The sequence below is a fragment of the Mangifera indica genome, chromosome 6, assembly GCF_011075055.1.
Source record: "Mangifera indica cultivar Alphonso chromosome 6, CATAS_Mindica_2.1, whole genome shotgun sequence".
NCBI lineage: Eukaryota > Viridiplantae > Streptophyta > Magnoliopsida > Sapindales > Anacardiaceae > Mangifera > Mangifera indica.
The window spans coordinates 9,930,984-10,003,072 of record NC_058142.1 but is presented as its reverse complement, the minus strand read 5'-3'; the positions used below and the strand labels follow the sequence as shown (position 1 = coordinate 10,003,072).

At 31.1% G+C, this 72,089-nt stretch overlaps 5 protein-coding genes and 1 pseudogene across 8 annotated transcripts; all 6 read left to right on the top strand.

Moving 5' to 3' along the window:
• Positions 1–14,896: 14,896 nt before the first annotated feature.
• Positions 14,897–17,746, top strand: LOC123218752 (ethylene-responsive transcription factor RAP2-12-like). Its single transcript, XM_044640358.1, has 3 exons — positions 14,897–15,288; positions 16,468–17,418; positions 17,507–17,746. Exons 1-2 carry the CDS (start codon positions 15,003–15,005, stop codon positions 17,373–17,375), a joined length of 1,194 nt encoding a protein of 397 aa, XP_044496293.1. The 5' UTR covers positions 14,897–15,002; the 3' UTR covers positions 17,376–17,418; positions 17,507–17,746.
• Positions 17,747–19,016: 1,270 nt separating this feature from the next.
• On the top strand, positions 19,017–20,087 carry LOC123219810. Its single transcript, XM_044641801.1, has 3 exons — positions 19,017–19,624; positions 19,702–19,791; positions 19,899–20,087. The coding sequence occupies exons 1-3, from the start codon at positions 19,070–19,072 to the stop codon at positions 19,959–19,961; spliced, it is 708 nt and encodes a 235-aa protein (XP_044497736.1). The 5' UTR covers positions 19,017–19,069; the 3' UTR covers positions 19,962–20,087.
• A 335-nt stretch (positions 20,088–20,422) lies between these two features.
• Positions 20,423–23,915, top strand: LOC123218134 (GDSL esterase/lipase 5-like). 4 transcript variants are annotated; one of them, XM_044639370.1, is made up of 6 exons: positions 20,423–20,987; positions 21,523–21,645; positions 21,747–21,868; positions 22,529–22,759; positions 22,878–23,133; positions 23,563–23,915. In XM_044639370.1, the coding sequence occupies exons 1-6, from the start codon at positions 20,720–20,722 to the stop codon at positions 23,805–23,807; spliced, it is 1,245 nt and encodes a 414-aa protein (XP_044495305.1). In that variant the 5' UTR covers positions 20,423–20,719; the 3' UTR covers positions 23,808–23,915. The 4 variants fall into 4 exon arrangements, with proteins under 4 accessions (XP_044495305.1, XP_044495307.1, XP_044495306.1 ...); XM_044639372.1 differs by having other exon boundaries at positions 20,835–20,992; XM_044639373.1 differs by lacking the exon at positions 20,423–20,987 and adding an exon at positions 21,003–21,399.
• Positions 23,916–24,354: 439 nt separating this feature from the next.
• On the top strand, positions 24,355–26,311 carry LOC123218135 (annotated as a pseudogene).
• A 14,945-nt stretch (positions 26,312–41,256) lies between these two features.
• Positions 41,257–59,435, top strand: LOC123219129 (GDSL esterase/lipase 1-like). The gene is made up of 6 exons (XM_044640880.1): positions 41,257–41,556; positions 41,626–41,747; positions 41,826–42,068; positions 42,160–42,415; positions 42,514–42,868; positions 59,368–59,435. Exons 1-5 carry the CDS (start codon positions 41,292–41,294, stop codon positions 42,747–42,749), a joined length of 1,122 nt encoding a protein of 373 aa, XP_044496815.1. The 5' UTR covers positions 41,257–41,291; the 3' UTR covers positions 42,750–42,868; positions 59,368–59,435.
• LOC123219130 (GDSL esterase/lipase 1-like) lies at positions 57,748–59,389 on the top strand. The gene is made up of 5 exons (XM_044640881.1): positions 57,748–58,051; positions 58,121–58,242; positions 58,321–58,563; positions 58,655–58,910; positions 59,009–59,389. The coding sequence occupies exons 1-5, from the start codon at positions 57,787–57,789 to the stop codon at positions 59,242–59,244; spliced, it is 1,122 nt and encodes a 373-aa protein (XP_044496816.1). The 5' UTR covers positions 57,748–57,786; the 3' UTR covers positions 59,245–59,389.
• Positions 59,436–72,089: the final 12,654 nt, after the last annotated feature.

Here is a 72,089-nt window from a genome sequence, read left to right as displayed (position 1 = left end):
ATTAAAAGTAATAAAAAATACTAGTAAATTATTTTATTTAAATGCCCTTAAATATAATTATTTTTAAATATTTTTATATTATTTGTTATATTAATTAAAAATAAATTTATTTTTGTCTCAAAAAATTAATAAATAAAAATATAATTATAATAAAATCAAAATTACCTTAGTAATATTTTAATATTTAAGGTGAAAGTGGTAATTAGATTACCACCTATATTACATGTCAAATTAGTATTGGTAATAAAAGATTATCATAATCTTTTATTACTGACAAACCAAACAAGATAATGTGAGTAATAAAAGATAGATTATTAAAATAATTTTTAAATCCCTGAAACCAAACGAACCCCTAGTGAAACGTGATAGTTTCACTTTTTTTAATTAGTATTTTTATTTTTCCAATAAAAATCAATGTTATAAATTTTCAACATCGTTTCAATGTGAAAATGAGTTACTTACGAGCAATTTATTTCTACCTTCTCAAAACTCGTGCTTGAGTTTGAGCTTGATAACCTTAATTTTTCAAACTTGAATTCAGGCTCCAGCTCAACAAAAACATAGATTATTGAGGATCGTTTAAGCTAAGTCTTTTAACAAATTTAAACTAACTCAATTCAGATCCATCTTTCCGGCCTCTAAACAACCCATCTAATTTACATGTTTGACATAACTTGTAATTTTGTTGGGCTAAAAAAGGGGGCCTGAGATGGCCCAACCCCTGCCGCCTCTGATTTGTCACTTCAAAAAAAAAAATGTTGATAGTGCAGTGAAAGCTTAGAGTAAAACTTGACATGAACATAGGATTTGTTAATGCTCAAACCAGAGTTTAAATATTATTTGTTTTGTTTGTTCATTATTGTATTGTGCGTGAATATCTTGCAGCGGTGGAAAGGGTATTCTTCCAATAAAAGACAGCATATCAAAAGTAGATAAATATATATATATATATATAAAATATATCAACTAGCTAACAAGTAGACAAATTGCTCTTCTTTGCCAAAAGAAATAATTATTTTTATATTATTGTAATCAAGTCATTAACCATATTAAAATCCCTCGATACTTTTGGAAAAACCAGATAAGTATAAAACCTAGTACCCTTCTTTTTGGAGCCCAAAAACCAGAATTCAAAAAACGTTTTTACCATAAAACTGCTGCAAAACCGTAAACCATCCCACTGGTTTTGCCCAGATTATTTATTGTATGCCAGTTTTTGTATTCACCATCTTTTTCATGATACATCATAAGCTTCACATTGAAAATTGTATCTCTTTGAATTGAATTATTATAGAAGAAATCACAGCCGTTCGATCAGTCAAAACTACCAAACCACTTGGGATTTATCAGAATTTTATTATTAAAATAAAAACAAGTGCTGGTTTTATAAAACTGTAGTGCGTGTGCACAACGAGTTCTTATCTCTTTCACCCTATAATTATTAGTACTTAAAAATCCAAGCTGGTGAATTATGTAATGTTATAGCAAAACCATAGGATAATTAGAACATAATTATATAAATTATAATTAATTAAATATTTTTAAATTAAAAATAAAATAATATCTAATTATATGATGATATGTATATATATATATATATATATATATATATATATATATATATATATATATATATATATATATATATATATATAACAATGTAGAATTTGTTTGGTGGGTGCAAATGCAACGATAATAGAATAACCAAATGCTTTGGGGGTAAGAATATAGTAATTAGGGTCAAAACTGTAGAATTTGTATGATACCGGATGTAGAAAATTACAGCCAAAAAAAAAAAACAAAGATTTATTTACAAAGCTCCAGTCCAAAGTTACACCAGCCTTTGAAATTTTGTGAGAACCCTTCAAAAGTTACACCTAAATTTTGATAATTATGATTAATTAAGATAATTAATAAACGGTAAACAGCTGCCTAACAACAAAGACCAATGTTATGTGTATAATTTTTATGTATAAATAAATATATATTATTATATAATTAGATAATTATAAATTATAAATAAATTAACATCTAATCACAACAAAACAAGTAATAATTTATACAAAAAAAAATTATATATATAATTTTATTAATCAATGAAATAGAATCTTTATACAAACAAAAATTTGGCCGAATGTTTTCCACCCAAGGTTTGATGAAATGACAGATGCTTTTTATAAAATTGTTGAAAAGAAAAATACCACTTTACCCTCCAAACTTTATTAAATATTTTTTACCCCTAATTTATAGTAATTTAAATTAAAAATAATGAAAAATTTAAATTAATTATCAACGACATTCATTATCAACAATGTCGAGAATTGATTACATCAATTTGATGTAACTAAAATAAAAAATTATACTAATTAATACAATTTTAATCAAAATTATATCAAGTCAATTCGATTTTAAATTGAACTTACACATAATAATCAGTGTGTTTTTAATTTAAATAGTATCAAATCAATACAATTTGATTCTTGATGCAATTTGCCAACAACAGTTAAAATTTAAATTTATTTAAAGTAAAATGAAATTTATTTTTAAAAAAATTTTAAAGTAAACAGTAACTACAATAGACAGATGAAAATGACTTCAATGAATGAGAAATTGTCACTTTGCCAAAAATATTTTATCTCACCTTGGTGGGTCCCCTCTCTCTTTGTTTTATTTTTATATTTGATTTAGATTCCGGTGCATGCACCTCTCATAAATTGTCACTTTGTCAATCTTCGCCTCATTCTTCTCATTCACTGTATGTTAGAATATTTTGAATTTAAAAGTTTTTTTTTTTTTTTTGTCCTTTTGGCCGGATGACTATTTTCCAACCAATTTTGATAAAATAATTATTTTTCATTCTTTAATTTAACAAGACTTTTCAACTATTTCTTAAAGTTTAATGTTGATTTTTAAGAGTATGGGTGATCTAGTTAGGTACAATGTAAAACTTTTCTTAAATCAAATTAAAAAAATAGTTTAAAAATTTTAAATCAAATTGAATTATTTTATATTTCAAATCAGACTAAATTAAACTGAAAAAATATAGTTTAAATTTATTAAAAGTCAATTTCAAATTTTTTATACTTAATAAATAATATTAAATTATACTTACGCAGGATATAAAAAGAAAGTAAAATGAATATAAAATATATATATATACAATAAACATATAAAGAAAATGAAAGAATAAATATAAAAAAAAATTATGTAAAATTCTAATTTGTTACATTTTGTTTAGTTATTTAAGGTGTAAATTTCATATTCCAAAATATTGAAAGATATATTGAAATTTAAAAAATTCAAAAACACCCTCAACATTTTTCAAAGTTTTAAAAACCTCTTGAAAAAAATCTTAACACCCCTAAATTTTTCAAAAATTACAAAAAATCTTAAACTTATAATTGTACATCATTGACACCCATGTCTTTTCGACACTTTTAATATTTTTATTTTTAGTTGAAATTAGTAAATATTACAAAATGTTATTTAGCTTGGGGATTTTTTGTCTTTAAAATAATTTTATACTGTTTTCAATAAATTTAACTTATATATGAGGAAATAGCTTTTTTTAAATTTAAAGGATGAGGAAATAACTTATATACGAGGAAATAGTTATTTGCTTATATATAATTTTAAAAAATATGATTTAAGGTTTGGCTTAGTTTGAAAATTTCTCAAACTACAACTTAAAATGTAAACTATTTTTCCAAAATTTATTAATCTAAACCAAACCGTTTTATAAATTAAACAAAACCCAACTATAATTTTAACAGTTCAATCCAATTTTCTAGTTTGAATCAAATTATTCACACACCTACTAGTTTTAATAGTTTAAGAATATTTTTGTCACTTTGTGTAACATATTGTAATATTAATATCACTTCTACTCATAATATAATATACACAAATTACATTTTCACCTTAAATATTATTTTTTTTTTCTCTCAATCTTCTTTTACTGTCTCCCTTATCATTTCTTAGTCATAGAAAAACATACAGAAGGAGTTAGCAATTTTGGAAGCGACAATTTTCAAATCTAAAAGGTGTGCATTGTGGCTCGGGAAGTCAGGTGCAACGATGAGATGTGTCATAAGGCAACAAATGTGAGGTTTATGCAAAGTGAATTTGACATCCCATACCCTTTTAGCCTTCATCTCTTTTCTATCTTAATTAGTGGTGAGACTAAACATCTCAACTTGATAAAAATTGTGATTTTTTGTTATTTAGCTTTTGTCAATAATGTAATTACATTTGGTAATATGGCTCATGAAAACATGTTCAAAATATATGGAAGCATCATGTCCCAACAAACCCTCTTTGAAGAATTACTTCCATAGAGATGGAAGTAATGGTTGCATTATAGATTTATTAAAATTCTAGTAACAAATTTTCACATATGTGAATTATATATATAGCATGGAAGTTGAGTGTGTTTGTAATAATGTCAAATTTTAATAGCATATAGGTGACATATTCTTATATTGATGTGATTTTTGGAGATTGATGGTCAATTCCCCATCAATGAAAAAAGAAGGGTGAAGAAGGTGCATGACAGTTAAAAGAGAAGGGTCATCATGATGAGAAGAATAATTAATATTTTCCCACTCTAAGTAATGGTAAAAAAAAATTTTCTACCCTTTGATAACATTAATAACATTTTTTTACTTAATTTGTACCTCTACAAATAGCATTAGTATAGCAAAATGAATGGTTACCGTAATATCATTTGGGGTTGACTTTTTACTATTAAATTTTTTATTTATGTAAAATTACTTAAATACCCTTAATTTTATAGTTGAATTACCTAATTTATTCTTATTATTTTGTTTTGTATGTAGTTAATGTAATGACTGGAATGTGTTATATTACTTTGATTAAAACTATAAAATTGACACATTAATAACAAGATATCCAATTTGTATTTTGCTTTCCCATTTAAATTTCTTGAAAATTCATATATGAAAATTGCAACTTTCACCCAAGGTACTCTCAATTCACAGTTGCATTCAAATTCCAAAAAGAAAAGTTAAATGAAAGAATCAATCTTTCAACAATCACAAAGTACAAAAAATTGTAGAAAAAAAGAATGAAATCTTTTATTGAATGCTAATTCATGATGTTAACAATTTACGAAAAAGTAGTCTACCTTCATTATTGTCTTGAATCTAAATACATCTTAATGTCATACTTGATAACATTGTTGTAATTATAAAAATTAGGTGAAATATTCATTTGCAATAGGAAACAATCTCTTTGCCACTATCACCCAAAATTTGAAACTCATAGTATGAAGTTACAACAATCCCTTTTCTTCATTTAGTATCATCCAATATTGTACTATCAACCTAATATCATATAGAAGCTCGTCTTGCTATAGACACAATCTGCCATTAAATTGAATGAAAGTTCCACCAATAGCTTAGACACAAACTCCACCATTGACATGAACAGAAACTCCAACAACAACACAACAACACAACAACACAAACACACACTCCACCATTAACATGAATAGAAAAACACTTAGCGAAAATTGTAAAATTTAAATGCAATAATTGCCAAATCTAAGAGATGTGTGTCATGACTCAAAAAGTTTGGTGTGACCATAAGATGTATCAACCAACAACAAGTGTAAGGTTCATGAGATGTGAGTCTGACAACCCATACACTTTAACTTTCATCTTTTTCAATCTTATTCAGCGGTAAGACCAAGCATCTCGGAATGACAGAAATAAGAAATTTTTGTTATTGAACTTTTGTCAATGATATATTTATGTTTGGTAATATGGTTGATGAAAACAAGTTCAAATGATATGGAAAAACCACTTTGAAGAACCACTTCCATTAAGATAGATGTAGTAGTTGCATTATAGATTTCATAAAATTTAACCAATAATTTTAACATATTTGAATTATATAGCTTACAAGTTGAATGTATTTGTAATAATGTCAAATTTTAATAGCACATAGGTGAACTATTCCAATTTTTAAGATGGATGGTCAATTTCCCATTAATGAAAAAAGAATGATGAAAATGGTACAAAACAATTAAGAGAGAAGGCTAATCATGACATGGAGAGTAATTAATATTTTCCTACCTAAGGTTTGATGAAAAACATTTTTTTTCACCCCTTAATGACATTAATAACATTTTTTTCACTCATTCGTTACGAAAATTTGAAGTGAAATGAACAACTATTATAATATCTTTTGGAGTTGACTTTTTGTTATTAGTTGTTGAATAGAACCTCCAACAACAATAACACAGAAACACACTCAACATCACAACAAACACGTACTTCAACATTAACATGAAGAAAACCTCAATAATAACACAAACAAGCTCAACAACAAAATCACACACTCTAATATCATCATCAACACAATCTACACTCATAACAGAAACACACATTTCACCTTTAATCTCAATAAAATCTACACTAACAACACAAACACAAACTCCACCTCCAAATTCAATAGAATCTCCACAAAATTAACATAGACAATCAACAAGGTAAAAGTATAGTACCAAACAAAAGATAACATGTTAATGAAGTGAACTACAAAAAAAGAAATTGTAGTACAATAAGAAAAAACTCAAACGACATTTGAAACAAAAACACATCCACAAAACCATTAACCCTAGAAACTTATGGAATTAAACTCTATACTCAAAAGACACCTACACAATATTTTGCAATAGCTATTTGTGTATTAGACAATGACTGAAATTCAAGTGGAGCTAATTTAATTAACTTATTAATTTACATAATAATTTAAACCAAATGAAAAAAAGAACATGCCGGTGAGTTTTTGTTGTTATGATTCAACATTGTCATTTTGGGTTGAAGAGATTTTTCCTCTTTGCAAACCAGGTCAATTATGAGATTTAATCCAAAATTTTAAATGCAAAATAAAAGTAACTACTCTTAAAAAGTGTAAAGTTTAACTTTGGTTTCTTTAAGTTTAAAGGATTATTTTTGTAGCCTTTTTTTATCGTGCCTAATTGTTTCACAAATGGTATACCTTACTGTTATAGTTTTTCCATTTTTCAACTATTTAAAATTTTCTCTCTTCTTGCTTTTTGGTGGTTTTCCTACTTTTTTATGTATTTGAGATGGCCATTACTTCTCAATCCCAACTTTAGGTCAACTTTTCTTGTTTGTGATGAGATGAATGTATGATAATATGTCTTAATGTAAGACTCAATTATTAACTGAAGGTTTGGAAACTACTCAAAATTTTGATAATTCCTTATCAGAATGCAATTGTCTATATATAAACATGAGACACCAAATAGTTGCCATAACTCATAATCACATGTATGTAATTGTAATTTGAGGATGTATATTCTTCCCTTTGTGGAATTGTAATCAATTAGCTCAAACTAATCTTTAATCAATTTATTAGCTTCTTTTAAATGATTGGTGGAACTGTTGTCACCCAATCAATACCACCTTGTTGTCTTATTTTCATTCTAATCATTATCCTCTTCTAAACAACTCTAATAAGCTTAATATATACAACTCTATATCTTCTTCCAACTAGTGATTGAATGATTCATTTATGTTATTGGTGATGTGGTTTGATTTTACATTGGTATAAACAAAATTCTTGACCAAGAGGTTATATAATTGTTTAAAATTTGCTTATAGGTATTTTTATCACTAGCATTAACATCACTTATAGTCTTCATCATTAGTCTTAACATTATTTATAATATGCAAGAAATCAACTTTTTTGTGATTCTACTAACAACCTAAAACAAATTCTTTAATTGTAGGCTTGGAAATTTTTTTTCTAAACTTTGGATAGACATGCTTGACAAAATGTCTTATGTTTGCATTTGGCCAGTATTTATTGCTTGGGGAATAATCCCCAAGCATACAATATAATATCTCATAATTCTATCTACTTGAAATATTAAATCAAAACTATCATGTATTTATATCATAATATCATAGTTATCATCTTATGTTGTCTACTCCTATAAGTCCATCTCTCATATGTTGCTTCATCACTGAGTTGTCACCTTGTCGTTGTTGTCATCTCTAATCCTATTACCTACAAAATGCAAAGAAATGAGATAAATATAAATCTCAATAAGGATGTATCCTATAATTTCAAACCTTAATCTATCCCCTTATTTTACTACCCAAGTTATTTTGATCTCTATCTTAAGTTGTCAATATCTAACCAAATCTTATGAAACTCTAGTGATCACTTTCAAGGTAATCTCTCTCTAATCTAGGTTGTCCAATCAGTTATCATTGTTTGACGGATTCAGCCAATCAATGGACTATCTACGTCTTGGTAAGTCTTGGACCCCTCAATTAATGGAATATTTGTATCCTTAGAAGTCCTAGCCACTTGACAAACCCACAACCCTAACAATGATGTATCTCTTAATCTAAGGACAGTAATCGTTAGACTTTACCTTATTTACGAGTATGCCTATGTCACAAGTACTCCTTTACCAAACTAATAATCTTAATTTTTATGTCTTGTAGGTATCAAATACTTTCAAATGTCAGTGGGATATTTGGTCCTTATTGACACCTAATCTCTTGGACTTACTCAAGTCTAATGTATTTTCTATCGAGGATTTTCTCTCTCTTTGATAATATATTTTCTCTTTCTCAAGTATCTAACCCCTCAGGTATATTTCCTATATTCATATAAATCTTTCCTTCTTGTATCTAGCCCTTTAGGAATCTCTTTTATTCATATCAATTATTTTCCTCAGGTATCTAACCTTTCGAATGTTTTTTATATTTGTATTTAATCTTTCCCTTGGGAATTTAATCCTTCAAGTATCTTTCGAATTAGTATTTAATCTTTTCCTTAGGTATCTAACCTTTCGGATAACTTTTGGCACCTTAACAGGCCTTGTATTCTAATCATATCACAATTATAATAATTTCTAAGTTATATTCAACCTATGCGTAATCAATTTATGTCCATATTTTTCCTTTAAAATATGACATATTTTTAATCATATTCAAACGTATGAATTGATAGGTTGATGTATGATTCTCCTTAGTTAGAATCCAAGCGTACATTAGTAAAATTGATTAAAGTTTAATGTATTCCTACTTATCACATATGAAACTTTATTTCAAAACCTAGTTGTAATAGTGGAACAAATTTCTTAAAAATTAAAATCGAAGATCGCAAAATGAATTTTTAGGTTGATTCTCAAAACGACTTACGACCTACCTTTTAGCCCAAAATCCAATCCAAACTCTTAACCCCAAAATATCACGTTTAAAAGTGTGTCTATAACTTTTACAAGGAACCTCTTGACAACTTGTTGGCATCCTTTGTAGACAGATTTTTCAGCCAAAACATAGCATATTGTCCAACCTATATCAATAAATAGTATACTAATTTTCTCTTTATATGTTGATTCTTGGGTGACTTGTCATCTAATTTTTTGACCAAAAAACCAATCCAGACTCGCAACTTGAATGCATCAAGTTTAAGAGTGCATGCGGTAGTTTTATAGGGTATCTTTTGAAAGCTCATCAACATCCCTGATAAGTGGATTTTTGGGACAAAACATGACTTGTCGACCAATCTAGAAAATTTCCAACAACATCACATATATATGTTATTTCTACTTATGAATCAACTCAAGAGCAACTCTAACATTCTTATATTGATCATAGATACAAAAACATATTTACACAAGCAAAGCACTTGGATCCACCAACCAAAAAAAAATTCAAGAAGCAATGCAAGACACCACCATAATTTCTCTAAAAGAATTCAAGAATAAACACATGCCAAACACTTCCGCAGAAAGGTGGTTTCTCTAGCCAATCTTTTGGCTAGTTCTTCCTACTCGATGCCACCATGCTCTTCCTATTAATCACTCATAAGAAGCAGCTTTAGCACTCCCATCAAGATTCAAGCATGCAGACCATTGCATTCACATAAGACTCAACAAAAATGCAACCTATGTTCTTTCTCATGAATCAACTCAAAGCATCGGTTATTGGGTTCATCATTCACACAAAACCAAACAAGATTCCAAGACACGAATTGTGCAAGAACTTCACTGTAATCTAAAGGTTCGACAAGCATAAACTCACGTCCAAGAATTAACATCAAGCCAAGGTTTTTTCACAAAAATTTTAGTAGCCAAAAACCATGAAAAATGGATAGGAAGTCATCTTACTTACTTGCACTTTCTGACAAGAATATGGAAGTCATGAGTTGCTCCTCCTCCTTTTTGTGTTGTCATCGATGGCCTTCTTCTTGGCTATCGACGGCTGCTTGTTCTTTCCTCCTTTTTCTTTCTTTTCAAAAGTACAAAATAAACAGGAAAAGTGCATGTCAGAAACTCCCCTTCAATTCTTAGAGGAAAGTTTTATTTTATTTTTTGCTTCTTTTTCTCTTTTTTTAGCCACACTTGCATAGGCCAACCATCAAGCCCCAAATTTGCTTTTGGCCCAATCAAAATCCTATTTTTGATTCTAATTCGGATTTGAGCCAAATTTGACCTAAGCCCAAAATTAAAATTTTGAAGAAAGGACACTAATACCTTTGAAGCATACTTGAGGGGTGTTATATGGGGAGAGCATTGGGCTTATGTTAAGGAGACAAAGGTGGGGTTTGAACTGAAGGCTTTATGGTTCTTAGGGGTGGGCATACAATTTGTGAAGGTAGTCCTATTGGTAAAGGTGTTCATAATAGTTGGGATTGTTCAAATTAGGAAAGTTGGAATTGTTTTGACTAGGGAAGTTGGAAGTTGTCTGACGAGAGAAGTTGGTAGTGAAGAGGTAGAGGAAGGTTCCGTGTGATAATGAGGAGAAAAATAAACTAAAGAAGATGGGATTAGTTTTTATGAAGAAGTTGAGAAGCAAGTAAAGTCTTTTGATTTTAACATGAGAGAATGGAATTGAAGAAGTGGTAGTTTGAGTTGTTTTAATGATAAAATGTATTTTTGTTTTTTTATAAACTTTATAAAAATTAACAGATGAGTGAAAAAAGAATTTTTTTTCAAAGTTAAATGATGATAAAAATGATTTCCTAAAATTTTGGGTGTGAAATAGATATTCGTCCTTTCATATTCTATGCATCGATGTATAAGATGCTAGATTCTAGATTATTACTGCTATTTACCCTACCATTTATACAATTATCAAATCTCGGTACCAATTTGATTGTGTCGATTATTACTTCCAAGTGTCTTCTCCTTAGTTTCTAAAACTTAAAGGGGGTGGAAAGTAATAAATTTTATAACTTTTTTAATATAAATAGTAAAATATCGATTTTACCCTTATCCCTAACTGAGAAATTAGACATAATTTAGTCATGGGTAAGAGAAAGGGTTTTTTATCTCTCATAGATATCAGTTTGAGATAGATCTAAAAAAATGGATAGAAAATAGTCCTTTTCCCTTTGTACAATTATCAAATCTCAGGATGGTAAAACACTTATTTACTTGTAGAAAAGACATAATTCACTTTGGTACAGTAGAGGTGTTATTATTGAAGTGGTAAACCTTCTTATGAATGTGGGCTCTTAGGAAAAATCAAGCCCAGTTGAGCCATTGGGCACTGTTGATGAGCGAACCTTCCTATTAGTCAAACTCCCTCCCACCTTTAGACTCAATGGTTACTCCATTGAATTCAACAATATTATTAATTACGTAAGTGCATTTCAATGTGTTTTCCACAGACACGGAAGCCTCCTATTACTACCACGATGACCCACCAAATCCCATTTGCTGATTTTTGGATTTTGAAAACCTTTTAATCGACGGTGAAATGATATTTTCATGGAGAATATTAATTTAATTTAATATTGTACTCTGCAACCGACTTGACATATAAGTCAAAAATTGAAGGAAAAAAGAAACAAAAAACATACATCAAGCAAGCAAATTACACTGTCTTCTACAGGATTTTCATCGTGTTTTCCACATTTTAAATGCAAATTAATTAAGGTACTAAGATAAGGCTTGAAAGAAATAATCATTTGGCCCAATAATTGAAAGGTAAAATTTAGATGAAATTAATTTAGAGTTGCTGGGTTGAATAGAAAAATAAAATTGGGGCGTGGAAAAAAAAAAAAAACTGCTCGTGAAATCAAAAAAGTTAGGTGATTCAACGCACTTTTGCTTTTTTCTTCATCTCTCTCTCCTCTTTTTTTTTGTTTCAGTCAGATCAGGTGAAACTACTTTGAATTAGGTACACGCATGTGAAATTTTATTATTCAAACAAAACCCTATTTATTTCAACCACCCTTTAACTAATCCATCATATTGCATTTTATTATATTTTATAAATAATTAACAGGCCAAAATTACTATCTCTCACCCAAGGTTTACAAAACAACATTCCCACCCTTTAAGTTAAAAAAAAACTAAATTTCCACCCTTGTCCTTTGTGATTTTTTTTTTTAAGATGACTATTTTATTATTTTATTAAAATTACAAATCTACTATTAACATTTAATACAAAAGTTAAATTATAATATAACCTTATGAATTAAAAAAATTACATTTCAACCCTAAAAATATATCAAAACCTTAAAATGTTACGTTTTGATAAGTTATTTAAACATATAGTTGTAATTTTTAAAATTATGGAAGGAGATATTAAAATTAAAATAATTTTAAAAACACCATAATAATTTTTTAAATTTTCCGGAAAAACTTATTAGCACCTATAACGTTTTAAAAATTATAGTTTACTCTCAAACATATATTGTTTTGAAAAAGGAAGAATACATTAGAAAAATTTATATTTTGTCACTTAAGGGAATTCACTAACAAAAGTGAATAATGGGTGGGGATATAACTATATGAAACTTAAAGGGTGGGTTGTAATGTCAACAAACCTCAGGTCGGCCATAACTTTTGGCCTATATTGCGTAATATTTAGTTTAACAATACCCACCTATATTGCATAAAGATTTAATTTATCAAATAACGCAATGTTTTTACTTATATATATATATATATATATATATATATATATATATATATATATATATATATATATATAGAGAGAGAGAGAGAGAGAGAGAGAGAGAGAGAGAGAGAGAGAGAGAGAGAGAGATCAAAATAAATACATTTATAAATATAAATTCTTTTTTATTGAATAGACTAAATATATATTATAGAAAAAAAAACGAATTTAAGGAAGGTGATTGAAAATTTTTTTGACTAAAGTTGACATTTTCAAGATTGATGTGAACAAATAACAACCAAGAAAAATCTTAAGTAAATATTTTCCCACAAAAACCATAAAACCACCTAGAGTAAACAAAGCCTATTCAAAGCAAGTAAAACTCAGTCAAAATTAAAGTTCTTCACTCTTAAATCACCAAATTTACTTAATCAAACATTGAATAAAACAAGTCAAACAAAAATTCTAAAGAAATTATTTTTACCATTGTTCATGAGTTCTTTATTAAATCTAAACAATAAAGAAACTCCATCTTTTAATTTACAAAATTCCCACAATTAAAAATAAAGAAACGAATTATTTCTGATTAGATTTTATTTATTTCGAGTAAGTTTTGTTTATTCTGAGAATGTTTTGTAGTGTTTGTGGAAATAAATTTAGGAAAATGATATAATTTGAAATTTTTGCGGATATATAATTTTAACAGAAATACTATTTCTTTAATCCTATTTAATATTGTTGAAAGGTAGATAGCAAGTTAAATTATTCAATAAAAACAGTAAAAATTTGATTTTTTCAATAAAAAAAAAAATTTACTCTCATCAATAGTTAAAAAAAATTATAATTTGATATTTCTAAGTCTTATTATACCAATAAATATATGTATATAACTTAGAAGTTAATATTTTGCTTCAAACATAAATAATTATAATATCATTTGCAAAATTTGTCTATAATTTTATACAAGATTTTGTTCAACACAAACATTTTTGTTAATTTATTTATTTTCATTTCTTCTTTTACTTATTTACTATCTCGAGTCATAGAAAATATTTGGCACGTGTTCTCCTGTTTAGGTGAATTAATTATGACGACATTTCTAAATGCTAATTAATTTTGAACAAGTAATTTTGTAAAGACTCTTCCAAACGTAACTTATGCAGAGACCTATTATAGTCATTTCATTAATGAGTAAATTAACTAACATATTAAGGAAGTGTCCAAAATCTTTCAATTATTTCACAATGTATAATCCCCTTTTTACCCTCTCTCTTCCCCCAAATTCACAGGCCTCTATTGTCTCCACTCCCTCTAATGAAAAGCGTGTCAAAATTTTCTCTCGTGTGGGTGCGTGGATAATAAGAAGAGTCAAACTTATAAATTAGATATTTGAGAAATCAAATGTAAAAATACCTTAAAAAAATTTCTTTAATTTTAGTGGGAAATAAGAAAAGCTTACTTATAAATAAGACATTTCTAATGTCTAAGTAAACGTCAAAGTTATGAATTTGAAAAAGCATCATTCACAGATAGTTAGAATTATATTTAAATTTTTGAAAATAATTATTTAATTATGAATTTGAAATAATATCATCAACAGTTATTCGATTGCAAGTTTGAAATGATATTATTATAAAATAGTTAAAAATTATATTTAAAATTCTCGAAAGGGTTATTAGATGATCATTAAGTTATAGATTATACGTTTACGAACACTTAAGTTGTGGTGGAAAATTGTCAAAAGGTTAAGAATCCGGTAAATCTTATTGAAAATAAGAGATAAATCTCAATTTTATTTCTTAAAAGGTTTATAATTTAATAGTTCAAATTCTTAGAATCTGCTTCTATGGCTACATTTTTCATGAAAATGCTAATTTCAGGTTTGTCCTAAAACAAATCTGCGATTTCCACCTTCCAATGAGGGTACAATTGTAAACTCACCTCTCTTCCAATTTATATAAACTTCTCCACTCTACCCCGCAACCATAAACCCCCGTTTTACTCACTGAAGAAATTCCATTTCGGCACTTTAACTTTAAGGCTTGTCATTTAAGCCCTTTGATCTAAGCACACGAAACGATGTGTGGTGGTGCAATAATTTCAGGTATCATACCGCCGACCGCCAATCTTCGATCACGGCGTTTGACGGCGGAGTATCTTTGGTCGGAGCTGAAGCGATCAGGAAACAAGAAGTACTCAAAGCCGATTGTTGACGATGATTTCGAGGCTGACTTTCAAGGCTACAACGACGAGGAAGTGAAGTCTGAGCTTGAAGAAGATGATGACGTGGACGTTGATACAGACCTCTTGGCCGATGTTAAACCTTTCTCTTTCTCATCTCCTGCTCCTTCTCAGAAATCTCGTGGTGAGCTTTGCTGATCATCCTCAAAACAGGATTTTGTTTTCTGATTTTTTATGTTTATTACCTTTTTGAAGAGGTAAGTTTTAACAGCTGAAGCTTGTGATTGTTGAGATGGGGTTGTTTGTAAATGTTTTTTTTTTTTTTTAGAAAGATAACTCTTATGATTTTACATTTTTAGATTGTTTTGGTTGAAGGTTAATGCTTTGATCTTAAGAGATATATCATATTTTTGAATAAAAATATTATCTATGGGAGAAAACCTACGGATTTGGAGTGAAAAGTCTATTAGTTATCTTTTGAGTCAAGGTTTCTCATTTATGATCATGCTTATGGTGTTTGTTTGGTTTTTTATTTAGATTTGTGGATCACTTCATGAAAATTACAATTTTAGAACTTTAATTTACATTTTCTGTTCTGGGTTTCCATTTTGTGTGGTTGAAGATAATATCTGAAGTGCTTTTTCTTCCTTGTGTTTTAAAGATGAGATCTGTCGCTAGTTGCGCTTGATCGGTCAATACATGATGAATAAATATAAACTTAGCTTGCTTGTTTAATATCAGATTGGGATCTTTATTTATGGACTATTTGTCAGATTTTTTTTTTTCATTTCTGTTGTAAAAAAAAAAATTGCAAGTTTCCTTTGTTTTCTGATAAACGATTTACATATTTATCTTTTAAGGATCTAAGGAAATAAAGTTACCACAAAATTGAGCTTTTTGTATAATCATGTAGCTCGATACTTGCTGATTAGTGCTGTTTGGTAATTGTTTTATGGTGTCTTGAAGTAGATCTATTGATTAATTCTGTTTTAGCGCTGAATGTTGGGCACACTTTTAACCGGTTGTTTTTAAATATGGAATTTTGAATTTGTTAAATTATTATGTTTTTAAAGATTGTATGATCAGGTGTTCACCATGATTTTGTTTACTGCTGATTTACTTTAGGTGTTATTTCTGCCTGTTTGTGTTGTAAGTGTTAGCTTTTAATTTTGTTAAATGAAAATGGGAGATCATCAGAGTTTCTTTTAGATAACATTGACAATCAATATCTTGCTACTTGATCTCTCTCTTGTTCCTTTGAATATATCAATTACTTCTGAAAAATTTCATAACATGTTCAAGAATGATGCCTTTGTTTTCTGTGTGCCTGTGTAAGAGATTTCTTTTATATTTCTTATTGAAGGATCTGCAGCTGTAAAATCTGTGAAGTTAAATGGACAAACCAAAAGATCTGCAGAAAGAAAGAGGAAGAATCAGTACCGGGGAATCCGGCAGCGTCCTTGGGGTAAATGGGCTGCTGAGATTCGTGATCCCAGGAAAGGGGTCCGGGTCTGGCTTGGCACTTTCAACACCGCTGAAGAAGCTGCCAGAGCTTATGATGCTGAGGCACGGAGGATTCGTGGAAAGAAAGCTAAGGTGAACTTTCCTGATGAAACTCCCCGTGCTACTCCAAAGCGTTCAGTTAGGAGTAACTCTCAGAAATCTCTTCCCAAGGAGAACCAAAGTCCTGTTCTGTCAAATTTGAATCAAAATTTCAATTACTTGAACAACACAGATCAGGACTACTACAACACTATGGGTCTTTTGGAGGAGAAGCCACCAATTAATGAGTATGGTTTCATGGACCCATTCCCTGTGAATGGAGACCTTGGTTTCAAGTCCTTTGAGCCTGCGACTGTTGATACCAATGTTTACTTCAGTTCTGACCAAGGAAGTAACTCCTTAGATTGTTCGGATTTTGGCTGGGGAGGGCAGGGAGTAAAAACTCCTGAAATCTCATCTGTTTTGGCAGCCACACCTGAAGTTGATGAATATCAGTTTGTGGAGGAGGGTGCTAATCCAATGAAGAAGCTGAAGTCCGATTCTGAGAATGTAGTGCCTGTTGAAGATAATAATGCTAAGTCACTTTCAGAAGAGCTCTTGGCTTTTGACAATCAGATGAAGTACTTTCAGAATCCATATATTGATGGAAGCTGGGATGCTTCACTTGATGCCTTCCTCAATGGTGATAATGCACAGGATGGTGGAAACCCTGTGAACCTTTGGACCTTTGATGATGAACTCCCCACCATGACTGGGGGAGTCTACTGAGCGAACTTTCCCTTGCTTTCTAGTTTTGTAAATAAAGCTACATGTTAGTGAGTTTAATCTCTTTGTTAGCTTCTTGCTGTTTGATCTATACTTCTGAAATTTACTTGTTTCTTGCTTTCTCATTTTAACAGCTTGCAGAAGTGCTTGTCAACTGTGATGATGCGGTACAAACTGACGAACATGCTTAGACCATATTCGGAGAGTGTTCTCAGGAGCATTTAGTATAATGGCAGTATATGTATGTAGGTTGCTTTTGACATTTTGAGACATTGAAACTTGAGATTTTAAAATTTGGTGACTGTATGAATGTTTATGTGTTATTTGTGATGAATTACTGAAACTGGATGAATGTCAACTTGGTCTCCATTCTATTTGTTTGTCAAGGTCATTTTTAACATAGGCTTCTTAACTTTGGATTGTTTAATTTTCTCACAAATATATATTATCATCTAAAGTATGACAATGATGATAATGTATATCATCTGACAATTACATATTATCATTTAGTCACTTGAGAGTTCGGCATTTATTTGATACCAAGTTGGGGTTGAATGCCATGAATATATGGATCTCGCAGGATTTGTCTTCTTCCGAAGTATTTAAATACAAAGCAAAGCTTTCGGCTTTTGGCATATCTTTCTTGGCTGGCTTTGAAAGGGAGATTCTTCATGTTGTATCTCCAACCATGTTTTACTCGTAATTTTTTAAATCCTCTTGCATGTGCAGACATATGCTTTACAATATAAGAAAAAGGAGCACGGGAGGTAGTGCAAATTGTCTTAATAATTGGCCTCACACGTGACATTTTGGTTAAAGTCGCTAGGTGGCAATAGTTTGACAGAGAAGTGGGTACGGATAGGTCCCAGTTTATGTTGTGGTGAGGTTGAGGAGATGAGTCAGCCTAAGAAGAGGTGCCTTAGCATGGCGGCCTTCTACACCAATGCAATTCTAAATTGGGAAGGGAAAGGACAATAAAATGTGCCTATGCCTGAAGGGCCCCTCCTGCTCTGGTTTGGCCTGAGGCTGCAGACGAGCCAGGGCTGCCCAGAGTCCTCTGGCCTCGGGTGACCACTGCCCCTCCATTTGATTATATCACATGTATTTCTGTACGAGCTTCTGACCTTTGCCTAGGAAAGGGGACCTGCAAGACATAGCAGTGTGTGCTTCCCAATGACCATCATCTTTGAATTATGCCATCACAGCGACGTTGCAGAACAACTATTAGATGATTGTACTCTAAAGAGTTCCAAAACAAGAACTTGAAAGGTTTTTTTTAACTTTTAATCAGAATCCTATCCGAGTTAATTGGACAATTAAATCCCAGGGTTTAGTGATTTGATTTATAAAGTTTATGCTAATCAAATGTTGATCTTTTACAAAAATGTCTTTTTGTTTAACCACTCAAACTAACCCTTATATCTTTGTTTTAAGTTTTAATATAAGAACTAAACTTTCATAACTTTAACTTGAGCCCTGAAGGGAATATGATCAACTCATAGAAGACATCCCTTGTGCAGAAAGTTAGGTACCTAGAAAGGCATTCAGATTGTAGCTTTAAGAAAGGAATAGAGAAGGCAATAGTTAAAAGAAAACATCATATTCTTCCTCTTTGAAGTAGTTCCCCTAATTCAGTTTAAAGAAAATACCATTAACAGTCCTATTAGTATGGCCAATCTCCCAAATGAAGACTCTCCATGGATGTTCCAAAACAAAGTTCTGATAGATTTTGTTTTCTAGAACTTTATAATGCATGTTCTTGCAAGAGATGCAGTTTCTTTCTGTCCATTTTCCTTCTGTTTGTAGTCATTATTGTGGCGGTGGCTACATTATGTGTTATATTCATTATAAAGCCTCAGAAGCCCATATTCTCTCTTGAATCTATAAAAGTAGTTTCATTTGATATTGAAACTTCTTCCGGTTCAACCCTCTTTGTTTCAGCTGTTGCCTCTTTGATCCTAAATGCTCAAAATCCCAACAAGCTTGACATCAAGTACAGCCCTTCATGGCTCCATCTTTACTTTGAAGGCCTTCCTGTAGGACTATTAAGAGTCTCAGGATTCAGTCAACCAGCTCATAGTAACAATACTGATGTGCTAATGGGAGCTTTGATCCATTGCTTGAACATAAGCAATATAATTTCTGGCCGATTATGGCAAGATAAGCCAACGTATAATGACGTTCCAATGAGATTATTAGGCGATATTAGCCTACGGCTGCAGTTGTTTCATTTAACCATGCCAAAGATCAAGGTTGCTTTACATTTCATTAACTTTCATTTTCCATTAAAATACCTTTGACTCTGCTAACACATTGTTAACAATTGCAGGTGTCCCTAGACTGTGATATTAATCTGGATTATAGCAAGATTTCATTTGTAAACGAAATTAACTCCATTAGATTAGCTCAAAATTATACTGTAAGTGTTGATTATGATCATCCCTTCTGTTTCTTCTCTTTCATGGGTTCATTCATTCTGAAATTAACTTCTTGACATGATCATGGTACAATTCTGAAACTTCGCAGGCTTCATTTGCCGCTGGTTCCAAGTATTTCTTCAACAAATGTGACATGGGTATCTACATATGAGGAAAATTTCTTTCCAATATGCCAATATTACAGAAGAAATGAATGAGCAACTGAAGTAAATTGTGTCAGCTTTGGTTAATTTGTCACTATCAATGGATTGATTTAACACCAAAAATTTGAATCCAATTTCATTTGCTTTTTTGACCTACAAGATTGTCATTCAGCTCCACAAAAATTTAAAATGAACAGTTTTTCACCTTTCTTCTTTACTTTTACAGCAAAGCCATGAATGTGGACAAAGGCACTTGTCACATCCTTCAAATCAATATAAAGATTCTCAAATATTAATCATATTGCCCACAAGATTGAAATGTCTGAAAATTTTACTCTCCTTTGCTTGTACAATTTGCTAACTGTATTGCTGAATCATGATTGGTTAGCTCTTTGCTTTTATAAGCTATATCCCACTAGAAAAAAGCTGGAAACCAAAAAATTGATATGATGCATATCAATCATTATTCAAAGTTTAAGGTCAAGCCTTCTCATCTTTACCAGTGAGAAGATGGTGAATTTTGTTTGGGTAACACCTAACTGTATGTGACAACTAACGTCTCTGAAAACACCCCTCGTTAGCTTATCTTCACTCAACACTTCCTACCAACCAAACCATAACACTAACATCATCCTCACACACACACACACACACACACATATTTAATTTCTCAGTTTTTTAGTGCTTAAATTTCAACCCAAAAAAATTAAAAAAGAATGAAAGAGAACTCACTCTGTCTCTGCAAACATTTTTGCAGCGTGCAACCATGTTACTGCCTTCTGTTCTTGTTTCATCTTCTTCTTCCAAAAAAGGCCTAATATTTTGTTATGGATCTCTTCAATTATATGACAAGACAGGCTTCATTTTATTCAATAAAAACATTACTGCTTCTGCAGGTTTATACACTAGACTTCCGGGTAGCAATCTTATGAGAAAGTTGAATTTATTTCTATTTCAACCACGTGGGTACTTAATTTTTACCGGATATTATTCAATTTTCCAACGATTATGTCAACAGCTCACGTTCGAGAATGGTGTGGTAATTTGATCGTGAAGTATTTTACTATAATTTAATTTAGTCATGAAAATGGCTTCCCGCTGCATGTTTCAAAATAGCAGAAAGGTCTTCTGATTCTAGAACTCCTAGATGAGTTTTAGATTGTGCAATATAACGTGTTTCAACATTGAATTTTTTTAAACGAAATATAGAAAACGAGGGACATAAACAACCAATTTTGTTTGACAACTTCATGTGAACTGAGAAAATTTCCGGGACATGCATTTTCTTGTATATTAACTTTATTTTCTTTTCTAGTTAAGTTTCAATCATTCAAAGCACATAGAGAAAAAGTTATTACACATATGGGGTCACTTGCATATTTCAAATTTTGAGTGATTAAGTGTTTCAAGTTTGGTGGGGAAGCTGGACACTCATGGCAAGGCCAAGTTCTGTCTTCTTTCTTCAATTAGTCTTCATTTTAACAACTTGCACAGCTAAATCTGTGCAACAACTGGAGAAACCGAAGGCAGCCGCCTTATTTATCTTCGGCGACTCTTTTCTGGATGCAGGCAACAACAATTACATCAACACCACAACTCTTGACCGAGCAAATTTTTGGCCTTATGGAGAAACCTTCTTCGAGTTCCCTACAGGAAGATTTTCTGATGGGCGTTTGATTTCTGATTTCATTGGTAAGCTTTGCAAATCTTTTGGTCAACTAACAATATTATCTGTCTGCTTAATTAGTGCTATCTCTTTTAGAGTTATCTTCTCGTCTCATTCTCCGTTGTAGAACAATATGCTGGCTTGCCATTAATCCCACCTTTTCTTCAACCCGGCATTCATCAATACTATCATGGGGTGAATTTTGCATCAGCTGGAGCAGGTGCTTTGGTTGAGACTTTTAAAGGATATGTAAGTATTTTATTTTTCAATTTAGAAATGAAATTGTTTCTGGTAATTGTCATTTACATGCAATTTATTTCCCAAACTGATGCATCTTTTATAGTAAGGCATTAAAATATTGCCTAATTACTAAGAACAAGACATATGCATATTTTATGGTGTGTCATTAAAGGTTTGGTTGGATTGGATCCCAGAAATTAAATAAAGGGAAAAAGTAGGACATTGTTGAAGAAGCACAAAAACTTGTTTTTTTCTTTCATTTTTTTATTTCTTGTTGAGATCTAAACAGAGGGAGATAGAAAGGTAAAAAGGGCTAAACTTTCAAGAAATGTCTGTTATTTGGAGTTTACCAAATCTTGTGGCAATGTAAGCACAGCTTGTGGTATGCACTTTTCTTAAACTTTTTTAGGCTGGAGGCTCCTTATTATCGGGTCCACTAGCTCATTAGTGCATACTTGGTTTGTCAAACATCAAGTGAGGAGGCCCCAAAAAAATCTTTGATGGTATGCTATTCTGTTGCCACATTAATTCATATCAAGAACTGAAGTAATCCCGTTGCATTCCACATGTTAAGGTTTAGGTACTTGGGCCCCAAAGCTGAAAATGCATGGTCAACAAATTATAAATATATTGAGTACTAGTTTTTTTTTTTTTTTTTCTCTCTATCAGGTGATTAATCTGAAAACACAGCTTAGCTACTACAAGAAGGTGGAGAGTTGGTTGAGAGAGAAATTAAGCAATGATGAAGGCAAGCTGATATTATCAAGAGCTGTGTATTTGTTTAGCATTGGAAGCAATGATTACACTAGCCCTTTCTTGACTAATTCCACTGTACTAAACTCCTTCTCAAAGTCTCAATATATTGGGATGGTGATTGGCAACCTAACAAGGGTTCTCAAAGTAACTATTTCTTTTCATTCTTTTACCTACAAAATCCTTAGGATCTTGCAGGTTCTATGGCTAAAAGCCAAAATCATTGGTGTCATTTGCAGTTTTTTTTTTTTTTCAATGTTTTCAGGAAATTTATAAGAGTGGGGGCAGAAAGTTTGCATTCATCAATTTGCCACCCTTGGGTTGTTTTCCAACAATCAGAATACTCAAACCAGAAACCAATGGCAGCTGCTTAGAGGAAGTGTCATCACTTGCAAAATTGCATAACAAAGCTTTGTCGAAGCTCCTGTATAATTTAGAGAAACAATCAAAGGAGTTCAAGTATTCGCTGTTTGACTTTAACAGCAGTCTCAGAAAAAGAATGAAACATCCCCACAAATATGGTATGTACACTCCAACCTTTCTGTAGTGACATGCAAATCATTGGAAGTTTTCATGCATCAGTTTGATGTATGCTTAATTTGTACTCTCTTTTTCTATAATTTTGTCAAAAAGCTTCATCTTTAGCATTAACAATTATAATTGGGCCCCAGGTTTAAATTTCAATTAAAAAAAAAAAAGTTATCTCTGCATGCCCAAAAACTTTTATATTAAGTCAATTCAGCCAGACCAGCCATCATTTATTTCACATCAAAAAAGAAATATGTCATGGCATTACAATATGCTATTAGTGCCTCATCCCATTTTTCTTGTAAGTTCGTTTCAGTCCCCTTCTCTCACTTCACTTTCAGTGATATTTATATGATTATTTGTGCTCGAACATGCGTCTTAAGTTGAACGTTAAGTAAATAGTTTTATGATTTCTGATGAAGGGTTCAAGGAAGGAAAGGCAGCATGCTGTGGAACAGGGGAGTTTACAGGAGTTTTCAGCTGTGGAGGGAAGAGGATAGTGAAAGAATTTGAGCTATGTGAGAACCCAAATCAATATGTGTTTTGGGACTCACTTCATCTCACTGAAATGGCATACAAACAATTAGCAGAGGCAATGTGGAGTGGCACAAGCAACCCTCAGCTTGTTGGGCCTTACAATCTCAAGGAACTTTTCAGAATTTCTTAATACATAGACTCATTGGTTTACATATACAAAATAAAGTAGAATGCTTCTGTTTTGCAGAAATTGAATTCAAATTAAATGAAAGGCTAGGAAGCTGCTAATTTCTTGTAATTTGTCTTATTAACAAGTAAATTTATTTAATTGGGCTGCTAAGGAATGGCTTGCTAGCCAGTCAGCTCCCTTGAGCCTGCTTGAAAATCGTTTCAGCTTCAAGCTTCGAAGTTCATCAACTTTCCAAAAAATTAAGAAAGCATGGGAAGATTTCTAGCTTCAACTTTCCACGGGGGAGTTTTCAGATGGGCATATAATGATAGATTTCGCTGTTTTAGTTTAACTTTGTTTCAAATTTTCTACACAAAATCAAGATTGTGGAGAAACAGTTGAAGCAAAAACTAGAACATTGTTATTTAAACTTGTTTGCATGAAAATGAACGGATTTCTATTGCATGCTTGTGACTTGTGAGAGTCTCTTAAATCTTAGTTCTCAATTTATACATCTCGGTGCGCAAGTTTCATCACATTAGTTGCACAGAATAGCTAGTGAAATCTTAAAAAAAGACTTACTTAAATGTTGCATATTATCACAAAGCATAGTGTCACAGTCAGATAGTCAGTATGACAGATATCTTTCTCCAATAAAAAATTTTGTCAGTTACTTTAATTTCCAAGGTTAAGGTTTTATCAATACTTTTATAAGAAATCCAGAGAGTTCCAAGCTTCAAGCCACTTAATTTGACTGATTTTAATTCAAAACTCAGGCCTCGGAGTTGGTAGCATTTCTTTTTCTTCAAGTAAAAAACTCTATAAAAAAAAGTTAAGGAGATGGGCAAATGTACAAGATTAACTGAATTTCAATATGACAAGAATAAGCTTTTCTACATGTTTCTTTTTTGTTCTGTGCTCAACTCTTCTCATTTCAGCACATGCTTATCCGTCTTTGTCCAAAAAGCATGTTGCATTATTCCTCTTTGGGGATTCATTTTTTGATGCTGGAAACAATAACTATATTAACACCACTACTCAGTTTCAGGCGAATTTTTGGCCATAAGGTGAAACCTTCAACTATCCAACTGGAAGAGCTTCTGATGGCCGTTTAATTCCAGATTTCATAGGTATGGCTAGTTATTTCTTGATCAGAAATTGATTCAATATATATAGCTCAATTTACCTTTTTAACTTTGTGGCAGCTGAGTATGCAAAGTTACCATTAATTTCCACATTCTTACCCTCTGACAATCATGAAAATTTCATTTATGGGCTGAACTTTGCATCCGCGGGAGCTGGTGCTCTGGTTGAAACTTATCAAGGATTTGTATGTGATCATGCTAATTAAGCTCAAAAGAATTCATATAAGAATTGAAAATTTCTCCATAGCTTCACATTTTCTTATCTCAATGGCAGGTGATAGACCTCAAAACTCAGTTAGGTTATTTCGAGATTGTAGAAAAGCAGTTGATGCAGAAGCTAGGCGAGACAGAAGCCGAAACATTGTTATCCAATGCTGTTTACTTGTTTAGCATAGGCAGCAATGATGTATTCGATTTCGCTACAAACACGAGTGTGTTTCGTTGGCAATACTCTAAGGAGGATTACATAGGAATGGTGACAGAACAGGGAATGTGACAAGTACAATCAGAGTAATCATCTTATATTTTTCAAAATCATTTGAAACATTTTTGAGATGGATATTGCATATATAAGTTAATTAAATCTTTCAGGAAATATACAAGAAAGGAGGAAGGAAGTTCGGTTTTGCAAATTTGCTGCCTTTGGGTTGTTTACCAGGCATGAAAACACTTGTACCTGAAAACACAGGATCTTGTCTAGAGATTGCATCAGAGTTAGTAGAATTATACAATAGTGCACTTTATCAAGTCCTCCAGGAACTAGGGAGCCAACTGAAGGGATTTAGATACTCAGTTCATGATTATTACAATTCATTATTGGAAAGAATCAATGACCCTTTAAGATATGGTAAGCCATCTGATCTTACTGTTATGTTTAAGATAAGCAATTCTGTTTTAACTTACAATTTGGTGATGAAATGATGTTTTGTAGGTTTTAAGGAGAGTGCAATGGGGTGCTGTGGCAGTGGTCCATATAGAGGAATAGCAAGCTGTGGGAGGCAGAATGAAAATGAGTATGAATTATGTGAGAATCCTGAGGAGTATGTGATCTTTGACGCTGTTCATCCCACTGAAAAAGCCTACAAGCAAATTGCACAACTAATGTGGAGTGGAAATCCAGATGTCACAGGGCCTTGCAATCTGGAAAAGCTATTTGAACATAAGTGAGCCTGAATTATGTAGACTTTCTACAATAATAATGGGTTGCTTCTTAAATAAACTAGTTTGATAGATGTTCCAAATTTGTTCTCTCCTTGAAGAGAATATGTATGTATAGAAACAATAAGAGGGCAAGTGAGATGATGAGGATTTTGTTTGTCGCCCGAACCAATTGCAATTTTTGAGGAAAAAAAATAAGAAATTTCGATAACTTGTTTAACCGCATTACCAGATTTTCAGATTTCTCATCTGGTAATTTCTTGGCTTAGTATGAAATAGAGATCCGCTTGTCTCATCTTAATAAAGAGTGAAACAATGAATGCAAGTTGAAGAAACAAAGTTTAGCCATCTTTTACGTTTGACCAATCACTTCCCAGAAGAAGTCCTCCACTTTGTCCTATTTTTATTATTATAATATAGATAATAGGTTGAATATTATTTAATAAAATGACTATTCAAATGAAACTATAATTGGGATTGCAAAATATGAAAGGAGATCTAGTCAAATAATTTCAACAGGGATATTAATACTGAAATGTATCTCATTATCATTTTTTTTTTTGTATAAAAAAGATTAAATTTTATTTATTTTATTGAAATGACAAAGTTCTCGTATTAAACTTTTAATATTAATAAAATTATATGTATCTATTTTAAATATATAAATAGATAAATATTTGATATGTATCATTTTATGATTAAATGATTTTAAATTAAAGATAAAATAATATCTAATTATGTGATGACATATATAATTAGCATATATCTATTTGTATACTCAAAATAAATACGTATAATAGTATTCGTCAATATATTCTATTTGTGTTATTGAACAAATGTGATTAGTGTTTTTTTTTTTAAAAGTAAATGGATTAGTTCGATATTTTTAATAAAAAATAATAATGAATGTTAAACCCTTTAATAAAATAATATAAAAATTTAATCTATTCAATAAAATAATTTGAAATTTTGATCTATAAAAAAATAAAATTTAATTCTTTTAATATAAAAAAGACGATAGTTCAATACTTTCGAGAGTTGTTATCTCATTCCATTATATTGGTAATTTCAAAAATCTCTTCATACTACGAGCATTGTTTGATTGCAGTTGGGTGAAGTATGCCTTTGTCAGTTAGTGGTTCATAACATCCTATTACAAAAAATCTTAAAGTTAACAAAATTAATAGAACATTAAAATTTCTAAGGTGAAGACCTGAGTTTTAGTCTCTGTTACACTTATGAAATCTTGAGTTACTTGGTATAGTAGTTATGGTTCAGTCATTGTATTTTAGATTTACTTATCTAATAAATATAAACGGGGTCTCTAGTTAAGAGAAAAACGAAAGTTGCAAAAAGCACGTAACAAAAGTTTCCAAAATTTTGAAATAGTCCTATAATCATATTTATGACACCATTTACAATATTTAATCAAATGATCATAATTATTTCGAATCCATGTAACAAGAAAATTTGATTTTGGAGAGAAACAAAAAACTAAATAATATCTTAAAAAAGGCTTTAAGCAACTAGTCCTCTATGCAATTCTCCTTTTTCTATGTTCAAAAGAACATGTGAATATTTTTACATTTTTAATATATTTTTGATTGCACTGTTACTCTTAAGGGGGTTATTGGTTTAAGGATAAAAATATTATTCTACTAATCTATCTTTTATTACTTACATTATTTTGTTTAATTTGTAAATAATAAAAAAATTTTAATAATATTTTATTACCAATGGTGATATGATATATAATATAAAAAGTAATCTAATTACTACTTTTTCCTTTGATATTAAAATACTATTAAGATAATTTTAATTTTATTATAGTTATATTCTTATTAATTAATTTTTTAGAACAAAAATAATCTCATTTTTAATTAATATAATAAGTAACACAAAAAATATTTTAGAATAATTATATCTTAGTATTATTTTATTAGCAATGCTATGCGTACCTATTTTTGGTATACAATTCATATACACAGTGATGTGTCATCATATAATTAGGTGATTTTAAAATATGTGTCATCATATGATAAAAAAATCTAATCATATGATAACACCTAATTTGTGTACACAAATTATGTACCAAAATTGAGTACACATAGTTTTATTGTTATTTTATTACCTCTAACCAAATATAATAGTTATTTATATCTATCAATTTTTACTAAATTTTATTAAATATAGTAATAATTTATATCTAATAATTTTTAAAATAATATATTTTCAAGGTAATAATTTATTTTCGATAATAAAACATTACTACAACTAAATGCATGTTTCAAGTAAATAGCTAAAAAAACCCTAGGTATTTTTACTTTGCCAATTCAATGCCTAGGTACAAGGCTATTTCAATGATGATTATTAGGAGAGACTTTAGTTTATACAATGTCTCCATGGTGTAATTTGACCTAAAATTCTCACTCAAAGTGTCAATGTATCTCGTTACAATGTAGTCCATGTTCATTAAGCATAAAGATTTAATCAAATAATAAAGATATTATGCACTTTCCTTATTTATGCTTTAAATAAAAATAAGGAAAAAAAAATCCTAAATTGAATGTTTGGACTATAGTTTCCAAAATTTGAATTCAAACATCAATTTTCAAGTAATTATATATTTCTAAATAATTCCATATGCACAATTTTAACAACATTTAAACTCAATTATGTGATTTAATGGATTATTTATATTGAAAATGAGTGAATGGTAGTTCATCGCAAGAGTGGTTGCCCATTCATGCCTTGAGAAGAGTAGAAAAGCCTTTTTACATTAAGAGCATGAAATTGGTTATGTTGTGTATAAAGTATCAAAAAGTCATCTACTTATTGAGTATTTTTCACTTACATGTTCCTTTTGTATAGTTTTACAGATAGATGTGAGTAGTAGAATATGCAGGGGAGCTACCAGTCTAACTCAGGTCTTTGCATGGGGCAAAGGGCATTTTTGTCATTTTGAGTTTTATGACTATTTTATGTTTTCCTTTATGGATATTATATATGTTTATGCACATTATCTTGGGATGGGATTTTAGACACTTTGGAGTTGATTGTATGAGTTAATTTGTTTATGGATTGAGGTATTTTTCATCTTATGAATGTGCTATACCTTTTTTCATGCAATTTCAATAAGTATATGTAAACATGCTCTTTATTCCATTGTAATTAGTCAAAAATTCAAATTGCACTTGTGTCTTTAGGTCATGTTTCATGTAAACATATGTATTTGGAAAGAGTGTCATATTTATGGTATTAGAGCATGATTTTGAAATGCAAAAAGGTGTTTAAGTCTAAGTGTGTCTAAAATATGCATAATATAACATTGATCATTCTTTCACGCTTACCATTGTAAATATATTTAACTTACATTAAGAATAGTAGTACATCTGTCTAAATCTATGTAAATATTTCAAGATGTAGAGATCTAAGAAGCTTATTAAAGATGTTCCAAATGTCCTTACCTAAGAGAGGAGCCAAACAAAGGCTTAGCTTAGAGATAGGCCTCTAGTGTACTAGTAGCATTATAGGTGGCTAACTCAATTATTAGATAGATTATACGGAAGGTTCTCTATGAGAATCGATAGGTATCAAAGAGCATAGGGTAGTCGGTTGAGGCCCTACTCGTAGCTAAACAACCCTCTTGTTAAAGATCTGTTACCCCAGTAGGACAAAGTGAATCGGGAGGCACAAAAAGTAGTAGTTGCAGGTAATAGTAAAGGGTAGTTTCACCTTTTTATAGTCTAGCAGGTAGACATCAACCTCTTGGGTTTAGAGATAACTTAGTCATAGGTTCAATACCAGCCGAGAAGTGGTTAGAGACAATAGAGGATGTCATAGGTGTAATACTCGTAGGTACATTTCGAGGGTGAAGTAGTTTTTATTCATGAGTAGATGATGTAAGCATGCTTAAATGCGATTTCTGAGTCAAAGTTTAAGTTTTGGGTGATACACGACCGTGTATGGAAAGGTGATACCAATGTGTCATGCCATGTAAATCGAATAAGATTAATTCCACATAACATATTTTCAATCTTTTAAAAAGCAGGATCGTAAAGTTTAGGGAGGAATATTTGCAATCCTTAAGTGCTCGTTCTTTTATTAAAAAAGAGAGATTGAAAGTCTAATGGCCCAATTTTTCATTGATAGTTTTTGTGATCATTTTCCGATGGCATAAAGAAAGAAATTCTAAAGAGAAGAATGCTTGCTTATATTGTCTTTTGCTATGAGTTTAGGTAAGTAGGACTCTTTTACCGCCTTTTTATGTGTGATGATTTAATGATGGAATAAGGGTTATTTCTTGGCCAATTATATTATTATAGTATGATGATCTATGGTATTGATTTTGATGATGAGAATGATTGATTTAATTAGGATTGATTAATATGTTTATTGGTGATTTGTGATGATGAATGTTGTTGGCATGCTACTGAGTTTCATATGATAATAATTTAGGAATAACATGGTATAAGTAGTACTGATCTACCTATTTGTTAAGGATTGTGGTCAAAACTTTGCATTATAATGAAAAGTGGACTATTTAAGGCAAAATATTGATTATGCCATTATGCATTGTATGAATGTATTTATTGAATTTGTTTTTACTGCTTATAATCTATGTAAGTTGTGAGTCTTGATTAGTAATGCATAAAGAGAAAACATTATAGTCAAGGTTTCAATTGAAGGAAACATGTAGAAACCAAGTTAAGATGCGTTTCAGGGTTGTTCTTCTAAATTTTGGAATTCTCCACATTGCCATATGGTATGGGGCATACACCCATGTACATAAGTTTCAATATTCTGGATAGTTTATGGTATGCAGATGATTGCTAGACGTTGTTAATTAATGAGTGGTTAACTCAGACACAAGTACTTCTCGTGTGTAGTTTTAGCACTATCGTGTCGTATAATACAAAGATTTAAGAGTAACAGTTAAGAGATTTTAGGTATGTAGTAGTACCCTAAGTGCCTAAGAGTCAAGTCATAGTGTGGTCGTAGATATTGTTAAGTAGAGGCAAGAATGAGCTAAGTAAAAAAAAAACTTGAGATGAATGCATGCTAGATATCACAAGGCTGTTATGAAGAGTCATTGTGAGTAAACATTCACTACACAACTTGTAGTAGGGCATATCCGTAATAGAAGATCAAACCTACAATAGGGTACATATTTACAATTGAGCCTAGTTAAGATACAATTTGGTGTAGTGAAACAAAGAGATGACTCATATGACTAAGTGTCAAATCCTTATATTCGATCCAAATTGATCGATTTAGTATACAATTGTAGCTATAACTTTCAATTTAGATGTTTCTACTAATTTTAGTAGGGTCAGGCTAGATAGGAATCCGAAAGAGTGGTTCCTTAATAATTGAAAGGGACATAGTTCGATCTAAGAGTTATGATAGACAACCTATACAGTCCCTAGAGTTCAGCATGAGCATAAAGATAGTACATAGGACCCATCATCATCCATAGAAGAGTTTAATACCAACTTCAGATGATAGAGTTAGTATGCGTCAAGTTTAAGGGCATTTTGGAGATTTCAATAAAAATTATCAGTATAGTTTCCTACTTACTGAGTGTTTTATCACTCACTTCCTTATTTTCATATGTACAAGTATAAGTAATCATGATGGTTATGGGACAAGTGGTGGTTAGAGGGTGTAAAGCTCTGAGGGCATTTTTGTTTTTTAATTTATTTCCAAATTTCTCATTTTTTAGATTTTTTCTGTTTTATAACTGTATTAGAGTATACACGTTATGATTTCAGTTCATGCTTTTATATTTGACACCTTTTGTTACGCTTTTGAGACATTTTTTACAAGAGTATTTCAATAATTTTACAAATTTTAGTAAATGAAGTTTTTTCAGTTTGTTACTTGTTTTAAATTGAATGCATGCTCAAAATAGTTTATTTGGTGACATTTTTCCTTCGAAGGGTAATACTTTTGGAAGGGGGTTTATAATAGGATTATTCGAGATGACTGATTGGGAAAAGATATAGTATGAAAACTTTTTATTTAAGGGAGATACCAAGTTTTAGTGGCGAATGTTGTAAAAGACTTGTCGAGCTACAGAAATGACATTGGTTAATTTCAAATATGCATTTGAAAAAGAGTATTTATCAACTAACATCTTATATGTACAAGTTTAAGGGTTTATTAGTATAAGGTAGGGTAGTATGATAGTAAAAAAATTCTCCACCAGATTTAATGCCCTTGTCAAATATGGTTTAAAAGTTGCCAACATTGATAAGGGTAAGATAGAGATTTTCATAAATGGGCTTAAACTAGATTAGCAAAAGATGTCATGATGGAAGACCATGCCCCATGTTCTTTTTCAGAGGCCCAAAGTATGGCATAGAGATCATAGGTCATAAAGTAAAGAATGGCCCGAGATAGAGGTGTATTAGATCAACCTATTTTAGTAGCCCTATCCTAAAAAGTTAATTAGGCAATGATAGGTTGCAGTTGAGAGGGTGACAACCCTGAGAAAGGTAGCATGGACTATAGAGGCAAAAGAAGCTTCTAGCCTAAAGGTAATAAGAAAAAGGGAAACTTAGATAATCATGGATTCTAAGTGATATTGTGATATGAAACAGCTTGTATGAATGATCGTGCAAGGCTAGTGAACAACTATTTATTGTGTTATAAACAAACAAATCAAAATTCAACCTTCAAAGGCTTTTATTGTTTTTCAAATACACTTTTTATATACATCCTCTTCACCAAGAGTCATAAAAGACTATAGAGTCATCCATTGCTTTGTGTGAGCACCTCGGTGTTTTTCTACTTTTGGAATGGAAGCGATTTTCATGCATAATGACCTTTGATAAAGACTAAAGAGCCACCAATAGGAATAAGTAATCTTAAAACCACATATGATGGAATTGATATGTATGTAATTGTATGATAAGTCCTATAAAAAAATCCTAGGGTAAATTATAACCAAATATTATTTATGAGTAAAATTTTTAATTATCGTTTCATTGCATAATCATATAGCCTACAATCTTTAGAACTGTAAAATTTTTCTTAATTCCCTTTTGCTTGCAAAACGCTGTGAACTCCTTTGACATATAATCACCACCTTATTTACCTAAGATATCTAACTTTCTTATTAGTTTGTTTCTCAACCTTGGATTTCTATTTGTTGAACCTAGAGAACAACTCTAATTTCTCCATTATATTATATACCCAAAATCTTCCTTAAAAGTTGTCAATGAATGTAACAAAGTACTTGATGTCATCGGTTATTGGTATCTGTGTTAGACCTCATACATCTATAGATATATATTTTAGTACCCTTTTACTCTTATATAAGGAAACATTGAATTGAACCTTATTATGTTTCCTATATATAGAAAACTTGCATAAGCTTGATTCACATAACTTAATCCCTTCCAATATTTTTTTTTGTTTAATTCATACATATCACACTTACTGAGATGACCTAGAGGCATATGCTATAGTCTAGTAGTATCTTGGCTAGATTTTGATGAAGACTATATAATTTATTTCTCACAATTATACTACCTAACAACCCATACAAATTGTTATCAATTTGCTTCCCTTTTATCACTATCAAAGTCTTTGACCTACTAAAAACCTATGCATTGTCTTCTCCAATTACCTTTGAGAAATCAAATTCTTTTTCAATTTTGGAACATGCTTGAAATTTTCTAAGGTTTTCAATAAGCTATCAAACATCATGATCTATATTATTCCTATCCCTGTAACTTTACAAGTATAATTATCTCCTAAAACAATACTACCAACATTACACAATTTGTAACTTTGGAACCACTCTTTATGTGTAGTTTAATGTAAAAAACTAATTGAATCTAAAATCAAATTGTGAACTGAAAAATTGTTACCTACAATCAAAACCACTAATAAATCTTCATCATCACTCAAGGTCTTTGGTGTAACACCAATAGAATTAGAAGCAATGTCTTTTTGTGTATCAGTATTATGACTTAGTGTCCGATTTGATGACACTTAAAAACATACTCCTTTTGTCATCCTCAACTTAGATATGCCCTTTAGACTTTTCACTTCTTTATCCCTTATCTCTTTCTTTACTCTTGCCACATTTTAAACTTGTTTACTAACTTTCTCTATGAGAATTCCATGTCTCTAACTTCTACATTGTTTGGTACGATCTTAAAGTTAAGACAACTTCTTTGTAGTCTAGTGTTTCTTTCTTAAACATTAATATGGTAGTTAGAGGACTAAATGAAGGTGGTAACGAGTAGATAAACATGACAATCTTGTCCTCATCCTTCAATTTAACATCTACACACAATAAATTACTGTTTATTTGATTGAATTGAGCTATGTGCTTGCCTAGATCTCTGCATTCTTCCATTTTAATCTAGAATAGGTTGCACTTCATGAATAACTTATTATGATGTTCTTCGACATGAACAACTTTCAACTTTCAACCATAAGACTTGTGTTGTCTTCCTATTGACACATCATGAATTATTGAATTTGCTAAACACATCTTAATGTTACTGAAGACAATTGCTTTATGTTCTACCTATCTTCCTCATCCATGTTGGATGACTTCTTTCCTCTCAATATCTTTTGCACCCTATTCTATGTTAACATGTCTGAAACCTTAGATCAGATCAACTACTATAATGTTAAATTTCCCTTACCGTTGAACTTTGCATGTGTACTCAATCCACTCATCTTTGCCTAATTCTACTATTAGTTGAAGTGAAAATTTTCTACTCTCAAAGAGACATTAAATTGAATGACAATCTAAACAAAGAAGACTATGACAAAATCAATCATAAAAACACACAATTTACGTGGTTGGATAATATGCCTACATTCACAGAGTAGTCCTCATTATTAAATTAAAAAAAAAAACTTTTAAAATGATACATAATGTTAAACTTGTTATGAGTATAATTGAATGGATTGAAAGATAAGAGATATTAACTTATTTAATTAAAGGAATAAAAGCCTAGAGGTTCTAAAAAATAAACAAGAAGCAAGAATGTCATTAGGATGAAAAAGTATAACCATATAATGGAAAAGGGGGTAGGTTTATATTGCGAAATTCCATTGTGCATAGCCAATAATATCATTCCACCTCCTAATTTTCATTGCCTACTTTTCCTTTTCATTAAATGCATTCCCACCAAAGTTTATAACTTTCCTTTTATGTGGTCAAAAAATTCACTATATATACAACACTCTTCTTTAGATTTTCACCATTTAAATATAATTACATTAACTTTGCTAAAAAAAAACTCAGTGTGATAAAAACCAAAACAAAAGAACATAATTATTTAATGTCTTGTAAAGTAAGGTTGAATGTGCTAAAATTTACTCATTAAAAACTTTATTAGGAAAACCCAATAAAACAAAACCTAGTGAAGGAAAAAAAAGTACAATGTACATTTTGTCCAATATGTGATAAATTTAAACAATTTTCTCCCTTTGATAAGTGTTCCTTCTAATGAATGTTTCCCTTGATTGTAGTAGGATTAATTTGATTGTCTGTTGAGCCGCTATATATCAATGTTATATACTAACTTTTCAAATATTGACATCAGTAATATCTTGGTGAACAAATCTGTAAGATTCTCATTAGATCATATTTGCTTAACATCAATTTTTCAACTTTGTTGGAGTTCATGAGTATAAAAGAACTTTGATGAGATATGTTTGGTTTTGTTTCTTTTAATGTATTCACATCTAATTTGGGTAATACATATTGTATTATCTTTATATAATATGAAAGAAATGTTTGTTGTAGAAGGAACATTGCATGTATTTCAGATATGATAGATGATAGATGATAGATAATAAACTGTAACCATATGCATTATCGACTGGTTTCATAGAAAGCTAGAATCTTTAAATGATTTAAATATATTGCAACCAAAGTCTATTTGGTAAAGCCTCATGATATCACTGTGTCATTATAAGTAAAAACATATCCTGTTTGTGAGCAGACCTTATGAGAGTAAAAAAGATAACCAACATCTGCATATCTAATTAAACTAGGATTTTTAAGGGGTTTGACATAATAAAATAATCCTAAATCTCTAGTTCCACATAGGTAATGAAGTATCTGCTTGATTCCATTTCAATAATGACGGATTGGTGCAGAGCTAAATCAAACTAATAAATTGACTACAAAAGATATATTCAGTCTAGCGTATTGAGCCAAATATAATAGGACTACAATGACATTAAGATACGGTACTTCAACACCGAGTATTTTTTTCATATTTTTTTTTTAGGATGAAATGAGTCATTTTTTGGATTGAGAGATTGAACAACCATTGGGGTACTCAAAGGATAAGTTTTATCAATATTAAAGTGTTTTAATAATTTTTTAATATATGTTAATTGATGGATAAGTATTCAATTTGAATTGTGCTTGATCTGTAAACCGAGATAATATTTTGTTTTTCCTAAATCTTTTATCTCAATTTTTTTTTTAAGATATTCAACAGTTTTTTAAAGCTCTTCGGGAGATCTAATTAAATTCATATTATCAACATAAGCTGCTATAATGACAAATCTCAATGCTGACATTTTGATAAAGACATATAAATATATAGGATCATTCACATAACTTTTTTTTTCAAATATTCACTGAGGTGATTGTACCACATTTTTTCGGATTATTTTAATTTGTATAATGATTTTTGTAATTTAAATATCTTAATGTGATTATGTCTATCATAGGTGCTTATGTTTCATCAAAATTTACGCCTAGCCTTTGGGAAAAGTGTTAGGCTACAAGCGTAGCTTTATATCTAGCAATCTCATTTTTCTCATTTCTTTTTCTCACAAACACCTATTCATTTCCAACGGGTTGTATATCTTGAGATGTTAGAACTATGAACCCAAACACTTGACGTTTTGCTAGGGAAGCGAATTCTATTCGAATTGTTTTTTCTAGTTTAGGCCAATCATGTCTTTGTTTACACTCAGTTACATTATATGGTTCAAAATCATCTTCATTCATAAATTTAGTAGCTACTACAAATGAGAATATATCATTAATGTTAACCGTTTCATGATTCCATATATCTTGAGTATAAACATAATTTAAAGATATTTTAGAGTTCTCTTTTTCTTGTTCTTTAAGATTTTGTATCACTTCACAGGTTTGTGCCACTTCAAGGGTTTGAGTCTCTTTAGGGACTATTATCTCTTCTGGAGGAATATTAGAAAGTGTAAATTTTTCATTCATTTTAGAATAATCATGATTGCCTTTCTTTTTCGAGGAATAGTGTGCTTCGATCTAATAGGTCTACCACGCTTTTGACATGCAGTAGATTGATCAGTCATAATTCGAATAAGCTGTTCAGTAGTCATATTAATTCTTGCTAGTGCATTGACAACTGGAACATGTGATTTATCACTTTTGTCGTATTTACAAATACATCAAATATTTGGTTGACAATAATATGTAATGCACTATCCCTTACACTTCAGTTTCATTTTAGGAGGTGCAAAGATCTAGATGAAACATGGTAGGTACGCACAAAGTAAGTTTATGTCTAACTTCAGGAGACATTTTTTTTTCCTAAAGGTGGGAATGTTGTCTCGTCAAAGTAATAATCTGCAATCGTGTAGTAAAAAGATTAACTATTAATGATTTTAAATACTTGATAATAGATGATAAATTATATCCAAAAAAATTCCTAAATGATGTTGGGTCCCTTTTTATGCGTTGAGGGGATGCAATATAGACATATATAGCATAACCAAATATCTTCAAATGAAATATATTAAGTTGGTGACCAAGAACTAATTGTAGAGGAGAATATTGATAATAAGAGGAAGGTCACAAACAAATTAACTCTGCAACATGTAATATAGCATGTTCCTATATAGAAGTTAGTAATTGAGTCCTTAATAATAAAGTACGTGTAATTATTTAGAGTCGTTTGATAAGAGACTCAGCTAATGCATTCTAAGCGTGGACATACATGATTAGATGTTCAACATCAATCCCCAAAACAAGTAATAATCATTAAATATTTTAGATGTAAATTTACAACCATTATCTAGCCGTATTGACTTGATTAAATAATCTGTAAAATGTGCTTTTAATTTGATAATTTGTGTTAATAGTTTAGCAAAACTAACATTTTGAGTTAACAATAAACAAATATGAGACCATTATGTAGATGCATCAATTAAACTATAAAATAACGAAATGACCTACTTGATAGATGAATGAGTTTGCACATGTCCCCTTGAATCATTTATAGAAATAATAGGGATTTAACTTCAATTTTGAAGGGAGATGCTCTTATTATTAATTTGCCTCTAATGCATAATTTTTCACTAGATAATAAAATCTTGTGATTCTTTAATATGTCCATGTGAATTTTTAATAATCCTACGCATAATTGTATATCTTAGGTGACCTAAATGATCATACTAAACCAAAAATGCTTTTGGATCGGAGAATTTCTGGTTCAATATTGCTTAGGTTTCAACTACCTTTATGATTTATAATACAATCTAGATGATAAAACAGACAATTTTTCTAGTATAAGCTTTCTTCAAAAGGCATTATAAGTTATACAAATGAATTCAACACCATTTTCAGTCATGGTTTTATGTGATAACCATTATTTCTTTATCTTTAAAACTAAGTAGATTTATTTGGATCTACTTGAACATAATGCATCATTGATACTTAATTTGGTTCCATTATTCAACAAAATTATGACTCTTCTAGAGCCTTTAATCAATTTGTTGATCCTGATATAGTGCTTATTTTAGCTTCAATCGATGCTCAAGTCAAAATTTTTTTTTTCCTTAAGAATTGTGTGCGTTGTTACACTATCCATCAAACACATGTTTCTATCATCAGCTTTTGAAGTCAAAGTTTCAATTTTGAAATCTATTTTTTTTCATTTAAAAATTATATTAGTGATAACATACATAAAATATTGAAAGAAAGGAAAATATGTAATAAAATACAAAATAATATTCATGACTTCAAAATAATTATATATAATGAATTCTAACTATAAAAATCTTGAGCATTCATGTCCCTATTCAAATGACCAATATTTTTATTCTTAAAAGAAGTTTTGAAACATCAAGATTCATTTAATCAGCATGATTTAAATCATCAAAAATTTAATTATTATGAATGCTTAATATAGATCCACCTAATGTTTATGTGTACTACAAGTACACAACTAATGACATTTACAATCACACATACTGTTTTATTGGATAATCTACATTATTATTTATTTTGTTATAGTCTTAGCTTACTTTCGGTGGTATGACTAAGATTTTTTATTATAACCATCTTTGGATAGAAATTATTTCATCTATGACTTTACTCATATCCATGATAACTATTTTTGATAGTTGCATTCACTTTAGACAATAATGTAGTGTTTGTAAGGTGAGTTTAATGACTTTTCATTAACGAGAAAATATTAATTTATAATTTTTTTCTCAAAATTGCCTTTACAGGAGCATATTATAAAAAATATAAAAGGTGGAGAATATTTTTTCTTTCACATTATCTTAATCAAGAAAAATATTATGAAAATTGTAAAGTTGTACTAAATTACAAAGCCATTTGGAGTATTATTGAATTAAATGTTCAAATTTATCTTTTAAATTATCCATGAATTTAATCGATCTATTATTATATCCAAATATTCAGCTTGCAATTCTTTAGGGATATGATGCCAAAAAAATAGTGATCATAGATTTGTCTTTCTAAGACATTTTATTTAATTACTTTTTCATGGCTGATAAATTCTAGGTGAAAAATTATGTAAAAAACTCATTTAATATTATCCATCTAATGCTATGAATTTCATGTTCAAATATTGTCATATTCACAAAACTTCTGATTTTGTAGATAATAAATATGAATTAATTTTTGAAACTTGAAGTTCAGATATTATCCTATATTTATAAAACAATTGGTTTTGTAAAAAAAAATATTGAGATTAATTTTTGAAACTTCAGGTTCATATATTATCTCATATTCACAAAACTTTTGGTTTTGTAACTAGTATTCGAAATATTATAGTAAATAAAACTTTAATTATGATTATATTTCGGATTGTAGGTCCATATTTTTTACAATTTATGTAAACTTCATGTTACAATGTGATATAGTCAATATAAAAAAATAAATATTTTGATGAAACTTGAGACTTCGAGCCTATTTATATATTCTTATGATTTTGTAAACTTCATGTTATAAATCAAATATACTTGTTATAACATAAATAAATATTCTAATAATATTTAAAACTTCAGTCTGTATCATGATTTTGTAAACGTCAGATTGTAAATTAGATACAATTATATATGGAAAATTAAATAAAAAAATAGCAGAAATTAAAATACCCATAGTTTGTATTTTACAAATAAGTTAATATCATAACTGAGATATTTGTATTTATAATATATAAACAAAATAACAATATAATTAAAAGGTAACTAATATTAAAATATATCTAACTTAATCATATTGATAGCATACTAAGAATATAATTGAATGGATTGGATGATGAGAGACATTAACTTATTTAATTAAAGGAGCAGAAGCCCAAAGGCTCTAGAAACGAAAACAAGAAGCAATAATATCATTAGGATGAAAATGTATATCCATACAATGGAAAGGGGTAAGTTTATGTAGCCAAATTCTATTATCTATAGCCAATTATATCATTCCACCTCCTAATATTCTCTGCCCACTCTTCCCATTTATTAAATGCATTCCCACCAAAGTTTCTAACTTTCCTTTCACGTGGTGGGAAATCCATCATATCCATACCACAAAACTATGTTTTTCGTTTTATAGTAATGACATGATAACCAACATTTTACCACCTCTTTACGTTTCAAAAAGTTAGATTTTACATACCTTCATCGTTGTCGCCACCTAAAACAAGATGCCGATGGAAGATCCTGCTTCAGGAACGTCAGTTGGGTGCTGGCATAACTTTGACGTTTTATGGCCCATTCCAAGTTGCGATAATTATCCAAAATTGATGGAAGAGATTTTGTATGCTGGTAGCCACTTGATTTGACTAGAATTTCAATTATCTAAGCTTGACCTACCTTTTTCCTTCAAATAATGCGGTAAAAGGACAAGATAATCAGAATTTCCGTGAACTTTATATACGAATAACGAATATACTAATATCGTGCCAACGAGGACATGTCGACACTGCAATACTTTCTCTCTTTCTTGGTTTCATTTTCGAGCATTCTGATCCCAAATATTTGCCATGAATTAGATCACCGATTGCCCAAAAATCATGTTGCCTTTTTCATCTTTGGAGATTCACTCTTTGATGCTGGAATGAATAACTACATCAACACCACTGCCGACTTTCAAGCAAATTTCTGGCCTTACGGGGAAACTTTCTTCAACTACCCCACCGGCAGGTTTTCCGACGGGCGTTTAATGCCGGATTTTATTGGTATGATTCTTTGTTAGTTACTTGAATGAGCATACATGATGTACAATTGAAAAAATCACTATCCTGCAGCTGAGTATGCAAAATTACCACTGATTCCAACATATCTTCCATATAAGAATCGGCCATTTGTTTATGGGGCCAACTTTGCATCCGGAGGAGCTGGTGCTCTAGTTGAAAGTCATCAAGGATATGTATGTATAATATAATAGATTATTATTTTTTAAGCATATAATGTCAATGAAAGGAGGGAATTATAATCTGAATTGCAGGTTGTAGACCTTGAAACTCAGCTGAGTTATTTCAGTACTGTGGAGAAGAGGTTGAAAAAGAAACTAGGTGATGCAGAAGCCAAAACATTGCTATCCAAATCTGTATATTTGTTTAGTGTTGGAGGCAATGACTACCTTGTTCTTTTCGACTCAAACTCAACTTACAAATATGTGCTTAAATCGTACAAATCAAAGAAAGAATATGTAGGAATGGTGATTGGCAACCTCACAAGTGCTATCAAAGTAATCAACAACATCCAATTTTACATCTACCATTTAAAGCATATTTTTTAAGTTTATTCTTACCTAAAGTCTATAAATATCAAATTTTCAGGAAATATATATGCAAGGAGGAAGGAAATTTGCTTTTGTCAATATGTTGCCTTTAGGTTGTCTTCCAGGAGTGAAGATACTTGTACCAGGGAACTCAGGATCTTGCCTGGAGGCTGCTTTAGAGATGGCAAGATTACACAATAAAGAACTTCATAAAGCCCTCAAGGACCTAAAAAGCCAACTAGATGGATTCAAATATGCGAATCACGATTTGTACAAATCTTTAGGTGAAAGAATCAACAACCCTTCAGGATATGGTAAATATACATGTCATCATCTTTTTTTCACTTGTATGTTTAAATCTTGAATTCTCTCTGCATATTCTGATATAATATATGTATTCTATGTTTTGCAGGATTGAAAAAGGCCACAGCATGTTGTGGAATTGGTCCCGGAAGAGGAAACAATACCTGTGGGGGTAAGAGAGCAAATAAAGTGTATCAATTATGTGAGGATCCTGGTGATTATTTGTTCTTTGACTCTCTTCATCCCTGTGAGAAGGCCAACCGACAAACAGCAGAATTATTGTGGAGTGGAATTCCAGCTGTCACAGGGGCTTATAATCTTAAGCAATTATTTGAGCTTACATAGCTCAATTAATGTAGTTTTCAAGAAGTAGGTAGGTTCATGAATATTGAATAAGGTCCGTAGATCATTGGATAAGGATTGTAATAAGCTAATTGTATAATTTGAACATTATCAGCAATAAGGTCGGCACTGACTTCTTGATGATGAAGGGAATGATAGAGTTTAATTTTAAAATAATAACACAGTTTGATGCCTAAAACAAGATATAGATAACTGTTATCTTTTGGAGATTTTTAGTGTTTAAATTTTCGACAGGTTTTATATATAAAAAAAGAACTAAGCAGCAGCGTACTTTTTAAATAATTTGAAGAAGAAGAGAACTTGTTTTCAGAAGAGAGTAGAGGAGTTAATATTTTTTCCATGTCTTTTCATTTAGCATACGAGGCTTTTATAAAAGACAAAATACAATATTAACCACAACTTAAATTAATGAACACCATACTGATAACAGTAAAAAGGGTCCCTTAAAATATGGATCATCATCCATTTAACCATAAATTACAACTAACACCAACTACTTGTCAGATTTAGATACAATAAAAAAGACACAAACATCCTCAATAAACTAACACTCCTCCTTTGAGGTGTTTGCTATAACTCCAAATCTTGATCTCAAGTGTTCAAACATAGGCTTAGGAAGAGCCTTAGTAAAGATATCAGCCACTTAATCCTTAGAGTTGCAATGCTTTAGGTTGATTTCTCTTGCTTTTTCTGCCTCTCAAATGGCATGAAATTTCACATTGATGTGCTTTGTTCTACCATGATGAACTAGATTTCTTGTAATTGCAATGGCTACTTTGTTGTCCACAAAAAACACTACACTTTCATCTTGAACATGGCCTAAGTCCTTAAGAAGTTTTCTCTGGCTTGATTTGCTGCACTTGCAAAGATAGTGTATTTTGGCTCAGTATATGATTATGCAACAACCTCTTTTTTTTTTGAATTCCAACAAAACACTGCACTTCCAAATGAAAAACAGTAACCAAAGGTGCTTTTTGCATCCTCAAACTTCTTGCCCAATTACTGTTAGAGAATCCCACAAGTTTGTTACTTTCTTGTTTAAAAAACCATAAACCATACATTGATTTTCCCTTTATGTACCTTAGAATTCATTTGGCAGCACACATATGAGCATTGCTCGATGATTGCATGAATTTGGACAAGAGGGATGGAGGAAACATAATGTGAGGTCTGTTGGAGGATAAATGTAACAAGCTACCAATTAAGCTTCTGTATACAATAGCTTCTGCTTCACACTCAGAATCATTTTTCTTAAGTTTTTCATTACAACTAGAGGTGTAGAGACTAGTTTGCAATTCTCTATCTGAAATCTTCTTAAAAGATCCTAAGCATACTTCTTCTGAGAGATGAATATACCATAACTTTTTTTATCTATTTCCATGCCTAAAAAATATTTCATTTCACCTAAATTTGACATCTCAAATTCTTGTTGCATGATCTCCTTGAATTTAGCTAAAGTTTTTATATCTTCTCCTGTCACCAAGAGATCATCTACATACAAGGAGACAACAAGTTTTACTTCATCCCCAAGCCTTTTTATGTAAAGTGTTGATTCATTTGGGCTGCATAGAAAGCCTTGGCTTAGCAAGTATGAGTGAATTTTGGAATACCAGGCTTTTGGAGCTTCTTTTAGGCCATAAAGTGCTTTGTCTAACTTGTACACATTCTACTCTTTGCCTGGAACCTTGAAACCTTCAGGTTGTTGTACAAATATGTCAATGTGGATTTGACATCTAGATGGTATATAGTCCAACTCAGCTTAGCTGCCAAAGCCACAAGTAATTTGATTGTGTCATATCTTGCTATAGGTGCAAATTTATTAGAAAAATTAATGTCAAGTTGCTGCTGATATCCTTTAACAACTAACCTAGCCTTAAGCTTATTTATAGAGCCATCTTAATTAAATTTAGTTTTTATAGATCCATTTCACACCAATCACCTTCTGATCTTTTGGTTTCTCAACAAGACTTTATGTGGAATTCTTATTAATCATATCTATTTCAGTTTTCATTGCAAATTTCCACTCTTTATTTCTTGTGGCTTCCTCAAATGACTTTGGCTCAACAATTGTAGCATAGCACCTATCATAAATGTCTTCAAGAAACCTCATTCTAGTTGCAGGAACAAATTCCTCATCACTAGAATAAGTTTCATCATCTGGCAACATGTTGGTTTCATGTTGATAGCTTGACTTACCTTCATTTTCTTCTTTGGCTTCCCAGTTCTAAGTTGTTTGCTCATTGAAATTAACATTCCTACTGATTACTATCTTCTTAATCTTGGGATTGAAGATCCTATACCCTTTGTGACATTACTGTAACTAACAAATACTCTCACTTTTGACTTCTAATCCAACTTAGTTCTTTTTTCATTTGGCACACACACATAGCATAAACACCCAAACACTTTTAAGTGCTCAACTGAGGGTTTTTCTCTATACCAAATTTCATAAAGAGTTACATTATTCAGTGCCTTATTGGGAAGTAAATTTAGTAGATACACTAAAGTGTTAGCAACTTCAACCCAAAAATTTTTAGGAAACTTTTTTCTCAAACATAAGACATCTAGTCATTTCCATAACTGATATATTTTTTCTCTCACAAACTTCATTCTGTTATGGAGTGTAACAGGTTGTCAATTGATGCATAATTCCTTTTGTATTGCAAAAGGAAATAAATTCCTTTGAGGTATATTTAGTGCCATTATCAAACTTGAGCATTTTAAGTTTGCATCCTGTTTGTCTTTTAACCTCTGCTTTGAACTTTTTAAACAAGTCCAAGACCTCATATTTTTTGTTTCAAGAAATAAATCTAGTTTAGCCTACTCATAGGACCACATAAATCTAAGTGCACCAATTGAAGTCTTTTGTTGCTTTTAAATTACCGCTAGAAAAGGGATTTTTTTTTTTTGTTTGCCAAACTGACATACATCACACATAGTTTCATGATTACTCATTACAGGTAAGTTTAACATTGTTTGTCTAGAATCCATTTGTTTTAAAGTTGAGTAATTGAAGTGGCTATGTCTTTTGTGCCATAAAGTTAAATTACTCTCAATGTGTTGATAGGCAAGATCACCAGCTTGCATCCGTTTAATTGCAAAATTTTTATCTTGCATTTTAATAATCATTAACTCACGCCCATGTTAATCGATTATAGAACATGACTTATTTGCAAAATATAATGAATACTTCTTTTCTAGCATTTGTGCCACGCTTAATGTAACACCCCAGGTCCAATAACCCGACCCACTATTAAGATATTGTCCACTTTGGACACACAGTCCATCATGGGTTTGCTTCTGGGCTTTGCAACCCAAAACGCGTCTTAACAGTTAAGGAGCTCACAGGCTATTTAACCAATCTAATTCTCCCACCACTAACCAATGTGGGATCCATAGATAGAGCACACACAGACCCATCATCTCTCCCGTGCTTTGTCGATGTGGGAATCGCATAGGGGTATCACATACACCCCCCCTTACGGGACTCAGCGTCCTCGCTGAGGTTTGCCCCACCATCGTTCAAGAGGACACGCAGAGTTGCTCTGATACCATTTGTAACACCCCAGGTCCAATAACCCGACCCACTGTTAAGATATTGTCCACTTTGAACACACAGTCCATTATGGGTTTGCTTTTGGGCTTTGCAACCCAAAACGCGTCTTGTAGGGAAACGAGTGGGCCCTCACTCAACTGCCCCTAGGCAAATCCCACATCGACAAAGCACGGGAGAGATGTTGGGTCTGTGTGTGCTCTGTCTATGGATCCCACATTGGTTAGTGGTGGAAGAATTGGATTGGTTAAATAGCCTGTGAGCTCTTTAACTGTTAAGACGTGTTTTGGGTTGCAAAGCCCATAAGCAAACTCATGATGGACTATGTGTCCAAAGTGGACAATATCTTAACAGTGGGTCAGGTTATTGGACCTGGGGTGTTACAAATGGTATCAGAGCAACTCCGCGTGTCCTCTTGAACGATGGTGGGGCAAACCTCAGTGAGGACGCTGAGTCCCGTAAGGGGGGGTGTATGTGATACCCTTAGGCGAATCCCACATCGACAAAGCACGGGAGAGATACTGGGTCTGTGTGTGCTCTGTCTATGGATCCCACATTGGTTAGTGGTGGGAGAATTGGATTGGTTAAATAGCCTGTGAGCTCCTTAACTGTTAAGACGCGTTTTGGGTTGCAAAGCCCAATAGCAAAACCATGATGGACTGTGTGTCCAAAGTGGACAATATCTTGACAGTGGGCCGGGCTATTTGACCTGGGGTATTACAAATGGTATCAGAGCAACTCCGCGTGTCCTCTTGAACGATGGTGGGGCAAACCTCAGCGAGGACGCTGAGTCCCGTAAGGGGGGGTGTATGTGATACCCCTAGGCGAATCCCACATCGACAAAGCACGAGAGAGATACTGGGTCTGTGTGTGCTCTGTCTATGGATCCCACATTGGTTAGTGGTGGGAGAATTGGATTTGTTAAATAGCCTATGAGCTCCTTAACTGTTAAGACGCGTTTTGGGTTGCAAAGCCCAATAGCAAAACCATGATGGACTGTGTGTCCAAAGTGGACAATATCTTGATAGTGGGTCGGGCTATTTGACCTGGGGTATTACAAATGGTATCAGAGCAACTCCGCGTGTCCTCTTGAACGATGGTGGGGCAAACCTCAGTGAGGACGCTGAGTCCCGTAAGGGGGGGTGTATGTGATACCCCTAGGCGAATCCCACATCGACAAAGCACAGGAGAGATGCTGAGTCTGTGTGTGCTCTGTCTCTGTATCCCACATTGGTTAGTGGTGGGAGAATTTGATTGGTTAAATAGCATGTGAGCTCCTTAACTGTTAAGACGCGTTTTGGGTTGTAAAGCTCAGAAGCAAACCCATGATGGACTGTGTGTCCAAAGTGGATAATATCTTAATAGTGGGCCGGGTTATTGGACCTGGGGTGTTACAAATGGTATCAGAGCAACTCCGCGTGTCCTCTTGAACGATAGTAGGGTAAACCTCAGCGAGGATGCTGAGTCCCGTAAGGGGGGTGTATGTGATACCCTTAGGCGAATCCCACATCGACAAAGCACGGGAGAGATGCTGAGTCTGTGTGTGCTCTGTCTATGGATCCCACATTGGTTAGTGGTGGGAGAATTGGATTGGTTAAATAGCCTGTGAGCTCCTTAACTGTTAAGACGCGTTTTGGGTTGCAAAGCCCAATAGCAAAACCATGATAGACTGTGTGTCCAAAGTGGACAATATCTTGACAGTGGGCTGGGCTATTTGACCTGGGGTATTACACTTAACAAGTTATGATTGATCCTAGGAACATAAAAAACATCTTTAATAACTTTAGTACCTGCTTGAGTTTCTATGAATGTTGCACCCTTTCCTTTGACTTCCAAGAGCTTTCTATTTCCAATTTTTACTTTGGATAAGTAAGTCACATCGAAGTCTCTAAGCAAATCAGCATCAAATGTCATATCGTTAGAGCATCCACTATCTATTAGCTAGATATTAGCAACAAACAAATTTTCACTTGGCTCTTCTTGTTTCATAATAGCTTGAGCTTGTTGATTTTGCTGTACTTGGTTTCCTCCCTTGCCCTTGCACACTTGATTAGTGTGTCCAAGTTGATTACAAGACCTGTATTTAACATTCAGTCTACACCAATAATAATTTAGTGAGTGTCCTCTCTTCTTGTAGTAAGAACAAGAGGATATTTTCTTTTTTTCTCACCACTCTTATTTCCATCATTCCCTTACTTATACTTTTCCTTCTTTTCTCTAAGTTGTTTCTTGCTGGAATTACAGCTTACTTGTTTTCTAGTAAGTTTAACACTAAAGGCTCCCTTAATAGTTTCTTCTTGCCTTAAAGCTCTCCTTTAGTCTTGAGTTTTCAAAGTATTTACTACCTCAAATAAAGTCAATTCTGAAAAATTCTTTGAGTCTTCAAATGAAGATATTTTGGCTTCATACCTTTCAAGAATAGATACCAATATTTTTTCAACAATTATTTGATCAGATAGCTTTTCTCCCATCAGCCTAATATGATTTACAACCTTTATAGTCCTATCAGTATACTCTTGGATCGTTTCTGTTTCCTTCTTTTTCAAGACTTCAAACTTTCTACTTAGATTGAGAGCATGCATTTGCCTTGACCTCTCATTGCCTTAAGAGTCTTATTTAAGTCTATCTCATGCATCTTTGGTTTCAAAAGCCACAATTTTAGTGAAAACTATATCAGTCAGCACTTGGTGGATAATGGACAAAGTACTTGGATGTTTGGTCACTTCTTCTTCATGCATCCTTATTTGATTCAAAGTAGGATTAAGCCCCAATGGAGGTGGTGTTTTCTCCTCTTCAACATACTGTCATAACCCTACTCCTCTTCAACATACTGCCATAACCCTACTTCTCTCAAGAATGCTTTCATTTTGATTGCCTAAATATGATAATTCTCACCATTGTAGACAGGTCGTGTCATTGAAGATGAGGATGAAACCATTACTTGAATAAACCTTTTCCTAATAAGCTCCAAAATTCAACACACACAACCTTCCTTAAGATCTAATCATGCTTTAACACTATGTTATCTTTTGGAGATTTTTAGTTTTTAAATTTTGGACAAGTTATATATATATATAAAAGAACTAAACAACAACTTGTTTTTTAAATAATTTGAAGAAGAAGAGAACTTGTTTTCGGAAGAGAGTATTGGAGTTAATATTTTTTCTATGTCTTGTCATTTAGCATACAAGGCTTTTATACAAGACAAAATACAATATTGACCATAACTTAAATTAATGAACACCATACTGATAACAAAAAAAATGGTGCCTTAAAATATGGGTCATCATCCATTTAACCATAAGTTACAACTAACACCAACTACTTGTTAGACTTGGATACAAGCAAAAAGACACAAACATCCTCAATAAACTAACAATAACAATATCATGAAGCAAAGACTTCCAAAACAACTCTTTCTAATACTTAGGTAAAGCTGAAACTATTAGATTATCATCTATCTTGTGGTGAAACTTAGCATTTCGAAAGTATAATTAAATGTAATAATGAACAAATAATGATTAAGTAATTCTCTAGTTTGGAGTCCACAATAGATTTAAGGTCTAGACATATTGACTAATGACTTACGATAAGATAGAAAAAAGTTCTTTTGCATGTATCAAAATATGGTTTCATATGGATATTACTAAATTTCACCTTCATAGTGGTCATTTACTAAGAAGTTGATTGCTCATATAAATAAGATGTTGATATAAAAATAAATTCGTCCCATCTAAATTCAAACCATGAATTAAGGTCTTAAAAAGGGGAATTTCAATTGTATTTTCCTTCTAAAAAAAAACTTGTATATATGGAAGAAAGAAAGAAAGAAAGAAAAGGACAAAGTGAGAGGAAAGGCTATAGACAAAACAAGATACAAAACACATAACTTATTGTGTTATTCTTGTAAAAACTCATGTATTTTATCATTTATTTTTTTTTACTTATCTCAATTCATTTTTTTACACACATATAACTTAACTTAATCTTACTAGATTTTAATCGTTGTTACCAACCAATCTTATGGAAAACTTTAAATTGTGTACATAAGTTAGTGACTAGAAATCATACCAATGACTTGGTTCTAAAAGAAAGGTATAAACACATCTCACACTCTTACAAGTTTAACAATGACTCATAGAAAATGGCCCTAAAGAGCACTAGACAACCGATCCTAAAGCAAATGAACAGTAGTCCAAAACCTTTTTCCTATATCTAATTTATCTTTAAGGCTAGCAATGTCGTCGCCCAAGCAAGGTAATATTTCTATACCTTAAAGTGATCTATTTGATGATGCTCAAGCACTACATGATCTTTTTCATTTGCAATATAGTGTGACAAAAAGCCTAATTCCAAGAAAGAAATGACTTTAGACACATCCATATCGTATCAAACTTACCTTGGTGCACATAAATAACCATCTGTTAAAAACTTGGATAAGGTTGGGTGAGATGTTATGGGATATAATCCCTCAATCCTCGATAACATACCTTATTTAAAGATTTCTCTCATAATCAAATGCTCAAGCATGCATAATCATGCGCCACTTCAAATTTTCCTAACGCAACATCAGATGAACAGGTGTGTACCCTTCATACACAGTCATTCATCAACTTGAAAGCTTAAATTAAACAATTAGTTATATCGCTAATTTTAGCTACATACACACATAATTAAAATTACATATTAAATGTATACTAGTTTAGGACTTGTAAAATAAATGTATACCACAATAATGCTCTCAAATTTCAACCATAAATCATGTGTTGTCTTCTCATTGAACACATCATGAGTTAATAAAATTTGCTAAAGACATCCCGATGTTGCTAAAGGCAATTGCTTTTATGTCTTGCCATTCTTCCTCATCCATATTGGTTGGCTTTGTTCCTCTCAACGTCTTGTGCACTCTATTCTACATTAATATGTCTAAAACCCTCATTTGTAACAATGTGAAATTTGCCTTACCGTCAAACTTATTAAACATCATATGTGCACTTAGTCCACTCATCTTTGTAACATTCCAAATTTTTAATTTATTTGTATTGGATTGCTACTCATTTCAATAACTTTATTCTAAAATAAAATTATTTCCACATCATAAAAGTTTCAAAATTCTTATCAAACAATAATTCCAAAAAACTAAATGAACTTAATCAAAGTCTTATAAATAATCATCCACAATTACATAATTTACAAACAATAAAATCTAGATATTAAGAATCCTATTTCACATAACTTGCCTTAATTTCATTTTATTTCACACCTTCTAGCTAATGTAGAAAGTTTATTCTACAAAATGATAGAGACAAGCAATGAGTAGTCAACTCAGTAAGTAAAAACAAATATAATGTATACTCCTTAATAAACATTGTATCATAAGAGTTTATTTACTATAAAATATGATTAGTCATACGAAAAACGATATTAAAACTTTTCTATATTAATTTATCATAAGAAAAATAAATAAAAGACACTTTCATATTCATTACTCATAAGAAAAACAAATATAAAACACTTTCATATTCATTATCATAAGAAAAAACCTATATAAAATACTTTCATATTTATTAATCATAAGGAAAAACAATATCCACTCTTTTTTTATAAAATAGTTTTAAAATGATTCATAAATGTTACTCATAAATAGAAAACTTAAAATCTATACTTAATTTTTGTCACATAGTATCGCTTGTATCCCTAATGACCTAATCGCATTATCATTTGTATTTATCGTAAGTCTGCATACTTTCCATCATTCATATTTATATTAGTACAAGTCTCCATACTTTTCATCATATTGATATATGTAAATGTATTCATATTTTTAATAGGTCCATAGACCTTTTATCATTTATATTCATCATTGATCCACAAACCTTTCATCACTCATCATATTTCTCTAGATGTTTTATAGGCCATTTAAATTTATCGATTCATAAATTCATCAATTTCTTACAATTAGTAAGGAAATTCAGCAAAATATATCTTAGAAAAGTTCTTTTACTTGAAAATAATATATATATTTTTTCTAAAAAATATTTCAGAAAATATGTTCTAAAATATTTTAAATTAAACTGCTCTGCTTTATTAAAATAATAAAAGTTTAGCATATAAAAAAAAATAACATGATAAAACATTTTCTTCTTGAATAATGATTTATCTTAAACAAAATGGATTTAATAAAAAAGAATCGATACCATAGAAATTATTCTTTTAAAACATTAAGGATATCTTAACTTAATCTTACAAGTATCCTTAAATAGTCTATAAACATTGCAAAATATAATTCTAGGGCTAAATTATAAGAAACTTCATTCAAATATATTGTGTATATACAAACCCTTCATCAAATATCTATTGGTAAATTATTTTTAATAAATTATTCACTTATTGTAAATTCATGAAATTTGAAAAAAAATGAAATATATGTGAAAGATAAATTTAAAAAAAAGTTCAAATGAAAAAAAATTCAATTTCCTCTTTAAAACATTCAATTAAAACCTAAATCTTTACTAGATGACCTCTCTCAGACTATTACTTGATTTTTAATAAATTTTAACCTTATAAAAAATTTAGGAAATTTTTATATTATGTAAAAGACATATAATAAAACCCTTAAAAAAACTTTTAAATATAAATTAATTTAATTTCTTATGAAAAAATATTTGATGAATTTTGAATATAAAACCGTCCAGAATTTAAGAACTAGATTGGACAGTCTCTATTTTAATATTTTTAATAATTTATACAAATATAAAAAATATATAAAACTTTGATATAATTGAAAAGATATATAATAAAATATTCAGAAAAATATTAAGATACAATTAAATTAAAATATTTTATCAACACGTTCAAGAAAGTCAAAATGTGCAACTTTCCATAATTCAGAAATTTTACTAATTCTAAGAGTTTTGATAATTTATATAATTATTATAAAATAATAAAATCTGGTATAAACGAAAATACAAGTTCCTGAAATTTTTTCAATTATAAATAAATTTTTTAATTTAATAAATATAGAAATCCAGCTGTCGGAAATTCAAATTCTTTACAAAACCGACCAAATTCAACGATTTTTTTTTTAATAATTTCTAAACTCATCATAAAATTACTATATTTTTATCATATATAATAGAAATTTTAACGGACCTTGAAAAGAAAAAAAAATTGAACATAAATTAACTCAATAAATTCAATTTTTCAAAACATTTGACCGGGGCTATTGTAAACAATTAAACATGCTAAATTAAATTATGTAAATTACAGTAAACATATAATATAACATATATGGCTTTAAATTTGTGATGAAACTCATTCGAACATGACACGAGGTGTTGACATGAGTCATTTTCACAATCTCATTTGCTCATGTACTGTGTTCCTTTTAGGAGATAGGAACTATTATGTAATTTTGGTTTTCTGTGTAGAGAAGAAGTAGAGTAAAAAAAATCTCTTCTGAAAAATGTTACATTGATTCCCATATGAAGGAAGATAGTTTTTTAACTTTAAATAAGAGTTCAACTACCAACAACTTTCACATCAACTGTCATTGATAGTTGATGTGATTTGTAACTTTTGTCGTATTAATTTTTGCTAGTGCATTGGTAGTTGGAACATGTGATTTATAACTTTTGTCGTATTTACAAATACATCAAATATTTGGTTGACAATAATATGTAAATGTATTATCCCTTACACTTCAGTTTCATTTTAAGATGTGCAAAGATCTAGATAAAACATGGTAGGTATGTACCAAGTAAGTTTATGTCTAACTTCATGAGACATTTTCTTTTTTCCTAAAGGTGAGAATGTTGTCTCGTCAAAATGACAATCTGTAATCGTGCAGTAAAAAGATTAATTGTTAATAATTTTAAATACCTGATAATAAATGGTAAATTATTTCCAACAAAATTCCTAAATGACGTTGGGTCTTATTTTTATGCGTTGAAGGGATGCAATGGAGACATATATAGCGTAACAAAATATCTTCAAATGAGATATATCAAGTTGGTGACCAAAAACCAATTATAAGGGAAAATATTGATAATAAGAAGAAGGTCACAAACAAATTAACTTTGTAACATGTAATATAACATATTCTTACATAGAAGTTGATAATTGAGTCCTTAGTAATAAAGTACGTGCAATTATTTAGAGTCGTTTGATAAGAGACTCAACAAATCCATTCTAAGTGTGGACATATAGGACTGGATGCTCAACATCAATCCCCAAAACATATAATAATCATTAAATGTCTTATATGTAAATTTATCACCATTATCTAACTGTATTGACTTGATCAAATAATCTGTAAAATGTACTTTTAATTTGATAATTTGTGTTAATAGTTTAGTAAAACCAACATTTTGAGTTGACAATAAACAAATATGAGACTATTATGCAGATGCATCAATTAAGACTATAAAATAACGAAATGGTCTACTTGATGGATAAATGGGTTCGCACATGCCCCCTTGAATCATTTGTAGAAATAGTGGGGATTCAACTCTAATTTTGAAGGGAGATAATCTTATTATTAATTTGCCTTAAGAACAGATAGTGCAGAATTTTTCACTAGATAATAAAATATTGTGATTCTTTAATATGTCCATATGAATTTTCAATAATCCTATACATCATTGTAGATCTTGGGTGACCTAAATAGTCATACTAAAGCAAAGATATTTTGGATCAGAGAATTTTTGGTTCAATATTGCGTAAGTTTCAATTACCTTTATGATTGTATAATACAATCTTGATGATAAAACATATAATTTTTCTAGTATAAGCCTTCTTCAGAAGGCATTACAAGTTGTACAAATGAATTCAACACCATTTTCAATCATGGTTTTAATGTGATAACCATTATTTCTTTATCTTTAAAACTAAGTAGATTTATCTGGATCTATTTGAATATAATGCATCATTGATACTTAATTTGGTTCCATTATTCAATAGAATTGTGACTCTTCTAGAGTCTTCAGTCAGATTTATTGATTTTGATATAGTGCTTATTTTAGCTTCAATCGATGCTCAAGTCAAGAAAAATTTATTTTCCTTAAGAATTGTGTGCGTTATTATACTATTCATCAAACATATGTCTCTATCATCAGCTTTTGAAGTCAACACTTCAATTTTGAACGATATTTCCTTTCATTTAAAAATTATGTTAGTTAAAACGTACATAAAATATTGCAAGGAAGAAAAATATGTAATAAAATACAAAATAATATTTATGAGGCCAAAATAATTATATATAATGAATTCTAACTATTAAAATCTTGAGCATTCATGTCCCTATTCAAATGACCTATATTGTTATTCTTAAAAGAAGTTTTGAAACATCAAGATTCATTAGATCGACAAGATTTAAATCATTAAAAATTTAATTCTTATAAATGCTTAATATAGATTCACCCTATGCTTATGTGTACTACAGGTACACAACCAATAACATTTACAATCGCACAAACTGTTTTATTGGATACTCTACATTATTATTTATTTTGTTACAGTCTTAGCTTATTTTCGGTGGTATGACTAAGATTTTCTATTATAACCATCTTTGGATAGAAATTATTTCATCAATGACTTTACTCATACCCATGATAACTACTTCTGATCGTTGCGTTCACTTTAAGAATGATGTAGTGCTTGTGGGGCGAGTTTAATGGTTTTTCATTAATGAGAAAATATTAATTTATAATTTTTTCCTGAACATTGTCTCTACAGGAGCATATTATAAAAAAAAAAATTAAAAGGTGGAGAATATTTTTTCTTCCAAATTATCTTAATCAAGAAAATATTATGAAAATTGTAGAGTTGTACTAAATTACAAACTCATTGGGAGTATTATTGAATTTAATGCTCAAATTTTTCTTCCAAATTCTCCATGAATTTAATGGATCTATTATTATATCCAACTATTCCGCTTGCAATTTTTTAGGGATACGATGCCAAAAAAATAGCGATCCTGGATTTGTCCTTCTAAGACATTTTATTTAATCACTTTTTCAAGACTGATAAATTCTAGGTGAAGAATTATGTTAAAAACTCATTTAATATTATCCATCAAATGTTATGAATTTCAAGTTCAAATATTGTCATATTCACAAAATTTCTGATTTTGTAGATAATATATATGAATTAATTTTTGAAACTTTAAATTCAAATATTATCTTATATTTATAAAATAACTGGTTTTGTAAAGAAAATATTGAGATTAATTTTTGAAACTCCAGGTTCATATATTATTCATATTCACAAAACTTCTAGTTTTGTAATTAGTATTCGAAATATTATAGTATGTAAAACTTTAATTATGATTATATTTCAGATTGTAAGTCCATATTTTGCACAATTTATGTAAACTTTATATTACAATGTGATATAATCAATATAAAAAAATAAATATTTTGATGAAATTTGAGACTTCGAGCCCATGTATATATTCTTATGATTTTGTAAACTTTAGGTTACAAATCAGGTACACTTGTTATAATATAAATAAATATTTTAATGATATTTAGAACTTCAGGTCTATATCATGATTTTGTAAATGTTAGAGTGTAAATTAGATACAATTATATATGAAAAATTAAATAAAAGAATAATAGAAATTAAAATATCCATAGTTTATATTTTATAAGTAAGGTAATATTATAATTAGGATATGTGTGTTTATAATATATAAATAAAATAATAATATAATTAAAAGATAACTAATATTAACTGAATGGATTGGATGGATTGGATATCTAAATTAATCATATTGATAACATACTACGAATATAATTGAATGGATTGGATGATGAGAGATATTAACTTATTTAATTAAAGGAGCAGAAACCCGAAGGCTCTAGAAACGAAAACAAGAAGCAATAATATCATTAGGATGAAAATGTATATTCATACAATGGAAAGGGGTAAGTTTATCTAGCCAAATTCTATTATCTATAGCCAATAATATTATTCCACCTCCTAATATTCACTGCCCACTGTTCCCATTCATTAAATGCAATCCCACCAAAGTTTCTAACTTTCCTTTCACGTGGTGGAAAATCCATCGTATCCATACCACAAAACTATGTTTTTTCTTTTATAGTAATGACTTGATAACCAACATTTACCACCTCCACATGTTTTCAAAAGTTAGATTTTACATACCTTCATCGTTATCCCCACCTTAAGCAAGATGCCGACGGATGATGCTGCTTCAGGAAAGTCAGTTGCTTGCTGGCATAACTTTTGACGTTTTATGGCCCATTCCAAGTTGCGATAATTATCCAAAATTGATGGAAGAGATTTTGTATGCTTGTAGCCACTTGATTTAACTAGGATTTCAATTATCTAAGCTTGACCTACCTTTTTCCTTCAAATAATGTGGTAAAGGACAAGATAATCAGAATTTCCGTGAACTTTATATACGAATAACGAATATACTAATATCGTGCCAACGAGGACATGTCGACACTGCAATACTTTCTCTCTTTCTTGGTTTCATTTTCGAGCATTCTGATCCCAAATATTTGCCATGAATTAGATCACCGATTGCCCAAAAATCATGTTGCCTTTTTCATCTTTGGAGATTCACTCTTTGATGCTGGAATGAATAACTACATCAACACCACTGCCGACTTTCAAGCAAATTTCTGGCCTTACGGGGAAACTTTCTTCAACTACCCCACCGGCAGGTTTTCCGACGGGCGTTTAATGCCGGATTTTATTGGTATGATTCTTTGTTAGTTACTTGAATGAGTATACATGATGTACAATTGAAAAAATCACTATCCTGCAGCTGAGTATGCAAAATTACCACTGATTCCAACATATCTTCCATATAAGAATCGGCCATTTGTTTATGGGGCCAACTTTGCATCCGGAGGAGCTGGTGCTCTAGTTGAAAGTCATCAAGGATATGTATGTATAATATAATAGATTATTATTTTTTAAGCATATAATGTCAATGAAAGGAGGGAATTATAATCTGAATTGCAGGTTGTAGACCTTGAAACTCAGCTGAGTTATTTCAGTACTGTGGAGAAGAGGTTGAAAAAGAAACTAGGTAATGCAGAAGCCAAAACATTGCTATCCAAATCTGTATATTTGTTTAGTGTTGGAGGCAATGACTACCTTGTTCTTTTCGACTCAAACTCAACTTACAAATATGTGCTTAAATCGTACAAATCAAAGAAAGAATATGTAGGAATGGTGATTGGCAACCTCACAAGTGCTATCAAAGTAATCAACAACATCCAATTTTACATCTACCATTTAAAGCATATTTTTTAAGTTTATTCTTACCTAAAGTCTATAAATTTCAAATTTTCAGGAAATATATATGCAAGGAGGAAGGAAATTTGCTTTTGTCAATATGTTGCCCTTAGGTTGTCTTCCAGGAGTGAAGATACTTGTACCAGGGAACTCAGGATCTTGCCTGGAGGCTGCTTTAGAGATGGCAAGATTACACAATAAAGAACTTCATAAAGCCCTCAAGGACCTAAAAAGCCAACTAGATGGATTCAAATATGCGAATCACGATTTGTACAAATCTTTAGGTGAAAGAATCAACAACCCTTCAGGATATGGTAAATATACATGTCATCATCTTTTTTTCACTTGTATGTTTAAATCTTGAATTCTCTCTGCATATTCTGATATAATATATGTATTCTATGTTTTGCAGGATTGAAAAAGGCCACAGCATGTTGTGGAATTGGTCCCGGAAGAGGAAACAATACCTGTGGGGGTAAGAGAGCAAATAAAGTGTATCAATTATGTGAGGATCCTGGTGATTATTTGTTCTTTGACTCTCTTCATCCCTGTGAGAAGGCCAACCGACAAACAGCAGAATTATTGTGGAGTGGAATTCCAGCTGTCACAGGGGCTTATAATCTTAAGCAATTATTTGAGCTTACATAGCTCAATTAATGTAGTTTTCAAGAAGTAAGTAGGTAGGTTCATGAATATTGAATAAGGTCCGTAGATCATTGGATAAGGATTGTAATAAGCTAATTGTATAATTTGAACATTATCAGCAAGAAGGTCAGCACTGACTTGTTGATGATGAAGGGATTTAATTTTAAAATAATAACACAGTTTGATGCCCAAAACAAGATATAGATAACAATATCACGGAAGCAATGACTTCAGAACAACCCCTTCTAAAAGCTGAAACTGTTAGATTATCATCTGTCTTGTGGTGAAACTCAGCATTTCGAAATCAGCCGTCAAAATATAATTAGATTTAATAACGAACAAATAACGATTAAGTAATTTTTTAGTTTTGAGTCTACAGTAGATCTAAGGTCTAGACATATTGATTAATGACTTACGATAAGATAGAAAAAAGTTTTTACATTTATCAAAATATCATTTCATATGAATATTATTAAATTTTACCTTCATAGCGGTCATTTACTAATAAGTTGATTGCTCATATAAATAAGATGTTGATATAAAAATAAATTCATCCCATCTAAATTCAAATCATGAATTAAGGTCTTAAAGAGGGGAATTTGAGTTGTATTTTCTTTCCAAAAAAAAAAAACTTGTATATATGAAAGATAGAAAGAAAGAAAAAGAGAAAGCGAGAGGAAAGAAAAAGAGAAAGCGAGAGGAAAGGCTATAGGCAAAACACCATACAAAACACATAACTTATTGTATTATTCTTGTAAAAACTCATGTATTTTATCATTTATTTCTTTTACTTATCTCAATTCATCTTTTCACACACTTGTAACTTACCTTAATCTTATTAAAGTTTAATCATTTTTTTGGAAGTGTTTTTTTTCTTCATTAATCAAAGATACATATATACGAAGACAAATACAATAAAGCCATACCAATGGCTATTCTTAAAGTAACAAAAGTTCTTTAGTTTAAGGTAAGCCATGCATTGTTACTTGTTCCAACTAAAGACAACTTAATTGAACATAAAATACTTAACCAAAAACAGTAAAAGGAACAACTTCTACATTCCAGTTTGCTAACACTCTTCCTTAGAAATTGAAGTTGTTACACCAAGCAAGTGTCTCAATTTTTGAAATTGAGATTTGGGAAAAGGTTTGGTTAGGATATCAACAACTGGATTAATAGAGTTACAATGCTTCAATGATATTTCTCCTAACTTCTTAGCCTTTTGGATGACATAGGACTTCATACTTATATGTTTGGTTCTTCCATGTTGAATAGGATTTTTAGCTATGGAGATGGCTTACTTATTGTCAATATAAATAGTAACACTTTTGGAAAAATGACAATCCAAATCTATGAGGAGCCTTTTTTACCAAATGGCTTGTTTTGTAGCATTAGCAGCAATTATATATTTGATTTAGCAGTGGATTGAGCAACAACCTCTTAATATGTTGAGTTCTAGCAAAACATGGCTCCTCCAAAATAGAAGTAATACCCAAAGGTACTTTTATAATCATTTGACATCCTGCCCAATCACTGTTTGAGAACTCTATAAGCTCATCATTTTGTTGACAAAGGAACCACAAGCCATAGTTATAAGTGCATTTAACATACCTTAGAATTCTCTTGGCAATTAACCAATGGAAGACGTTTGGTTCTTATATAAATCTAGATAGTAATGAGGTGGAAAACATTTAATCAAGTCTGCTAGAGCACAAGTAAAGCAAACACGCCACCAATTTTCTATATTAAGTGGCATCAATTTTTTCAACTCCATCATTTTTCAATGGCTTTACATTAACAACAAGTAGAGTGGCAGTTGGCTTGCAATTTGTCATATGGAACCTGCTCAACAAGTCTCTAGCATATCTTTCCTATGAAATAAAAAGTCTATCAGAAAGTTGATGGATTTCCAAGTTAAGAAAGTACTTATTAGGCTAAGATCAGACATATCAAATTCCTTTTCCATACTGAGTTTGAATTCTAACAATTGAGTAGTATTTCCTCCTATATTACCAACAATTCATCAACATACATGGACACAATGAGTTTAACTTCATCATTTTGTCTCTTGATGTACAAGGTTGGTTCACATTGATTGCATACAAATCCTAGGCTTAGTAAATATTTATGTATTCTACTATACTAGGCCTTAGGGGCTTGCTTGAGCCCATAAAAAGCTTTATGTAACCTATAAACACACTTATTTTCCTAGAATTACAAAGCTTTCAGGTTGGTTAACATAAATTTTCTCATCTAGAATTTCATTCAAGAAAGGTAATTTGACATTAAAATGATGTATCTTCTAACCTGGCTTAGTAGACAAGGTAATTAAAAGCCTAATTTTGTCATACCTTGCTATAGGAGCAAAGGTTTCAAAGAAATTAGATCCAGGTTGTTGCATATACCCTTTAACTACTAATCTAGCCTTGAGTTTATTGATTGAACCATTAGGATTTAGTTTTGTTTTGAAAATCCACTTAACCACAATTGGTTGTGGCTTGCTGGTTTTTCAACTGGTCTCCAGGTTCCATTTTTTGAGATCATATTTAATTCCTCCTTCATGGCATTCAACCATTCATTATTTAAGGATGTTTCTTCAAAGTTCTTTGGCTCTTTCAAAACTAAATTGCACTTACTGTAAATGTCATCAAGTGATCTCATTCTTGAAGCAAGAACTATCTCATTATTATTACTGTCATCCAATAACTTTTCAGTCTTGAAGACTGATTTTGAAGAGGTTATGGACTGAGAGTGGTCACCTAAACTATTTTCCTAGTTCTAACACTTTGCCTTATATAATTTAACATTTCTACTAACAATAACACTTGAAGTTTAAGGATGGAATATTCTGTACTCTTTTGAGATAGAACTATAGCCAATAAAAATTCCAATGTTTGCCTTGGAATCCAACTTTGATATGTTCTCTTGAGGAACAAAAGCATAACAGATACAACCAAAAGTTTTTAAATGATCCACTGAGGCTTTTCTTTCATGCCATTTTTCAAAAGGAGTAGCATTGTCTAATGCTTTGGAAGACAGCATATTCAGTAGGTATATGGCAGTATTGGCAACCTCTACCTAGAACTTTTTTGGTTGCCTTTTTTTAAATAACATGTATCTTGCCATTTCCATAGTTGATCTATTCTTCCTCTCACTAACCCTATTTTGTTGAGGGGTATAAGGAGTGGTAAGATGATGGACAATTCCTTCACTTCTATAGTAATCAACAAATGCATGAGAGGTGTACTCACCTTTATTATCAATTCTCAGAATCTTGATTTTAGTTCTTGATTCATTTTCCACTTCCAATTAAAATCTTTTAAAAGTGTCAAGGACTTCACTTTTTAACTAGAGAAAATAGCCCCAACAATATCTGGTTAGATCATCAATAAAGAGTAACATTTATTTGCTTCCATTTAGTGACAAGGTGTCCATAGGACCGTACACGTTAGAATGCACTAGTTGTAATTTTTCACTTGCTCTCTAACTACCTTTAGTAAAGGGCAACCTTGCTTGCTTCCCAAATTGACATACTTCACATAACTTCTTAGGGTCAATTATGGTAAGTAAATTCAGAACAAGATCATTATCATGTATACTTTTCAAAGTAGAAAAGTTGAAGTGTCATAGTCTACTATGCCATAATTTTGATTCATCGATAATGTTGGTTGAATGTAACTTGTTAGGGGTTGAGTAAAATGTTTAATTTGATGACAAATTAAACAATTAGAGACATACTTCTCCACATCAATCCGTATACGAGGCCAAAAGAAATTAGCTAACAAACGTACCAAAGTTTGCTTAATTCCTGTGTGCCCTCCAATTAGAGTATCATGAAATTCTTACAAAATAGATTTCATAATAGAATTTGGACTAATATAGAAACAATTATTGTAAAGAAGGAGGCCATCATTAATTAAGCAACAAAAAGATAATACATCTTCTGAGAATTGTTTGTGTAATTGCATTAAATCTAGTAGAGTTTTGTTTTTCTCACGTAATGTTCTTAGTAATTCGAAAGAAGGTTTTGTGACCAAGGAGAAGCAAGCAACTAACATGTTTTGCACTTCATTATTTTCATTCTCATGCAAGTGTGATAAAGCATCCACAACCTTATTCGCCAGGTTGAGTTTATACTCAATTTGAAAGTAGGAGTTGATCAACTTTCGAATGTACACATGTTAGTCAGGGGTTTGAATAACTTGTTGAAAAAGCTTCTTGATACTCTTATGGTCTGATCAAATGATAAAAAACCTGTTGAGAAGATATTGTCTCCATTTTTGAATTGTTTTTGAAATTGCATATAACTCTTTAAGATATGTTGGAGAGGCCCACATCTTTAGTCCTATCTTTTTGTTGAAATATGATATTGGATGTCCCGCTTGCATCAAAACAACTCTAATTCCTATATTAGAGGCATCCGTCTTGATAACAAAATCAAGATTAAATGTTAGTAATTGTAAAACTATTGTTTCAACCATGGCATGCTTTAAGGTTTCAAAACCATCAGTGGCTTCATATGACCAAGAAAAAGAATCTTTGCATAACAAATTTGTGAGAGGAGCTATTATAATGGCATATCCTTGAATGAAATGTCGATAGTAATCAGTAAGACCTAAAAATCCCCTTAATTGTTTTATAGTTTTTGAAATAAGCTATTACACCATTGCTTCAATTTTCTAAAGATCTGGTTATATCCCACGAGCTGAAAACACTTTCCATAGGCACTTAGATAGCTTAACAAAAAACTAATGAGAATCTAAAAATTCTAAAACTTGTTCCAACTACAAGGTATAATCTTGTAAAGAGGTACTGTGGCACAAGAGGTCGTCAAAAAAGACGATCACAAATTTACACAAAAGTGGAGTAAAAATTCAGCTAATTGTTGCTTGGAATGTTAATAGGGTATTAGTAAAACCAAATGACATGAAAAGGAACTCATAATGCCTCTCATTAGTTTGAAAGGCCTTCATGTACATGTCACAATTATGCATACAAATTTAGTGATATTCAACCCTTAAATCCAACTTGCTAAAAATCAAAGCACCTCAAAGTTTATTAAGTAGTTCATCAATCGTTAGGATGAGAAATTTATCCTTTATTGTTATAACATTCAAAGTTTAATAATCAACATAAAATCTCTAACTGTTGTATTTTTTCTTAACCAACAGTATTAAAGAAGAGAAAAGACTCTGACTCAGTTTGATTATCCTTTAAACCAACTAATAAACTTCTTTATTTTAGTCTTTTAATAATAGGGATAACAATAAGAACGAACATTAATCAGTTTAGTATTTGGGTTTGGATGAATTTTACGGTTTCTGGTTTGATGGGAAGGAAGGCTAGATAGTGGAAAAAATTAATTTTTGTATTGATAAAGAATTGCTTTGATGAGGTCAGGTAAAAAGCTAGGGGATTCTATTACTTGTGTTTCCAACTTAGTTCAGTTATCAAAATTTTCCTCCATTAGTAGAGATTTTAATTCAAAAAGACTATAAACATAGGAACTTTGCATCAATGCTTGAAACTGATGAAAAGTTATCAAGTTTGGTGTGTTGTCCAAATCTCTTCGAATTACTACTTGTTTTCCTTCCCAAATGAATTTAAGGAAAAAGGGTTAAATAATCATGGAATATTCTGCCAAGTTGCTACAACCATTGGATCCCAAGAACCATATCTAGGCCTCAAATTGGCAATACAACACATAAAAAATCTTCTTTACCAATGTAAACTCTAAAATTAGATGTAGGTAGAATGTTCAATTTGAATCATTTAGCCAACATCAGCTTGACAAAATTATAGGTACTACAATTGTTAATGAGGACTTGAAATTTTTGGTTCACAAGTTCATCTACCAATCAAAGAGAACAAGGATTAGCCTGTCCAACCAACACATTCAAGCTTGAAATACCCCTTATAACCATTCATTCTATTGACTTTGTCAATTGTGTCTCCTATATTAAACATACTTATTACGACAACGATGATTAGGCCCATGTTTCTCTTGAAGTTCATATGACGTTAACTGAAAAATAGAGAGGCTTGATAAAGGTAAAAGAAGTGACAATGGTGAAGGTTTTGATGGTTGGAAATTGCTTGTTTATAAGGTGTTTGGCTGTAATGTTTGTGGTTATGGATATTATTGTGGAAGATGGAGATGAGGTTAGTTTAGGGTTTTTGGGTGGGGAATTCTATTTACTTCAAAGTGGAGAACTTAATTTGCTCTCCTTTTTATGGGTTTCATATGACTGAGCCAAGGCAAATGCCTCCATTAAGGAGGAAAGTCTATTAAACAATAACTCCCTTCTAATTTCTAGTTTCAATACAATAATAAGGAAATTAATCAACAATGGTTCTGAAATGCTCATTACCTTGTTCATCAAGTATTTAAAGGCCAATTGGAACTTGGTAACAATAGTGGTTTATAACAATTTAGAAAGATTTTCTTGGCAATCTTCATACATGGATGAGCCAAAATGTTTAAGATTAGTTAAAAACTCATTCCAAGTGGTTAGTAATTAGTTAGCCTTCATCCACTAATACTAACTGACAGTTTTACCTTTCATATAAAAGGAAGCTATCCAAAGTTGTAAATGTTTTGCTGTCCCATAGGAATTGAAAAAATCCTCAATTCGAAAAACCTAACCATTTGGGTCACTTCTATCCAATTAAGACTTCCATTTTCATATGTCGTAACACTGTAGAAATTTTTATCTTATTTGAAAAATTATTTGATAAGGACACAAACTTCGATGAATTGCCATCATGACTAATCTGGTTCATAGAAGTCTCCTAAATTTGTCATCGTAAGTCTTTCAAACAATTTTCATTCGAAGCCATATAATGTTGTAAAGTTTGGTTGATAGAAATAGTCTGACTTTTAAACTGAGCTTGCAGAGCCTTCACTACGTCCATTAATTGTACAGTTGCCATCATCGTCTTTCAATGAAAGCACCAATGATACAACGTTCTTAAAAATTCAAAGAATGTAAGATGATTATAAACAAACCACTCTTTGAGCGAGTGTCAGCTCTGGGTGAAGAAAAGTTTAGAAAATTGGAGAAGAAAGAAGAAATGATGCAGAGAAAGGAAATATGAAGACTAAGATTATTTTGTGTTATTTTATACCTAAAAAACAAAAGCAAGATACTTATACATACATATATATATATATATATATATATATATATATGATTCTAGTCGCATGACAACCAAACAAAATAAATACAAACTAAGCAAAATTGGATAAAACTTACTAATTATATTTGTTCACATCCATAACAAAATAAATCTTTTTCATCTAATGAAATCATTGAGCCACATAGGTGGCTTCCTAGTCCTTTTTAGGTCTGCACTTCTTGGATCTCTTCATGGACTTTGATATTGGGTTGTTTCCCATTGTCAAGCTTTTGTTATTCTTTCATATGCCTTTCATCCTCTACATTTTGTTGCTTCTCATCACTCTACTCTAAGTGTATAATTTTGGTTGTATCAAAATGGTCCTAAAAAAGGAAACTATACTTGCAGGGGTAAGAGAGAAAATAAAGTACATTACTTTGAGAAAGCTAACCAACAAACAACAAAATTAATTTAGAGTGGAATTCCAAGTATCATAGGGCCTTATAATCATAAGCAACTATTTAAGCTTAAAAAGCTTAATTAATGCAATTTTCAAGAAGTAATTATCTATTTTCATGAATGTTGAATAAGGTTAGGAGATGATTTTGATAAGGATTATGATAAGTTAATTGCATAATTTTAACATTATGAACATTAACCTTTTACTAATGAAAGCAATGATAGACTTTAATTTTAAAATAATAACACAATTTTGATGCCTAAAACAACATAAAGATGACTAAAGTTGTTACAAACATCAATTTACACATCACTAACAAAAGAAACGCCAACATTGAAAAATAAACCTTTTTGTAACATTTTCCATATCTATTAGTGTGTTTGTTATTTCTTTTTTATTTTTCACATTTTCAATTAGAGTGGGGAGTTTAGACATTGTGAGGTATTGAAGTTTAACTAAATATATAAAGAATAAGATGTACCAGTTTTCATTATGAATTGAAATGTCAAAATTATAGTTTGTTACTTTCACCATAATTCTTTCTTTAGTGCCCTTTCTTCTTGTCACCATAGCTTGTTGAATTAAAGGTCATGGTACAACTAAGGTTACACAACAAGTTCATAACATTCTAGTGTAAGAGGCACAGATTACTAAGGAACAAATTTAGCAGTTAAAACTTCAGATTGAAACATTAAGCTTGGGACAGGAAACGACGTTAAAGTAGGTGGAACAAATGTTCAATTTTATGCAACTGAAGGATGAATCTTCTTCTAATGCTCAAAGAACCCAATGAAATGAATTCCAATGAGAGGGGTCTCAAAGGCAAATTGTTCCTAAGTTGACAAAGCTTGATTTTCCTTGGTTTGATGGTTTGAGTGATCCAATTGCTTGGATTTGTCAAGCAGAACAATTTTTTTAATACCATGGTACTTCGATACAAGAATAAGTGAGGTTAGCTACTTACCATTCATCAATGGCCATTAATTGAGTGACAAAAAGCTTGACCATTCATTAATGGGCTTAAGGACCTAATACGGAAGAATGTATGAATCTGAATTCTAACAAGTTTATCAGCCACAATTGTTCTTTCTTGGATATATGAGTATAAGTGTGATACCCTTAGACAAATTTTACATCGATAAAGCATGAGAGAGATGTTGGATTTGTTTGTACTTTGTTTGTATATCCCACATTGGTTAGATATGAGAATATTTGACTGGTTAAATAACCTATGAACTCTTTAAGCTGTCAAGATGCATTTTGAGTTACAAAACCTAAAAGTAAAACCATAATGAATTGTGTGTCTAAAGTAAACAATATCTTAATAATAGATTAGGCTATTGGATCAAAGATGTTACAAATGGTATTAGAGCAGTTTTACATGTCCTCTTAAATGATGGTGGGGTAAGCTTCAACAAGGACACTAAGTCTTGTAAGGGGCTTTATGTGATACCATTAGAAAAATCTCATATCAGTCAAGCACAAGAGAGATGTTAAGTCAGTCTGTGTATCCCACATTAGTTAGTGATGAGAAGATTTAACTGGTTAAATAACTTATGAAATTTTCAAACTATTAAAATGCATTTTAGGTTGCGAAACCCAGAAGCAAAACCATATTGAATTATATGTCTAAAATAGATAATATTTTGATAGTGGGTCAGACTATTGGACTAGATGTAATACCCTTAGGTACTTTTCAGGGGTATTTATGTCTTTTGACCCTATTTTGATACATTTCTAGTTTTTTATATATTCAATTGTAAATGTGTGTGTGTATGTGTGTGTATAAAATAAAAAGCAAACGAAAAAAATAGAAGAAAACTACAAAAAGACATATATATAATAAGCCAAAAATGTATGTATATACCTTAAAGGCTAAAAGACAAGAGAAAATGCATTTTTCATCTTCTTTTCCGATCCCTTCCAAAAACCTCAACTTCTTCATGCTTCTTCTTTGTTTTTGAAGAAAAAAAAGGATGATTTAAAGGGGTTTTGGAAGACAAAATAAGGAAAGAAAATGAGAGAAAACACTTTGGAAGCCTTGGTAACCCAAAGATCTCATTCTTTTCCCTTTACCTATGTTTATATATATTGGATGTATGTTATATGAATATGTTAGTGCATTTTGGTATTAATTTAAGGTGGTTTTTGGTGAGAAAAGAAGTAAGACAAAGAGGAGAGAGCAAACTTGACAAGTATTGGGTTTGAAGCAAGGTAAGTAGAATCATTCTTTGTATGTTCTATGTTTTATGCCTTTGGTTCTTTTGCTCTATGTTATAAATCATTCTTTGACTTCTTTATCTGATAAATCATGAGTGTTTTTTGGTGGGTTATGGATATGCAATAGTATCTCACGTGTCTAAAAAGAAAGAAATGCTTAGGGACGGGTTTCAGTTTTAGATGAAAGTAAGATCAGTAAGAGATAATGCATGCATATTACGAGCTAGGATAAGACATTTTACGCTACACTGTCGTAGTAGGGCACATCCACAGTAAGACACATCTGTGGTAAGATATAAACCTACAATAGGGTTTACTTGTAGTAAAGCATACTCATAGTAGAGTATAGTTCAGATTCAGAAATGATGTAATAAAAGAAAAAAATGGAGTTTAAGCTTAGAAAAGTGTCAAATCCCTATAGTCAGCTTCCAAAAAGTATCTGATAGACACTAGATGAGACAAAATGTGACCTAAATAGTAAAAGATGAGTCAGATTATCCCCTCGATTCCCTGAGGAGATTATTACGTGAGATTGGTCCCAAGAGTGATTTAGAACAGGAAGGGAAATAGTTTATTTAATTCTTTCCCCTCACTAAGTGTTTTTATCCCTCACTTTCTTTTCTTCAATGATTGTAAGTATTGGTGATTGAGGTAGTTGCAAGGTAGGGTTAGGTCAGTGAGGATAGATCTCGCCTAGAGTAGGTTATCTTTGATTTATGTTATATGTGTGTGGTCGTATAATACTATTAACTTCCAGCCTTATTCAAATATAGTTTTTGGATGGTTATACAATTATATCTAAAGGTATGTACATGATTACTTCATAATCTCAGATATTTTCATATGAGTTTTTATATGTGATATATACATCTTTTGTTTGCTTCTGGATTTTCAATTTTCTCAGAATAATTTCTGAATGCTTTTGGTATCAAGTTCATTTTAAAGTTTTTTTTTTAAATCGAAACTTCAGATATTAGTTAGTAACATTTTTCCTCCAGAGAGCAGTACTTTTGGAGAAATAAGTTACAATAAAGCTTAAGATGTTAAGATAAATTTGACAGAAGTAGAAGCAATATTTTCAAAGAAAATCACCTATGAATCACAACGATTTGGAATTGGGTCAATAAAAAAAAAATCAAGAGAATGACATACCTATCTGTGGCTTCTATTTGATAGACCATCGATAGAGGCAAGAACAAAACCTATTCTATCATTGTGATGCACTCCTGGCCATAAGTGTAAGAAACATTTCTGGATTAAGTTGTGCAACGAAAAAGATTAGGAGAAACAAGAGGAATCATTAGAGAAGGAATTAAGCGATGATCAACTAAAAATATTTATTTGTGCACTTTCAAGGGTAGTTACTTAAACGATGTGTATTCGAGCTTGTCTGAGGGGGAGAGCAACTGACAATATTGATTGACTTAGGCTCCACACATAACTTTTTGCATGAAAGATTTGTATGAAAGGTTGGGCTTTGAGCATAATCAAACTTGGGTTTGAGCGTTGTTATGGCTAATGGTGAGAAGATCTCAAGCATTGGGTATTGCAAAAAGGTGAAAATTGTATTTCAAAATTCAATATTCTATGTAGATTTTTTTTTTGGGTTAAAGCTAGAATGGTGTGATGTTGTACTAGAAGCTTAATGACTTTGAACTTTGGGAAATATAAACTGGAATTTTGAGACTATGAGAATTGGATTTGAACATGATGGTAAAGTTATGATGTTACAAGGGATAGAGAGGACAATAGTGAAAGAAGTTAAGATTAAGACCTTTCAAAAGGCTTTACAACAAAGTAAAGGTAAGGGGACTTTGTTACAAATTTATGAGATGGAGGAAACCATGGAGCAAACAAAAAAGATGATAGTTTGAGAAAATAGCAGAGGGAATTTTTTATAGTGCTTAAGGAGGATGTAGGTCTTCCTTCCAAAAGGAACCATAAGCATAGAATTCTCCTATTGCTTGGTAGTGAACCAGTGTGTAGAATACCTTTAAGATATCCACACTTTCAAAAACTAGAAAACGAGTGATTAGTAATAAATATGCTCAAACAAGTAGTGATCCAACCTAGTCAAAGTCCTTTCTCATCTATGGTGCCTCTGGTGAAGTTGGATGGGTCATAGAGATTTTGTATGGACTATAGGGGATTGAATAAGATGACAGTTAAAGATATATTCCCTATTCCTGTAATAGAAGAATTATTTGATGAACTTGAGGGTGTAAAAATTTTCAAAAGGTTGAACCTTCAATCAGCTACCATTAGATTCAAATGAAAGAGGAAAACATCAAGAAAACAACTTTTAAGACATCATGGACACTATGAGTTCCTAGTCATTCCGTTTGGACTGTCTAATGCACTAGCTACATTCTAGAGATTGATTAATAAGATTTATTAGGAGCACAAGGAAATTTATATTAGTATTTTTCAGTGACATAATAATATATAGTAAAACATGTGAAGAACCTGAAAAACATGTAATAGAAGCACTGTCAATATTATAGAAAAATCAGTTAGTAATTAAGAAAGAGAAGTGCTTATAGGGGCAAAAAGAAGTGAAGTAACTAGGCCATATTATCAATGGGGAAGGAATGATGACTGACAAAGTGAAACTTCAAGCTATGGAGCAATGGCCTAGGCCTAAAATAGCGAAAAAACTAAGGAGATTCTTGGGTTCACTGGTTATTGTAGGAGGTTCATGGCTTCTTATGGAGTGAGAGCGAGAACTTTGACTAACTTGCTAAAAATGAGGGCACTTGAATGGGAAGAGAAAACTGAGGCAATGTTTAAGTAGTTGAAGGAAGCAATGTGTAAGGCACCTATCTTAGCACTACCAAACTTTGACTTTCTGTTTATTGTCAAATGTGATGTATTGGAGTATGGTATTGTTGTTGTTTTGATGCAAAATGAGAAACCTATATCATATTTTAGCAAATCCTTAAAAGAGACAAATCTGTTCCTATCCATTATGACAAGGAAAGTTGGCGTTAGTGATGGCAATAAGACATTGGAGGCCATATCCAGTGGGGAGGAAGTTTGTAATGAGAAC

Coding starts and splice junctions, on each gene's coding strand:
- LOC123219130 (XM_044640881.1), top strand. CDS start 57,787: ATGTCGACACTGCAATACTTTCTCTCTTTCTTGGTTTCATTTTCGAGC. Junction 58,243..58,320: donor TTGAAAGTCATCAAGGATAT/GTATGTATAATA, acceptor TCTGAATTGCAG/GTTGTAGACCTTGAAACTCA. Junction 58,911..59,008: donor CAACAACCCTTCAGGATATG/GTAAATATACAT, acceptor TATGTTTTGCAG/GATTGAAAAAGGCCACAGCA.
- LOC123218752 (XM_044640358.1), top strand. CDS start 15,003: ATGTGTGGTGGTGCAATAATTTCAGGTATCATACCGCCGACCGCCAAT. Junction 15,289..16,467: donor TCCTTCTCAGAAATCTCGTG/GTGAGCTTTGCT, acceptor TTCTTATTGAAG/GATCTGCAGCTGTAAAATCT.
- LOC123218134 (XM_044639370.1), top strand. CDS start 20,720: ATGTTACTGCCTTCTGTTCTTGTTTCATCTTCTTCTTCCAAAAAAGGC. Junction 21,646..21,746: donor TTTGATTTCTGATTTCATTG/GTAAGCTTTGCA, acceptor TCTCCGTTGTAG/AACAATATGCTGGCTTGCCA. Junction 22,760..22,877: donor ACCTAACAAGGGTTCTCAAA/GTAACTATTTCT, acceptor CAATGTTTTCAG/GAAATTTATAAGAGTGGGGG.
- LOC123219129 (XM_044640880.1), top strand. CDS start 41,292: ATGTCGACACTGCAATACTTTCTCTCTTTCTTGGTTTCATTTTCGAGC. Junction 41,748..41,825: donor TTGAAAGTCATCAAGGATAT/GTATGTATAATA, acceptor TCTGAATTGCAG/GTTGTAGACCTTGAAACTCA. Junction 42,416..42,513: donor CAACAACCCTTCAGGATATG/GTAAATATACAT, acceptor TATGTTTTGCAG/GATTGAAAAAGGCCACAGCA.
- LOC123219810 (XM_044641801.1), top strand. CDS start 19,070: ATGGATGTTCCAAAACAAAGTTCTGATAGATTTTGTTTTCTAGAACTT. Junction 19,625..19,701: donor TAACCATGCCAAAGATCAAG/GTTGCTTTACAT, acceptor TAACAATTGCAG/GTGTCCCTAGACTGTGATAT. Junction 19,792..19,898: donor GATTAGCTCAAAATTATACT/GTAAGTGTTGAT, acceptor GAAACTTCGCAG/GCTTCATTTGCCGCTGGTTC.